Raw genomic sequence first — 72,089 nt, 5'->3', positions numbered from 1 at the left:
TATTCTAGTTATGAGTCCTTTGTTGGATATGTGTATGAAGAATTTTTTCTTTCATTATGTGGCTTGCTTGTTCTCTATATTAATATCTTTTGTTGAACAGAAGTTCTAATCTTAATGTAATGCATATTTTTCCAATGGGGTTAATTCTATTTGTGTCCTGTTTAAGAAATCTTTGTCCAAAGTTCTTAAAGATATTACTCTAAGATTTTGTCTTTTAATTTTCTTGGTTCATCTTTAATATTTTTTAATATATGTATTTAAAGTCCATCTGGGTTCACTTTTTAATGTATGTTTTAAGACATGGATTCAGATTAATTTTTTTCCATATGGATATCCAATAGATACACAAGAATTCACTGAAAATTACATCCTTTCCCCACTAAACTGCAATAATGTTTTTGTCATAAATCAAATGACTGAATGTTATCTTGACTATTTTTTCCTTTTGTAATTCCATTTAAATTTTAGATTCTGCTTGACAAAAACAAAACTGTTGTTATTTTGTTTGGGATGTCATTGAACATATAAAGCAGCTTAGGGAGGACTGCCATCTTTAAAATAAAAAAAACTGTAGCATACATCAGTATTATATTCCTTTTCATTGCCAAATAGTATTTCATTGTATGGATAGGCTCTGTTTTATTTATCCAGTTTTCAGCTGATAGACATTGGATTTCAAAAAATTTTTTGGCTATTCTGAATAATGCTGCTCAGAACATTTGTGTACAAATTTTTGTGAGGCCTGTTTTCACTTCTATTGGATATATACCTAAGATTAGATTTTGAGGGGTCATATGGTAACTCTATATTTAACTTTTGAGGAACTGCCAGACTGTTTTCCAAGGTAGCCACACCATTTTACATTCCCACCATGTATATAAGAGGGTTTCAACTTCTCCACATCCTCACCAACACTTGAAATTGTTTTCCTTTTTGGTTTTCATCATCCTAGTGGGTATGAAGTGGTATCTCATTGTAGTTTTGACTCTTAGTTCTCTAAAGATACTGAGCATATTTACACGTGCTTATTGGCCATCTGTATATCTTCAGAGAAATGTCTATTCAGATCCTTTGTCCACTTTTAAATTGGATTTTTTTCTAACAAGTTGTAAGAGTTATTTATATACTTTAGAAGCAAGTCCTTTATCAAATATGTAATTTGCAAATATTTTCCCATTCTGTGGGTTGACTTTTTAATTTTTTTCCATTTAGGCCCATTTCCAATTTTATTTTATTTTATTTTTTTAACATCTTTATTGGAGTATAATTGCTTTACAATGTGTATTAGCTTCCGCTTTATAACAAAGCGAATCAGCTATACATATACATATATCCCCATATCCCCTCCCTCTTGCATCTCCCTCCCACCCTCCCTATCCCACCCCTCTAGGTGGTGACAAAACACTGAGCTGATCTCCCTGTGCTATGTGGCTGTTTCTGTGGGTTGACTTTTCATTTCTTGATAGTACTACTTTAAACGCAAAGGCTTTAATTTTGATGGAATCTAATTTTTTTTTTTTTTTTTTTTTTTTTGGTGCTTGTGTAAGATCTAAGAAGGTTTTGCCAAACTCAAGGTCATAGAGGTTTAGTCCTATGTTTTTTGTAAGAGTTTTATAATTTAGTTCTTACATTTAGGTCTATAGTCCATTTTGAGTTAATTTTGTGTACAATGTGGGAAAAAGGAGCTCAACTTCGTTCTTTTGCGTATAGAGATTCACTTTTCCCAGTACCATTTGTTAAGAAGATGTTTCTTTTCCACATTGAATTGTCTTGACACCTTATCAAAATTCAATTGGATGTAACTGTAGGGATTACTTCTGGGTTCTCAGCTCTGTTCCAATGATCTATATGTCTATCTTATGCCTGTATCCTACTATCTTGATTACTGTAGTTCTGTACTAAGTTTCGAAATCGGAACATGTGAATCCTGGCTGTTCTACTTTTTCAAGATTGTTTTTGTTAGTCTGGATTCCTTGAATTTCCATATGTAGATTAAGATCAATTCGTCAGTTTCTGCAAAGAAGCCAGCTGGGATTTTGGCAGGAATTATATTGAATATATAGATCAGTTTGAACTGGGCTTTTGGCAGGAATTATATTGAATATACAGATCAGTTTGAGCAGGGATTTGGGGAGGAATTATATTAAATATATATATCAGGTTTGACAGTCTTGCTATCTTTTTTATTTTGGTCTGTTTGTTTGTTTTAACATCTTTATTGGAGTATAATTGCTTTATATTGTTGTGCTAGTTTCTGCTGTATAACAAAGTGAATCAGCTATATGTATACATACATCCCCATATCCCCTCCCTCTCACGTCTCCCTCCCACACTCCCTATCCCACCCCTCAAGGTGGTCACAAACCACCGGACTGATCTGCATGTGTTATGCAGCGGTTTCCCACTAGCTATCTATTTAACATTTGGTAGTGTATACATGTCAATGCCACTCTCTCACTTCGTCCCAGTTTACCCTTCCCCCTCCCCGTGTCCTTAAGTCCATTCTCTATGTCTGCATCTTTATTCTGGTCCTGCCCCTAGGTTCTTGAGAACCATTTTTTTTTTATTCCATATATGTGTGTTAGCATATGATATTTTTCTCTTTCTGATTTACTTCACTCTGTATAACAGGCTCTAGGTCCATCCACCTCACTACAAATACCTCAATTTCATTTCTTTTTATGGCTGAATAATATTCCATTGTATATATGTGCCACATCGTCTTTATCCATTCATCTGTCAGTGGACACTAAGGTTGCTTCCATGTCCTGGCTATTGTAAATAGTGCTGCAGTGAACATTGTGGTACATGACTCTTGTTGAATTATGTTTTCCTCAGGGTATATGCCCAGTAGTGGGATTGCTGGGTCGTATGGTAGTTCTATTTTTAGTTTTTTAAGGAACCTCCATACTGTTCCCCATAGTGGCTGTATCAGTTTACATTCCCACCAACAGTGCAAGAGGGTTCCCTTTTCTCCACACCCTCTCCAGCATTTATTCTTTGAAGATTTTTTAATGATGGCGATTCTGACCGGTGTGAGGTGATACCTCATTGTAATTTTGATTTGCATTACTCTAATGATTAGTGATATTGAGCAACCTTTCATGTGTTTGTTGGCAATCTGTATATCTTCTTTGGAGAAATGTCTATTTGGGTCTTCTGCCCACTTTTGGATTGGGTTGTTTGTTTTTTTGATATTGAGCTGCATGACCTGCTTGTAAATTTTGGAGATTAATCCTTTGTCAGTTGCTTCATTTGCAAATATTTTCTCCCATTCTGGGGTGGTCCTTTCGTCTTGTTTATGGTTTCCTTTGCTCTGCAAAAGCTTTTAAGTTTCATTAGGTCCCATTTGTTTATTTTTATTTTTATTTATTTATTTTCTTTATTCATTTATTTATTTATGTAAGAACACTTAACATGATATCTACCCTCTTTTTTTAACATCTTTATTGGAGTATAATTGCTTTACAATGGTGTGTTAGGTTCTGCTTTATAACAAAGTGAATCAATTATACATATACATATGTCCCCATATCTCTTCCCTCTTGCACCTCCCTCCCTCCCACCCTCCCTATCCCACTACTCTAGGTGGTCACAAAGCACCGAGCTGGTCTCCCTGTGCTATGCGGTTGCTTCCCACTAGCTATCTATTTTACGTTTGGTAGTGTATATATGTCCATGCCACTCTCTCACTTTGTCCCAGCTTACCCTTCCCCTCCCCGTATCCTCAAGTCCATTCTCTAGTAGGTCTGCGTCTTTATTCCCATCTTGCCCCTAGTTTCTTCATGACCATTTTCTTTTTTCTTTTTTTTAGATTCCATATATATGTGTTAGCACACGGTATTTGTTTTTCTCTTTCTGACTTACTTCATTCTGTATGACAGGCTCTAGGTCAATTCACCTCACTACAAATACCTCAATTTCATTTCTTTTTATGGCTGAATAATATTCCATTGTATATATGTGTCACATCTTCTTTATCTATTCATCTGTTGATGGACACTTAGGTTGCCACCATGTCCTGGCTATTGTAAATAGTGCTGCAATGAACATTTTGGTACATGACTCTTTTTGAATTATGGTTTTCTCAGGGTATATGCCCAGTAGTGGGATTGCTGGGTCGTATGGTAGTTCTATTTTTAGTTCTTTAAGGAACCTCCATACTGTTCTCCATAGTGGCTGTATTAACTTACATTCCCACCAACAGTGCAAGAGTTTCTCCACACCCTCTCCAGCATTTATTCTTTGTAGATTTTTTGATGATGGCCATTCTGACCGGTGTGAGATGATATCTCATTGTAGTTTTGATTTGCATTTCTCTAATGATTAATGATGTTGAGCATTCTTACATGTGTATGTTGGCAATCTGTATATCTTCTTTGGAGAGATGTCTATTTAGGACTTCTGCCCATTTCTGGATTGGGTTGTTTGTTTTTTTGATATTGAGCTGCATGAGATGCTTGTAAATTTTGGAGATTAATCCTTTGTCGGTAGCTTCATTTGCAAATATTTTCTCCCATTCTCAGGGTTGTCTTTTCGTCTTGTTTATGGTTTCCTTTGCTGTGCAAAAGCTTTGGAGTTTCATTAGGTCCCATTTGTTTATTTGTGTTTTTATTTCCATTTCTCTAGGAGCTGGGTCAAAAAGGATCTTGCTGTGATTTATGTCATAGAGTGTTCTGCCTATGTTTTGTTCTAAGAGTTTGATAGTGTCTGGCCTTACATTTGGGTCTTTAATCCATTTTGAGTTTATTTTTGTGTATGGTGTTAGGGGGTGTTCTAATTTCATTCTGTTACATGTAGCTGTCCAGTTTTCCCAGCACCACTTATTGAAGAGGCTGTCTTTTCTCCACTGTATATGCTTGCCTCCTTTATCAAAGATAAGGTGACCATATGTACGTGAGTTTATCTCTGGGCTTTCTTTCCTGTTCCATTGATCTATATTTCTGTTTTTGTGCCAGTACCATACTGTCTTGATTACTGTAGCTGTGTAGTATAGTCTGAAGTCAGGGAGCCTGATTCCTCCAGCCCCATTTTTCTTTCTCAAGATTGCTTTGGCTATTCGGGGTCTTTTGCGTTTCCATACAAATTGTGAAATTTTTTGTTCTAGTTCTGTGAAAAATGCCAGTGGTTGTTTGATAGGGATTGCATTGAATCTGTAGATTGCTTTGGGTAGTAGAGTCATTTTCACAATGTTGATTCTTCCAATCCAAGAACATGGTATATCTCTCCATCTATTTGTATCGTCTTTAATTTCTTTCATCAGTGTCTTATAATTTTCTACATACAGATCTTTTGTCTCCTTAGGTAGGTTTATTCCTAGATATTTTATTCTTTTTGTTGCAATGGTAAATGGGAGTGTTTTCTTAATTTCACTTTCAGATTTTTCATCATTAGTGTCTAGGAATGCAAGAGATTTCTGGGCGTTAATTTTGTATCCTGCTACTTTACCAAATTCATTGATTAGCTCTAGTAGTTTTCTGTTAGCACCTTTAGGATTCTCTATGTATAGTATCATGTCATCTGCAAACAGTGACAGCTTTACTTCTTCTTTTCTGATTTGGGTTCCTTTTATTTCTTTTTCTTCTCTGATTGCTGTGGCTAAAACTTCCAAAACTCTGTTGAATAATAGTGGTGGGAGTGGGCAACCTTGTCTTGTTCCTGATCTTAGTGGAAATGGTTTCAGTTTTTCACCATTGAGGACGATGTTGACTGTGTGTTTGTCATATATGGCCTTTATTATGTTGAGGAAAGTTTCCTCTATGCCTACTTTCTGCAGGGCTTTTATCATAAATGGGTGTTAAATTTTGTTGAAAGCTTTCTCTGCATCTATTGAGATGATCATATGGTTTTTCTCCTTCAATTTGTTAATATGGTGTATCACGTTGATTGATTTGCATATATTGAAGAATCCTTGCATTCTTGGGATAAACCCCACTTGATCATAATGTATGATCCTTTTAATGTGCTGTTGGATTCTGTTAATTAGTATTTTGCTGAGGATTTTTGCATCTATGTTCATCAGTGATATTGGCCTGTAGTTTTCTTTCTTTGTGACATCTTCATCTGGTTTTGGTATTAGGGTGATGGTGGCCTCATAGAATGAGTTGGGGTGTGTTCCTCCCTCTGCTATATTTTGAAAGATTTTGAGAAGGATAGGTGTTAGCTCTTCTCTAAATGTTTGATAGAATTCGCCTATGAAGCCATCTGGTCCTGGGCTTTTGTTTGTTCGAAGATTTTTAACCACAGTTTCAATTTCAGTGCTTGTGATTAGTCTGTTCATATCTTCTATTTCTTCCTGGTTCAGTCTTGGAAGGTTGTACATTTCTAAGAATTTGTCCATTTCTTCCAGGTTGTCCATTTTATTGGCATAGAGTTGCTTGTAGTAATCTCTCATGATCCTTTGTATTTCTGCAGTGTCAGTTTTTACTTCTCCTTTTTCATTTCTAATTCTATTGAATTGAGTCTTCTCCCTTTTTTTCTTGATAAGTCTGGCTAATGGTTTATCAATTTTGTTTATCTTCTCAAAGAACCAGCTTTTAGTTTTATTGATCTTTGTTATCGTTTCCTTCATTTCTTTTTCATTTAGTTCTGATCTTATCCTTATAATTTCTTCCCTTATGCTAACTTTGGGGCTTTTTTGTTCTTCTTTCTCTAATTGCTTTAGGTGCAAGGTTAGGTTGTTTATTTGAGATGTTTCTTGTTTCTTAAGGTAGGATTGTATTGCTATAAAATTCCCTCTTAGAACTGCTTTTGCTGCATCCCATATGTTTTGGGTCGTTGTGTTTTCATTTTCATTTGTTTCTAGGTATTTTTTGATTTCCTCTTTGATTTCTTCAGCGATCTCTTAGTTATTAAGCAGTGTGTTGTTTAGCCTCCATGTGTTTGTATTTCTTACAGACTTTTTCCTGTATTTGATATCTAGTCTCATAGCATTGTGGTCGGAAAAGATACTTGATATGATTTCAATTTTCTTAAATTTACCAAGGCTTGATTTCTGACCCAAGATATGATCTCTCCTGGAGAATGTTCCATGAGCACTTGAGAAGAATGTGTATTCTGTTGTTTTTGGGTGGAATGTCCTATAAATATCAATTAAGTCCATCTTGTTTAACGTATCATTTAAAGCTTCCGTTTCCTTATTTATTTTCATTTTGGATGATCTCTCCATTGGTGAAAGTGAGGTGTTAAAGTCCCCTACTATGATTGTGTTACTGTCGATTTCCCCTTTTATGGCTGTTAGTATTTGCTTATGTATTGAGGTGCTCCTATGTTGGGTGCATAAATATTTACAATTGTTATATCTTCTTCTTGGATTGATCCCTTGATCATTATATAGTGTCCTTCTTTGTCTCTTGTAATAGTCTTTGTTTTAACCTCTATTTTGTCTAATATGAGAATTGCTACTCCAGCTTTCTTTTGATTTCCATTTGCATGGAATATCTTTTTCCATCCCCTCACTTTCAGTCTGTATGTGTCCCTAGGTCTGAAGTGGGTCTCTTGAAGACAGCATATATACCGGTCTTGTTTTTGTATCCATTCAGCCAGTCTATGTCTTTTGGTTGGAGCATTTAATCCTTTTACATTTAAGGTAATTATCAATATGTATGTTCCTATTACCATTTTCTTAATTGTTTTGGGTGCTATTGTAGGTCTTTTCCTTCTCTTGTGTTCCCTGCCTAGAGAAGTTCCTTTAGCCTTTAGCCTGTGCTCTAGAGCCTGAGAGCCACAACAACTTGAGCCCACATGCCTAGAGCCTGTGCTCCACAGCAAGAGAAGCCACTGCAATGAGAAGCCTGTGCGCTGCAACGAAGAGTAGCCCCCGCTCACCACAACTAGAGAAAGCCCACGTGCAGCAATGAAGACCCAGTGCAGCCAAAAATAAATAAAAGAAAAGAAAAGGAAAGAGTTGCTGTAATCTTCCCAAGACCCACACTACAACTAGGACCAAAAACAAGATTCCTGGAACTATTTCCAGTGGACCATTCTGCTTCTCTTGACTGACCGAGAAGGGGGAAGGAAGACCAATGATTTACTGCCTGCCAGTCCTGAGCTTGGCCAGGAAGGGTCATCATTTCTTCATGTTAAGGCAGAGGTTTGACTCTTGTGCTCTCAGTTCTCACTTGTTAAGAGTGGAGAAATCATATTTGATGCCCAGATGAAAAGAGAGCATCTTCTCCCACGTTTAAGGCAGGGACAGGGAACCCTCACCTGCTCCAATGAAGGAGAAATGAGGACAGGCCATCCCAGATCCTGGGTCAACAAGACTGAATAGAATCCCAGGAAAAGAGAAGTTATCTACGTGTAGTTTCTGGTACAATCCCCAGAGCTCCCTGCTGGAATTAGCAGAGACATCTGGGAATACTGATCTCTAAAGTATCCATCGTGGGAAAAACCTTGGTTCATTACCCAGCCCCAGTCCTAAATGAACTGCTCTGTGACGTGAAATTCACTTATCCTCTCTGAACTTTCGTTTTCAGGTAAATAAATCAGAAAACAAAATATTCTCCCGTAATATAAATACTTTTTTGCCATCTAGGGTATATGAAGTGGTACCTCATTGTGGTTTTAATTCTCATTTTTCCAATTCTTAATAATGTTGAACACATTTTCCTATTAGTCATTCTTATATCTTCTTTTTATTGGCTTGGTTATCTTTTGATAATGATATGTAGCGATTTTAATTCTGATTAATAAGGGGTATACTTTATAATTTTTCCTTTAGTTTAAGCCTTTTTTAAAAAAACCCAAATTTTATCAAGATATTTGACCATTCTTTTTTTTTTTTTTTTTTTTTTTGCTATAAAGAGGATATTTTATTTTTTGAGTGTTGATTATTTTTTAATATTTTAATTTTATTGGAGTATAGTTGATTTACAATATTGTGTTAGTTTCAGGTGTACAGCAAAGTGATTCAGTTATACATATACATATATTCATTCTTTTTTCAAGATTCTTTTCTTATATAAGTTATCACAGAATATTGAGCAGAGTTTCCTGTACTATACAGTAGGTCCTTGTTGGTTATTTATCTTATATATAGTAGTGTGTGTATGTTCATCCCAAGCTCCTGATTAATCCCTCTCCCCCTACACCAGGTTTCCCCTTTGGTAACCATAAGTTTGTTTTCTGTATCTATAAGTCTGTTTCTGTTTTGTAAATAAGTTCATTTGTATCTTTTTAAAATTAGATTCCACATATGAGTGATATCATGTGATATTTGTCTTTCTCTGTCTGACTTACTTCACTCAGAATGACAATCTCTAGATCCATCCATGTTGCTGCAGATGGCACTATTTCATTCTTTTTTATGGTTGAGTAATAGTCCATTGTATATATGTACCACATCTTCTTTATATATTCCTCTGTCAATGGACATTTAGGTTACTTCCATGTCTTGATTTCCATACATCTTTCAGCATTTCCTAGAAATGTTTTTCTTTTTGAGTGTTTCCTCCACAACTCTCTTCGTGTGGCAAAATTTCTGAGGCTTTATTTATCTAAAAATATTTGTAATACATCTTTACATTTGAATAGCAACTTTGTTGGATATAAAACTTTGGGTTCAAAGCTGTATTTTCCCTATACATTAAAAACATTTCATTGTCTTTTTACACCCAGTGTAGCTATTAAGAAGTCTGATGTGAATATGATTACTGTTCCTTTGTAGGAAAACTTCCCTTTATTCCAGAATTTTCTCTTTGACATAGAAATTCTTAAAATCTATTAAACCTCTGGAGGTTTTATTTCCTCTCCTTTTTGTTACTCTATAGGCCTTTGAAATCTGAAGTCATTAATATCAAATTCTGAAAAACTTTGTCTCCATTATTTTTCTAAATCTTTCCCTCCAATTTTATTTTTTGTTCTCCTGGGATTCATATTACATTTTTTCATTAATCCTTCTTTTATTTTGCTTATGGAATAAATTGTACTGTTTTATTTTTTATTGTGGTAAAATAAAATATCATAAAATTTACCATTTTAACCATTTGAAAGTACACAATTCAGTGGCATTAAGTATATTCACAATGTTGTACAACCATCACCTCTACCTAGGCTTTCCCCTGTAAGTTTAGGAACAATATTGCTTCTATTCAATATTTACTGAAGGTTCTACCAGGGCAATTAGACAAGAAAGTAAAATAAAATGTATACAGATTGGAAAGAAAGGAGCAAAACTGTATTTATTTTCAGATGATTTTATATATATAAGATACTAAGGAATCCAAAAACAAACTATGAGAACTAATAAATAAGTTCAAAAGATGGCAAAGTACTATACACAAAAAATCAATGGTATTTCTACACATTAGCAAGGAACAATGAAATTAAGGAAACAATTCTACTTACAATAGCACCAAAAGAATAACATGTTTAGGAATAAATTTATCAAAATCAGTGCAAAATTCATGCTCTGAAAACAACAAAATATTGCAGAAAGAAATTAAAGCTGTAAATACATCCTATGTTCGTGGCTTGAGAAACAATGCTGTTAAGATAGCAAGACTCAAGAGGATCTTCAAGATGGCGGAGGAGTAAGACGTGGAGATCACCTTCCTCCCCACAAGTACATAAAAACTACATCTACGTGTGGAACAACTCCTGCAGAACACCTACTGAATGCTGGCAGAAGACCTCAGACTTCCCAAAAGGCAAGAAACTCCCCACATAACTGGGTAGGGCAAAAGAAAAAAGAAAAAACAGAGACAAAAGAATAGGGATGGGACCTGCACCGGTGGGAGGGAGCTGTGAAGGAGGAAAGGTTTCCACACACTAGGAAGCCCCTTCACGGGCAGAGACTGGGGGTGGCGGAGGGGGGAAGCTTCAGAGCTGCGGAGGAGAGCGCAGCAACAGGGGTGCGGAGGGCAAAAGCGGAGAGATTCCCGCACAGAGGATCGGTGCCGACCAGCACTCACCAGCCCGAGAGGCTTGTCTGCTCCCCCGCCGGCGCAGGCGGGGGCTGGGAGCTGAGACTCGGGCTTCGGTCGGATCGCAGGGAGAGGACTGGGGTTGGCGACGTGAACACAGCCTGAACGGGTGAGCGCACCACAGCTAGCCGGGAGGGAGTCCGGGAAAAGGTCTGGAGCTGCCGAACAGGCAAGAGACTTTTTCGTGCCTCTTTGTTTCCTGGTGCGCGAGGAGACGGGACTCAGAGCACCGCCTAAACGAGCTCCAGAGACGAGCACGAGCTGCGGCTATCAGCGCAGACCCCAAAACGGGCATGAGATGCTAAGACTGCTGCTGCCGCCACCAAGAAGCCTGTGTGTGAGCACAGGTCACTATCCACACCGCCCCTCCTGGGAGCCGGTGCAGCCCGCCACTGCCAGGGTCCCGTGATCCAGGGACAACTTCTCCGGGAGAACGCACAGCACGCATCAGGCTGTTGCAACGTCACTCTGGCCTCTGCCACTGCAGGCTCGCCCCGCATCCGTACCCTTCCCTTCCCCCAGCCTGAGTGAGCCAGAGCCCCCTAAGCAGCGGCTCCTTTAACCCTGTCCTATCTGAGTGAAGAACAGACGCCCTCAGGCGACCTACATGCAGAGGCAAGTCCAAATCCAAAGCTGAACCCCAGGAGCTGTGCAAACAAAGAAGAGAAAGAGAAATCTCTCCCAGCAGCCTCAGGATCAGCGGATTAAATCTCCACAATCAACCTGATGTGCCCTGCATCTGTGGAATACCTGAATAGACAACAAATCATCCCAAATTGAGGAGGTGGACTTTGGGAGCAATGATATATATATATTTTTCCCTTTTTCTCTTTTTGTGAGTGAGTATGTGTATGCTTCTGTGTGTGATTTTGTCTGTATAGCTTTGCTTTTACCATTTGTCCTAGGGTTTTATCTGTCTGTTTTTTTGTTTGTTTTTTGTTTTTTTTTAGTGTAGTTTTTAACACTTGTTATCATTGGTGGATTTGTTTTTTGGTTTGGTTGCTCTCTTCTTTCTGTATTTCTTCTTTTTTTATTATTTAAAAAAACTTTTTTTAATAATTTTGTTTTATTTTAATAACTTTATTTTATTTCATTTTATATTATTTTACTATATCTTTTTCATTCTTTCTTTCTTTTTTTCTCCCTTTTATTCTGAGCTGTGTGGATGACAGGCTTTTGGTGCCCCACCCAGGCATCAGGGCTGTGCCTCTGAGGTGGGAGAGCCAAGTTCAGGACATTGGTCCACAAGAGACCTCCCAGCTCCACATAATATCAAATGGCGAAAATCTCCCAGAGATCTCCATCTCAACGCTAAGACCCAGCTCCACTCAAAGACCAGCAAGCTACATTGCTGGACACACTATGCCAAACAACTAGCAAGACAGGAACAAAACCCCACCCATTAGCAGAGAGGCTGCCTAAAATCATAATAAGGTCACAGACACCCAAAAACACACCACAGGACGTGGTCCTGCCCACCAGAAAGACAAGATCCAGCCTCATCAACAAGAACACAGGCACTAGTCCCCTCTACCAGGAAGCCTACACAGCCCACTGAACCAACCTTAGCCACTGGGAAAGACAACAAAAACAACGGGAACTACGAACCTACAGCCTGCAAAAAGGAGACCCCAAACACAGGAAGTTAAGCAAAATGAGAAGACAGAAAAACACACAGCAGGTGAAGGAGCAAGGCAAAAACCCACCAGACCTAACAAATGAAGAGGAAATAGGCAGTCTACCTGAAAAAGAATTCAGAATAATGATAGTAAAGATGATCCAAAATCTTGGAAATAGAATAGAGAAAATACAAGAAATGTTTAACAAGGACCTAGACGAACTAAAGAGCACACAAACAATGATGAACAACACAATAAATGAAATTAAAAATTCTCTAGAAGGAATCAATAGCAGAATAACTGAGGCAGAAGAACGGATAAGTGACCTGGAAGATAAAATAGTGGAAATAACTACTGCAGAGCAAAATAAAGAAAAAAGAATGAAAAGAACTGAGGACAGTCTCAGAGACCTCTGGGACAATATTAAATGCACCAACATTCGAATTATAGGGGTCCCAGAAGAAGAAGAGAAAAAGAAAGGGACTGAGAAAATACTTGAAGAGATTATAGTTGAAAATTTCCTTAATATGGGAAAGGAAATAGTTAATCAAGTCCAGAAAGCACAGAGAGTCCCATACAGGATGAACCCAAGGAGAAACATGCCAAGACACATATTTATCAAACTATCAAAAATTAAATACAAAGAAAAAATATTAAAAGCAGCAAGGGAAAAACAACAAATAACACACAAGGGAATCCCCATAAGGTTAAGAGCTGATCTTTCAGCAGAAATTCAGCAAGCCAGAAGGGAGTGGCAGGACATATTTAAAGTGATGAAGGAGAAAAACCTACAACCAAGATTACTCTACCCAGCAAGGATCTCATTCAGATTTGATGGAGAAATTAAAATCTTTACAGACAAGCAAAAGCTGAGAGAGTTCAGCACCACGAAACCAGCTTTACAACAAATGCTAAAGGAACTGCTCTAGGCAGGAAACACAAGAGAAGGAAAAGACCTATGATAACAAACCCAAAACAATTAAGAAAATGCTAATAGGAACATATATATAGATAATTACCTTAAGTGTAAATGGATTAAATGCTCCAACCAAAAGAAATAGACTGGCTGAATGGATACAAAAGCAAGACCCGTATATATGCTGTCTACAAGAGACCCACTTCAGACCTAGGGACACATACAGACTGCAAGTGACGGGATGGAAAAAGATATTCCATGCAAATGGAAATCAAAAGAAAGCTGGAGTAGCAATTCTCATATCAGACAAAATAGACTTTAAAATAAAGAATATTGCAAGAGACAAAGAAGGACACTATATAATGATCAAGGGATCGATTCAAGAAGAAGATATAACAATTGTAAATATTTATGCACCCAACATAGGAGCACCTCAATACATAAGGCAAATACTAACAGCCATAAAAGGGGAAATCGACAGTAACACAATCATAGTAGGGGACTTTAACACCCCACTTTCACCAATGGAGAGATCATCCAAAATGAAAATGAATAAGGAAACACAAGCGTTAAATGATACATTAAACAAGATGGACTTAATTGATATTTATAGGACATTCCACCCAAAAACAACAGAATACATATTTTTCTCAAGTGCTCATGAAACATTCTCCAGGACAGATCATATCTTAGGTCACAAATCAAGCCTTGGTAAATTTAAGAAAATTAAAATCGTATCAAGTATCTTTTCCGACCACAACGCTATGAGACTAGATGTCAATTACTGGAAAAAGTCTGTAAAAAATACAAACACATGGAGGCTAAACAATACACTACTTAATAACCAAGAGATCACAGAAGAAATCAAAGAGGAAATAAAAAAATACCTAGAAACAAATGACAATGAAAACACGATGACCCAAAACCTATGGGATGCAGCAAAAGCAGTTCTAAGAGGAAAGTTTATAGCAACACAATCCTACCTTAAGAAACAAGAAACACCTCAAATAAACAACCTAACCTTACACCTAAAGCAATTAGAGAAAGAAGAACAAAATAACCCCAAAATAAGCAGAAGGAAAGAAATCATAAAGATCATATCTGAAATAAATGAAAAAGAAATGAAGGAAACAATAGCAAAGATCAATAAAACTAAAAGCTGGTTCTTTGAGAAGATAGACAAACTTGATAAACCATTAGCCAGGCTCATCAAGAAAAAAAGGGAGAAGACTCAAATCAATAGAATTAGAAATGCAAAAGGAGAAGTAACAACTGACACTGCAGAAATACAAAGGATCATGAGAGATTACTACAACCAACTATATGCCAATAAAATGGACAACCTGGAAGAAATGAATAAATTCTTAGAAATGTACAACCTTCCGAGACTGAACCAGGAAGAAAGAGAAAATATGAACAGACCAATCACAAGCACTGAAATTGAAACTGTGGTTAAAAATCTTCGAACAAACAAAAGCCCAGGACCAGATGGCATCACAGGCGAATTCTATCAAACATTTAGAGAAGAGCTAACACCTATCCTTCTCAAACTCTTCCAAAATATAGCAGACGGAGGAACACTCCCAAACTCATTCTACGAGGCCACCATCACCCTGATACCAAAACCAGATGAAGATGTCACAAAGAAAGAAAACTACAGGCCAATATCACTGATGAACATAGATGCAAAAATCCTCAACAAAATACTAGCAAACAGAATCCAACAGCACATTAAAAGGATCATACAGCATGATCAAGTGGGGTTTATTCCAGGAATGCAAGGATTCTTCAATATATGCAAATCAATCAACGTGATACACCATATTAACAAATTGAAGAATAAAAACCATATGATCATCTCAATAGATGCAGAGAAAGCTTTTGACAAAATTCAACACCCATTTATGATAAAAGCCCTGCAGAAAGTAGGCATAGAGGGAACTTTCCTCAACATAATAAAGGCCATATATGACAAACACACAGTCAACATCGTCCTCAATGGTGAAAAACTGAAACCATTTCCACTAAGATCAGGAACAAGACAAGGTTGCCCACTCTCACCACTATTATTCAACATAGTTTTGGAAGTTTTAGCCACAGCAATCAGAGAAGAAAAAGAAATAAAAGAAATCCAAATCGGAAAAGAAGAAGTAAAGCTGTCACTGTTTGCAGATGACATGATACTATACATAGAGAATCCTAAAGGTGCTAACAGAAAACTACTAGAGCTAATCAATGAATTTGGTAAAGTAGCAGGATACAAAATTAATGCCCAGAAATCTCTTGCATTCCTATACACTAATGATGAAAAATCTGAAAGTGAAATTAAGAAAACACTCCCGTTTACCATTGCAACAAAAAGAATAAAATATCTAGGAATAAACTTACCTAAGGAGACAAAAGACCTGTGTGCAGAAAATTATAAGACACTGATGAAAGAAATTAAAGACGATACAAATAGATGGAGAGACATACCATGTTCTTGGATTGGAAGAATCAACATTGTGAAAATGACTCTACTACCCAAAGCAATCTACAGATTCAATGCAATCCCTATCAAACTACCACTGGCATTTTTCACAGAACTAGAACAAAAAATTTCACAATTTGTATGGAAACACAAAAGACCCCGAATAGCCAAAGCAATCTTGAGAACGAAAAATGGAGCTGGAGGAATCAGGCTCCCTGACTTCAGACTATACTACAAACCTACAGTAATCAAGACAGTTTGGTACTGGCACAAAAACAGAAACATAGATCAATGGAACAGGATAGAAAGCCCAGAGATAAACCCATGCACATATGGTCACCTTATCTTTGATAAAGGAGGCAAGCATATACAGTGGAGAAAAGACAGCCTCTTCAATAAGTGGTGCTGGGAAAACTGGACAGCTACATGTAACAGAATGAAATTAGAACACTCCCTGACACCATACACAAAAATAAACTCAAAATGGATTAAAGACCTAAGTGTAAGGCCAGACACTATCAAACTCTTAGAGGAAAACATAGGCAGAACACTCTATGACATAAATCACAGCAAGATCCTTTTTGACCCAGCTCCTAGAGAAATGGAAATAAAAACACAAATAAACAAATATGACCTAATGAAACTTAAAAGCTTTTGCACAGCAAAGGAAACCATAAACAAGACCAAAAGACAACCCTCAGAATGGGAGAAAATATCTGCAAATGAAGCAACTGACAAAGGGTTAATCTCCAAAATTTACAAGCAGCTCATGCAGCTCAATAACAAAAAAACAAACAACCCAATCCAAAAATGGGCAGAAGAGCTAAATAGACATTTCTCCAAAGAAGATATACAGATTGCCAACAGACACATGTAAAAATGCTCAACATCATTAATCATTAGAGAAATGCAAATCAAAACTACAATGAGATATCATCTCACACCGGTCAGAATGGCCATCATCAAAAAATCTGCAAACAATAAATGCTGGAGAGGGTGTGGAGAAAAGGGAACCCTCTTGCACTGTTGGTGGGAATGTAAATTGATACAGCCACTATGGAGAACAGTATGGAGGTTCCTTCAAAAACTAAAAATAGAACTACCATACGACCCAGCAATCCCACTACTGGGCATATACCCTGAGAAAACCATAATTCAAAAAGAGTCATGTACCAAAATGTTCATTGCAGCTCTATTTACAATAGCCAGGACATGGTGGCAACCTAAGTGTCCATCGACAGATGAATGGATCTGGCACATATATACAATGGAATATTACTCAGCCATAAAAAGAAACGAAATTGAGGTATTTGTAGTGAGGTGGATGGACCTAGAGTCTGTCATACAGAGTGAAGTAATTCCGAAAGAGAAAAACAAATACCGTATGCTAACACACATATATGGAATCTAGGAAAGAAAAAAAAAAAAGTCATGAAGAACCTAGGGGAAGGATGGGAATAAAGACACAGACTTACTAGAGAATGGACTTGAGGATATGGGGAGAGGGAAGGGTAAGCTGTGACAAAGTCAGAGAGTGGCATGGACATATATACACTACCAAACGTAAAATAGATAGCTAGTGGGAACAGCCGCATAGCACAGGGAGATCAACTCGGTGCTTTGTGACCACCTAGAGGGGTGGGATAGGGAGGGTGGGAGGGAGGGAGACCCAAGAGGGAAGAGATATGGGAACATATGTATACGTATAACGGATTCACTTTGTTATAAAGTAGAAACTAACACACCATTGTAAAGAAATTATACTCCAATAAAGATGTTAAAAAAAAAAAAACCATAGCTGAGGTTTTTCAAAAATAATAAGCTTTCTAAACTAGAAAATATTTTTAAAAAGTTATTTATGAAGGTGAGCACTGTTTTTCTTTAATTTTTTATTGAAGTATAGTTGATTTACAATGTTGTGTTAATTTCTGCTCTACAGCAAAGCAGAGAACATATATACATATATATATACATTCTTTTTTAAATATTCTTTTCCATTATGGTTTATCATAGGATACTGAATATAGTTCTCTGTGCTATACAGTAGGACCTTATTGTTTATCCATTCTATATATAATAGCTTACAAATGCTAACCCCAACCTCCCACTGCATGCCTCTCCCATTCCCCTCCCCCTTGGCAACCACACGTGTGTTCTCTATGTCCGTGAGTCTGTTTCTCTTTCATAAATAAGTTCATTTGTGCCATATTTGAGATTCCATATATAGTGATATCATATGGTATTTGTCTTTTTCTTTCTGACATACTTCACTTAGTATGTCAGATGGATGCAAATGGCATTATTTCATTCTTTTTTATGGCTGAGTAGTATTCCATTGTATATATGTACCACATCTTCTTTATCCATTCATCTGTCGATGGACACTTAGGTTGTTTCCATGTCTTGGCTATTGTGAGTGGTGTGGCTTACGAACACAGGGGGGCATATATCTTTTTGAATTATAGTTTTGTCTGGATATATGCCCAAGAGTGGATTGCTGGATCATATGGGAATTCTATTTATAGTTTTCTGAGGAACCTCCATCCTGTTTTCCATAGTGACTTACCAACTTACCTTCCCAGCAACAGTGTAGGAGGGTTCCCTTTTCTCCATACCAGGAGAGCACTGTTAATAAGGGAATGAAATTCTGGTCAACAAACATTTACCAAGTACATCCAACATGCCACCATTTGTCTTAGGGCTTGGAGATATTAAAATCTTGAGATATATTCAAATGGAAAATCAAATACAAGAGACGAACCAAAATGAGGTTCTGATTTAAATGAAAGTTGAGTGTCATTGTGAGAAAAATGTTGCTCTACTGAAGAGTTTCCCAAGGGCCCATTTTATGTCCCTGTTCCTAAGGCTGTAGATAAAGGGGTTCAACATGGGTGTGACCACCGTGTACATGAGAGCCACAGTGATGCCCCTGTCAATGAAATTGCTTAACGTCGAGAAGAGGTACTGCCCAAATATTGACCCACAATACAGAGACACTACAGAGATGGGAGCCACACGTGGACAATGCTTTGCAGATCCCCTTGGTTGAAGGGACCCTCAGGATGGTGGCCCCAATGTACCCATAAGATACTAGGATACATACGAAAGGCAGAGTAATGACCACCACCCCTACTGTGAACATGACCAACTCATTGAGGAAGATGTCTGAGCAGGACAACTTGAGTAGAGCAGTAAGGTCACAGAAGAAATGGAGGACAGTGTTAGCACAGAAGGATAACTGGGTCAGGAGGAGGGTGTGGGAAAGAGAGCTAGCACCAGAGAGGATCCAGGACACAGCCAGTAGGAAGGCACACAGCTGCTCCCTCATGATGGTGGTGTAGTGAAGGGGGTGACATACAGCAACATAGTGGTCATATGCCACTGATGTAATAAGGAAGCTGTCCAGGTCAGTAAAAAATATGAAAAAATACATCTGTGCTATGCACCCTGCATAGGGGATGGATTCATACTCAGTGTGCGCGTCCATCAGCATCTTAGGGATGCTGACAGATGAAAAGGAGACGTCAGTGAGGGCCAAGTGTTTGAGGAAGAAGTACATGGGGGTATGGAGACGAGAGTCCAGCCTGATGAGCAGGAAGACTAGCAGGTTCCCCAGCACCGTGGTCAGGTACACGCCCAGGAACAGGGCAAAGAACACGCCCTGCTGCTCTGGCCGGATGGGGAGCCCCAGGAGGAGGAACTCGGACACGCTGCTCTGGTTCTCAGGCCTCATGCTCCACTTCCCTTTGCTGGAGATGAAGGATGGCTGAGAATATTACAGTCTCTGAAATAATCCATTTTAGCAGTCATATAAAAATATATATGTTTTATTTTGAAAAGTGGGAAACTTAACCTGCTTTTCACATATTCCTTATAAGTTCACAAATAAGGGAAGTAGAAACATTATCAGTGAGGGATTGTTAAAGAGAACCACCTTTTCCTGGTTCAGTGGCAAAATAGCATTTGTGTGTCTGTGTCACTGAGGATGAGTGCATGGAAAATGATGACTCATCTGTGTTATTGCCCCATGAATGCTCTGTGGCGAGTATTCCAGATCATCAACAATTGCACAGCAATCTCTAGAAGATGTGACCTCAACAACCACTGTTAAATTTCGGATGAGAGGCAGACTTTTCAAATAAAAGGGTGCAAAAAATAGAGTTGCATTTATTAAAGAACACTCATCAATATACATGCATTTGGGTTTTTTTTCAATTCCGAGAGGGTCCTTAAGGAACTCTGGATTATGTTAATCCATTCTCCCTACTGCAGTCAAAGAGAGAATTAAAAAAAAAAAAAAAACTATTTATTTTTTAAAACCTAAATGACTTCCCTTGTTTAAAAACTCTCAAAGGATTCCCATTGATCTTAAGATGAAGTGTAACAACCTTAATATGGCTTAAAGACCCTAAGAAATCTGTGTGTCTACTTTTCCAATTTCTTCTTCCTTACCCTCACCATCTTCAGTCTCACTGACGTCTCTGTTCCAACTTTCCTGGAAAGACACATTTCCAATAGATGTCATTTAGGCTCCTTCCCCTTTGGTGGTTGTGGGTTCTCTGTGATCCCATGTGGTGTTGAGAAAACAAAGACCAATCTGACTCCCAGCAAATATTTCATGCAAATTTATTTATGGTTTATTTTCTACTGTCAACACACAGAAGTTTAAGTGAGGATGCAACATCTTAAATTATATATACAAAGTATATAATTTTAATACATTTCCTTTCCTCCTTATGCAACACAATTACACCCCATAACAAAAAATAAGGACTATTATCAAACGATGCCAAAATAAGTGAGATTTTTAGCTGTATCCCACGTTTCCATCTCTTTATCGGGTGGTCTTGCCATTTAACACAACTAGTTAGTTGTTTCATCTTTCACCATCCCCAAAAACCAAAATGTATGCTAGTTAGTTGTGGTAAGTAGAAATAATAACCCCCAAAGAGGTCCATGTCCTAATACCCAGAATCTGTGGATATGGTGTTGTCCATGGCAAGGGGGGTAATTAAGGTACAGGTGGAATTAAGGCTGCTAATCATCTTTCTTTAATATGAGATTCATGCAGAAGCGTGTAATAAAAAACTTTCCAGTGTCTTTCCCAGATGTGCCTTCCTGCCCCTGACAAGCAGAAACACCTCAGGAGTCTGGCTGCTCTACCCCTCCAGCCCTTCCCTGATGCCTCCCTTCCTTCTGTGCTGGGAAACTTCCTCTGTCTTCCCTGAGTGGACCGCTCTGAGCTGCTGTCAGAACAGGATGGCACGTGCTGCCTGAGGGACAATGGAATTGCCAAGTCCAGCCCATGGCAGCCCAGCGGGGATCCACAGTAAGGTATCTCCTCAGGGCCCCACCGCAGACAATTCCTACACAGGCACCCGGTAATTTCTGGAAGGAGGACCATCTTTCTCAAATTTGATCCTTTGCACAATATTGTGTGTTTTGTGAAGTTTGTCTTTGACTCCCCGAGTCATCTTTGTCTTTTTCTTTCCCTTCATTGTGTCTCTTCCCTATGCCATCCTCAGACTTTCTGTGTCTTTGTGGACTCTCTCCCCTCCCCTAATTAAAATGGAGCCACGAAAAAAGAATGAATGATTTGCATAGTCAAAAGTGTTCCCTCTCAGGGAAATTCTCCTGAGTCAAAAAAGAAACTATCGAATGGAATTCCAGAGAGATCAATCAGTTAGGGAGGTATTGTGGGTAATTAGGTTTGAATGATCCAAAAATCAGTCCCTGGACATGGCTGTCTACTTTGTCTTGTTTAACAATTGACCCAGACTTTTTTTTCCACGTCTGGAAATTAATGTTCAAACAGAGAAACTCAGAGAATAGACTAAGTCATGTTATCCAAGTGCCTAGGTCTCTTTAGAATGAGAGGAAACTCTATTATCAGGAAAGTGTATAGATCAGACTGTCAGAAATTATGGGGACCTATTCTTCATAGAAACCCAAGTTCCAACAGAAATTTAAAACACAAAACTTCTCACTGTTTCATAAGACTTGTTAAAGGACTCTTATGCCCATAGTTTCCTCTGTTTGTTTTTTTTTTTTAACAAAGCCTCTGGATGGAAAGCAACTATTATTCTTCCCATTTCCCAGATGAAGAAACTGAGGCCCCCAAGAGTGAAGTGATTTTCACAAGATCTCAGAGGAAGTGTTCATGGCAGACCTGGGGCCAAAGCCCAAATCTTCCAATTCCTGGCACAAGACCCATTCCTGCACACCACCCTGCTTTTTCTTTATCTACATCTTTATATATAGCAAGACTCTTCTCTAGCAGTTCCCCATTCTTGGCTTCCCAGCCCCTTGCCCCACACCACATTATTCTCCTCCGCCCATAAGGAGCTGACATGCTGCACTGTGGGTCAGGCAGGATGATCTCTGCCAGCTAGAGGAAGACAAGGACTCCAAGGTTCCAGAAAGCCCACCCTCCCCCCACCTCTGGGGCTCTCTCTAGCTTCTGAGCAGCTGTCACAGGAGCTATAGGGACATTGCCTCAGGTAGCGGCCATAGCCTGCTGACAGTCAAGTACAGCTCAGTCCCTTCCCAGGCTTTCCCATTTTTCCTAAACCATAACTCAAGAACACCTGATTCAATTTGGAGAATTCAATTACAATGACAGACTAACAAAGGGGACCCAAGTGCAGCAAGAGAAAGAAACACAGGTGTAAATGGGTGAAATGGGGTAGAGAGAGTATTGCTTCTGAGTGAGACGGATCTATGATCAACCTGACTCCAACTCTATGCCCTGTGTCCCTGGGAAAGTTAATTCACCTTCCAGACCTTAATTTCATGATCTGAAAACGGGAACAGTAATATCTACTCTCAAGTTCAGTAATGAGGATTAAACTAGGAAAAAATATGATAGACATTTATCACTGGTCAAGTGCACAAGACAGCACAGCAGAAAGGGAAGAAACAAAGAGGAAAGCAGGAACCGGAATGGTCAGGGGACGCTTAAGGGATGGCACAGCCCAATGTTAAGTGCATGGACGTTGAGGGCAGATGGAACTGAATTCAATTATCCGTTCTATTGCTTACTAACTCTGTGTCTTTGAGCATGTCACAGAACCCCTCTGAGCTTCAATTTTCTCATCTATAAAATGGAGATAATAATACCTATATCATAGACTTGCTGTGATTACCAAATGAAAAACACACATATAAAGCTCTCAGAACAATTCCTGGTTTATAGTTAGTGCTCAGTAAATGTGGCTACAACTTGCAGCTCTCATTCATCATATCATATTGAAATCAGTTCAGGATAGTTCAATAGTGTATTATGAATTTCCACATTTTTGTCATTGAAAAATCTAATGTTTACTCTCTTGAGTGCTTTCATGGTGACATCTTTTAATTTGGGATATGAAAACAGATAGACCAGGAGTGATGAAAAAATCCATTTCCATGGGGCAGAAGCTAAGTAAATGAAAGAGCGGTGTGGTGTGTAGCCTGACATGTATGAGTATTCAAGGTGTCCAGACACAAGTGTGAAGTCTAGCCGGACCCCTTAACACTGAGTTATGCTGAGCAAATCACTTCACCACCCTAGGCCTTGGTTTACTCATCTGTGAAATGAGGATAATAAATGATTGATGCGGCTAAAAGTATGTCAGGATTGCTGTACAGGTTATATGAGATAAAGCACATGAAAGTGTCTTACATGAGGCAGCTCTTAATTATTTGCACTTTTTCTCCCAACAACTGAATTTTGAAGTTTAAGCATTCTTGGGCTAGCCATGGACACAGCTGGCTTGTGGACTGCTAACTCTGATATCCCCCCAGAAGGCTATGAATGATGACCAGACCAGATCATTATGATTACCCTGTGATGAAAGACCAGACTCATAGAGCTTTGCTTAGTTCTGGAATCCACGTTTTAAAGACAATGACAAAGTGGAGCAGGTTTACAGTAGAGAGATCTGGTTGGCAGAAACACTGTCCTCCTAGAAAAATCTATTGACTCTGTGCAGAGCAAGTGTGAAAAATTGATCAGAATAATTGCCAGCATTTACTGAACACTTGCCAAGGACCAGGAAATACCATTTAATCCTTATAACAACTTTATGAGTAACGTGCTATTAATATTCCCCCATTTTACAGATAAGAAAAGCTAGGCTCATAGAGGGTAAGTGACTTCCTCAAGGTCATACAACTATTAAATGAAAGAGCCAGGGTTCTAACCCAGAGTCTGGGCTTTTAACCACTGCGCAGTGCTTCCTTTGTTAATTGATGTTTAGATTTCTTAAGGACTTTTTGTGTCTGTCCTGTGAGATTCCAGAGGACTAAATGCTGTCCAAGTAATATGACAGAAATTAGTGTCACATACTAACAAAAATTATTTTTAATGGTGTACCAAGTAGATTTGGTTTCCTTCAATTTCTTTTTTTTTTTTTTTTTTTTGACAGCAAAGAACTGGAAACTCCCTGATCTCAAAATGGATTTGTTATCTGGTCAGAAAAGTCATTCATTTTCTTAATATATCTGATTCTCCCTTCATTTGACTCCTTTGAAGTTTTTATGTCCTGAGCCAATACATCTAGTAAGATTTAAGACAGATGAAAGTAAGTTTCATTTGTTAAGTGTGAGACAGGATAATGCATGAGGTGACATCTTAAAGACAAAATGATTTTAAAAGAGAGAATATATGCTCTGCCAGCGACGGTATCTATCAGGATGGTTCAGCGTTTGACATACCATCGTAGGCTGTCCTACAGTACAGCCTCTAACAAAACCAGGCTGTCCAGAACCCCTGGCAATAGAATTGTTTACCTTTACACCAAGAAAGCTGGGAAAGCACCAAAATCTGCACGTGGCGTGTGCCCAGGTCGACTTCGAGGAGTTCATGCTGTGAGACCTGAAGTTCTTATGAGGTTGTGTAAAACGAAAAAACATGTTAGCCGGGCCTATAGTGGTTCCATGTGTGCTAAATGTGTCCGTGACAGGATCAAGCGCGCTTTCCTCATTGAGGAGAAGAAAATCGTTGTGAAAGTGTTGAAAGCACAAGCACAGAATCAGAAAGCTAAATTTAAAAAATGAAGCTTCTTTGAGCAATATGCTCTCTATAATGCCTTCTTGATCTAAATTCTATTTCTAATCTGTTCCCCGTGTTGATGAATCACAAAGGTTGAATCTGAGATGTATAAATCTGAACCCCTTTTTCTGTCTCAAGAATATATCTTCAACGTTCTCACAAAATAAATTAGGTCCTCTGTCCCACATTTCTTGCACCTGGGTACTGAAATATCTCTCCATACCCTCTCTGATTGCATGACCATATTCTCCATCTAAGCCTTCATATTTTCACTCAAAAACATAACTTTCCATGTCATAATGGACAATTCCTCCATCTCATTGCTTTCTTTGACTATAATATTTGTACCTCACTCTATTCTTTGGTATTTTTGGTACCAGTATCACACTATTTTCTACAAGAGAATTACAATTTCTTATTTTCTATTCCCTATCTAGTTACTATTAGGGTACAGGGTAACCTTAATCTCACCTTTTCTCTGTATCTAACTTCACACACTCAAGTTAGAAAATCTGGGGAGAGCTGTGTTCCTTCTTCTCCACATTCCCACAAAATTAGGGATTCCCTCTTTGTCATTTTTCATAAAAGCTTTTCTATAGAAGAGCTCATCCCAATGAGGCAGCCTCACTTACATGTAATCACTCTGGGATTCTACCAACCCCAGGAGGCTCCAATTTTGTTCAGATGAAATATTAATTAGAATGGGCTGAACCCTTCTACCTTCTTTTATCAACTGGGATTGTAGTGCTGGAGTCTGCCCCTTCCCTTTCCTTGTATCTCAATCTCACTGAGGCAAAAACCGTAAAGCATTTGAAAACAACTGTGTCTGTAGGGAAGACTTACCCTTTGGGGGACATGGTAGCCTTGCATGACGTCAACAGGCAAGAAAAAAACCTTAAGGGGAACTCGATTCCCATTTCAGCGTCTCAAGAAGCCATCTCTCCTAAACTATCCTTTCTATAATTATTGAGTGTTTGTTATTAATTCAAACATCTGAACTCAGCTGAATTAATTGCATGGCGTGAGGCTTTATGATATAGCAATGGGACAGCTCTGACTGCTGTTACGTTTCCATTCTGCTCGCCAAAGACTTTCTCATTTCCTGCCCTCATCCAATTGCAACCTTCTGATGGATTTCATTTAACCTTTTTCCTTCTCTATTTTAGAACTCTCATCCTCAGAATACTTGATTTAAACAAGTCTATGAGTATAAAATAAACAGCAGGAGGTAGAGCACCACATTGAAAAATCAGAGATTATACGAATATTGGAGAAATTCTTGGGAATGCAGACTGCTGTGACCAAGACCAATGAGGGGTTGGGCTGAGAAATGTAAAATTCCACAAAGATTTTCTAACCTGTTTCAGTGATTTTTCTCCTGGCGATATGTTCTTGTTGATGTAAACCTTTACCTATCTTTTAGAGTTCTGATGAGGTTGATTCCAACGGTGTTTGCCAGTTTTTTGGTGTTTCAAAGGAGGAACTGCCCCTGGAGATTCTTGCTCTTCCATTTTGTGCTCCAAGTGGTTCTGTTGGCATTCAAAGTCTCCTGGCTTGCAATGCTTGTCCTTCACTGCAAACTGACCTACCCCTCACTGAGCTATGTACCTTTATTCAAGTCTTCACAAATTGGCCTATAGATTCAATGATCAAAATCTCAATGGACTATTTTGTAGAAATGGAAAAAAGCAAACCTAATATTCATATGGACTTGCAAGGAACCATGAGTACCCAAAACAATCTTGAAAAACAAAAGAACAAAGTCAGAGGACTCACATGTCTCTATTTCAAAATGTATTACAAAACTACAGCAATCAAAAGAACATGGTACTTGGGAATTCCCTGGTGGTCCAGTGGTTAGGACTAGGCACTTTTACTGCTGAGGGCCCAGGTTTGATCCCTGGTCAGGGAACTAAGATCCAAACAAGACACGTAGCGTGGCCAAAAAAAAAAAAAAAAAAAGACATTGTGAAAAATACCTTAAAAATAAAAGAATATGGTACGTGCAAAAGGATAGACATATCAGTCAATGGAATATAATTGAGAGGCCAGAAAAACCCCATTTATCTCTGTCAATCAATTTTTGACAAGGGAATGAAGAACACTCAGTGGGGAAAGTATAAACTCTTCAACAAATGGTGCTGGGGAAACTGAATAAACACTTATAGAACAATAAAATTGCACCCCTATCTTACACTATTCACAAAAATTAGCTTGAAATGGATTAAAGACTTAAACATAAGACCTGATGCCATAAAACTCCTAGAAGAAAACAGGGAAGACGGTCCTTCATATTGATCTGGGCAATGATTTTCTGTATATGACACCAAAAGCACAAACAACAAAAGCAAAAATCAAGTGTGACTGCATCGAACTAAAAAACTTCGGCACAGCAAAAGAGACAATGGAAAGGCAACCTACGGAATGGGAGAAAATATTTGCAAACCATATATCTGAAAGGGGTTAATATCCAAAATATATAAAGAACTGACACAATTCAATAACAACAAAAACCAAAAACTCTGATTAAAAAATGAGCAGAAGATTTGAGTAGATGCTTTTCAAATAAGACATCCAAATGGCCAACAAGTACATGAAAAGGTGCTCAACATCACTAGTCATCAGGTAAATGCAAACCAAAACCACAATGAAATAGCACTGCACACATGTTTGAATGGCTATCATCAAAAAGACCAGCTTTGGCAAAGATGTGGAGAAAAGGGAACACTTGGGCACTGATGGTGGAAATGTAAATTGGTATAGCCACTACAGAAAACAAAAAATTAAAAATACAACTACCTTGTAATCCCACAATCCCACTTCTGGGTATATAGCCAAAGGAAATAGAAATAGGATACCCAAAAGATATCTGCACTCCCATGTTTATTACAGCGTTATTCACAATAGCCAAGATATGGAAACAACCTAAGTGTCAATCAAAGGGTGAACAGATAGAGAAAATGTGGTACATATATACAATGGAATATTATTCAGCCATGTGAAAGAAGGAAATCCTGCCATTTGCGACAACATGGATGAAACTTGAAGGCATTGTGCTACATGAGATAAATCAGACAGAGAAAGATATGTATGATACCACTTATATGTGGAATCTAAAGAAGCTAAACTCAAAAAAGCAGAAAGTAAAATGGTGGTTACCAGGGACTGGGGGCGGGGGTGGAATTGGGGAGATGTTGTTTAAGGGTACAAACCTACAACTAGTAGATAAATAAGTCTTGGATATAATGCACAGCAGAGTAATTATAGACAACAATACTGTATTATAAATTTCAAATTTTCTAGGAGACTAGATCTTAATTGTTCCCACTACAAAAAATAAATGATGATTATATGATGTGATAGAGAGGTTAGCTAATGCTATGCTGGTAATCAAATTGCAATATAAAAATGTATCAAATCAACACGTTGTACACCTTAAACTTATATATTATATGTCAATTATATGTCAATTAAAAATGTTTTCATTATTTTTGTACATCTCTTAAGAGATAACAAAATAGAGGCCAATGTCCAGGTCCCCAAAAACTAAGCACAACCAAATTGTTTTCTCTATTGTTGAAATAGTTCACTGTTCCTTGTTTTATGCAGCAAAGTATTTAGCTTACATTTTCTCCATATGTTTTACTTGAAAAAATGTAAATTAAAATTAACTGAAAATATATAAAATAGAATTCACATGCATCAGAATAAGATGCTCACACTATGGGAGGTCCATGGAAACAGGGGCCCACATGTGGAATAGCAGAATCATGGCCCCCATTTCACACTCGCTTCCGGGCATATATTTGCTCACTTAATGAAAAAGGTAGGAAATTGCCATCTCTATTTACCTAAAGTTCTCTTCCACTAACTTTCTCAAATACACCAATACACTCCCCACAAGCCAGCTCACCAAGTTAAATGTGATTATAATTAACTTCACTGTCTCCACTTTAGTTCGGAATTTCACAATTGTATTCCCATATTTCTTCAACTGGAATTAAACAACCCAGGCCTAGTGACTCATTTCTATCCTCTGAAGATAAATGGCCAGAGGGAAGATTCTAGGGGCTTTCTGATGAGGAAGCCCTGAGCACGTGTGGCATGAAAGTAGAAAGCTGTCACAGCTGTCAGAGCACCACATCAAAAAGAGCTAAAACTGGAGTTCCATAAACCGTCCAGGCCATCCCTCCCCCTCAACTCCAAAACCAGGCCTGCTCAAATCTGCCCACTTCTTTCTTCATCTAACCAACATGGTTTTTAGACAGGATAATCAGGAGCCCACCCTCCCTCCTCTAAGCAGCCTATGGAGTGCCCTCTTGACATCCTTGTTGTGGATGCTGTACACAAAAGGGTGGGCCAAAGGCGTCATGGCCGTGTACATCACAGCAGCCACCATGTCCTGATCCCAAGAGTTCTGGGAAGGAGGCTGGAAGTACAGAGTTGGCGATTCATCACCAAATGGTAGTGCAGAGGGTCACAGATGGCCACGTAGTGATCCAGAGCCATGACAGAAATAACAAGTGTGTCTGTAACTCCAAATGCATAGAAGAAGAAGAACTGGGCCAGGCAGCGGGCAGCAGGAATGGCTGGGTCATGAGTGACCAGATGGGCCAGCAACTGGGGCAGAGTGACTGTGGACAGCCCCGTGTCTATCACGGAGAGACCATGGAGCAGATAGTACATAGGTGAGTGAAGCCTGGGGTCCTGGGAGATGAGCAGCACAAGAGTAACGTTTCCCATCATCGTGGTCAGGTAAATAACCAGGAACAGGAGAAAGAGGACACTGGGGCACACTCTAGCTCTTGAGAACCCAAGAAGCAACAAGATGAGAGAATGTGAAGCATTAGGGTCACAGCCCTTGTTGAGTGACAATGAGCCTCCTGAAAGAGAGTGTGAATCAAAAAGCAAGTCATGGGTCCTAGGCTAGGACTCATAACAATTCTAGTTAGTTTATTTATTTTCTTCAAGCTCCTTAAAGACTTAAATTCCACTGAGCACTACGGCCCTTCCTCTAAGTCTATGACTTCACTTCCTGAATTTGTCATAGCGTTTTCTCCTTTCTGTTATTTCTTTCATGGCTCTGGATCTCTATGTGGCCATCTGTGACCCTCTGCACTACCATTCGGTGATGAATTTCTTCCTTTCCATCCACCTTAATGGGTTCTTTTATGTAATCCATATACCCTGATAAAGCCCCTCGTACAGATATAAACCCTTCATTTAATATTTTGTTTTCATCTTACCACTGTTTATCTCCTTCCGGTGGCAAATGCCATGAAAAAATTCCTATACTCACTGTCTCTAGCTCCTCATCTTCTATTCACACTTCATCCCACTGTGGTCCTCATGAGTTATTCCATCTGAACCTGTAAGAAACATAATGTATCATTTAATACGTAACATATAAAGAAATGGCTCTTTATAAGTAGCTGTTTTTTGTAGTGAAACTGCTTCTGGTTGTCATGAAATAATTTGTTTTTACTCTTTGTTTTTGTTGGTTAACAGCACCATCATTTTCATCCGTTTGATTGACAAAACCGAAAACTTGTGGAATCTCTCCTTTATCTCCCCATATTCAATCACTCCTTGACTTCTTTTCCCTTATATCCATCCTTTGCTCTCAGTTCTCTAACACTATTTAAGCTTCAGCATCTCTGACCAGTTCTCATTTCATAGCCTAATTACTAGTTTCCTTACTTATCTCCCCTGATAGATCTACTATACTTATGCCATAATAAAATTTCCAACATGTATTTCCCCATTTAAAGAGTCAGCACCTTCAGAATAAAATCCAAATAGCTTGAACTGACTTGAAAGCAACTTTTGTTGTTAGTACTTAACCTATCTAACCAGTCTCATGCTGAGTCACCTACCCAATATTTTTTAAACTAGCCAGTTTTTTCTTAGTTTTCTGAACATGCTAAGCTCTCACGTTCCCGTCACTCTTCACATGCTACTTTGAGAACCTCAGCTTCCTGAGATAGGTGGTCTAAATAACACTTTCCCATTCAACACAGATAGGAATTTAGAAAAAATATAATAATCCTCCTTTTAAATGCATAACTGAGCTTTCAAGAATGTTAGGGATAAAATAGGTAACAAATGAGGACCTACCATAGAGCATAGGGAACTATACTCAATATTTTGTTGTGTAAAACACAACATTGTAAATCAACTATACTTCAATTAGGAAAAAGAATGTTAGGGAAATGCAAGGGTTGATAATCAAGGTGGAATTATGAAAAACTAATATCTAAACTATCTATGATGATGTAGATGGTGGTGGTAACAGGTAGGGGAAAGGTGGCATACTATCAGTCTTTGGAGGCCAGAGGCTAAAGTATTAACCCCCCATGTGGAATAGGACATGGGTGCTTAGGCCTAAATTCAGAACATTCAAAAGATTAAACTTTCAGTGACTGAATATACACACCACTGGCTATGGTTTAAAGAAAACTCATACCTCTCAACCTGCAATACATGGAGGTGAAAATGTCTTCCATGGGACTGCATTATGGGTCTGTACAGCACATGAAATGGATAAAGTTGATGTACAAAACACAAATGATCCTAAAACCTGCAAACTGACAGACTAACATAAAAATCATTCTCAGATTGGTAAAAGCTTTGGGGTATATTATAGAAGCAAACACAAAAATTCTCCTCAAGGAATTACAGATGTCACACTGTACAGGAATCCCACAAATAAAAACCAAACAAAAAGATGAGCTCACCATTCAAAATTACAAAACACAAAAAAATATTCATCATGAGGACAATCAGCAATCGACAAATAATAGGATTATCTCCCTCTAAACATCATAAACTAACAAATCTGTTAGGAATTATAAGTTACGTTTAAAATACTTTGCATCTAAAAGAGTAAATAAAGACGATAAGAAACAAGATATTATAAAAATAAAATATGGAGATAGCCTCATCCACCAGAGGGAAGACAGCAGAAGCAAGAAGAACAGAAGAAAGACGAACTACAGAAGCAAGAAGACAGCAGAAGCAAGAACGACATTCCTGCAGCCTGTGGAACAAAAACCACATTCACAGAAAAACAGACAAGATGAAAAGGCAGAGGGCTATGTACCAGATGAAGGAACAAGATAAAACCCCAGAAAAACAACTAAATGAAGTGGAGATAGGCAACCTTCCAGAAAAAGAATTCAGAATAATGATAGTGAAGATGATCCAGGACCTTGGAAAAAGAATGGAGGCAAAGATCGAGAAGATGCAAGAAATGTTTAACAGACACCTAGAAGAATTAAAGAACAAACAGAGATGAACAATACAATAACGGAAATGAAAACTACACTAGAAGGAATCAATAGCAGAATAACTGAAGCAGAAGAACGGATAAGTGACCTGGAAGACAGAATGGTGGAATTCACTGCTGCGGAACAGAAAAAAGAAAAAAGAATGAAAAGAAATGAAGACAGCCTAAGGGACCTCTGGGACAACATCAAACGCAACAACATTCGCATTATAGGGGTCCCAGAAGGAGAAGAGAGAGAGAAAGGACCCAAGAAAATATTTGAAGAGATTATAGTTGAAAATTTCCCTAACATGGGAAAGGAAATAGCCACCTAAGTCCAGGAAGTGTAGAGAGTCCCATACAGAATAAACCCAACAAGAAACACCCCGAGACACATAGTAATCAAATTGGCAAAAATTAAAGACAAAGAAAAATTCTTGAAAGCAGCAAGGGAAAAATGACAAATAATATACAAGGGAACTCCCATAAGGTTAACAGCTGATTTTTCAGCAGAAACGCTACAAGCCAGAAGGGAGTGGCATGATATACTTAAAGTGATGAAAGGGAAGAACCTACAACCAAGATTACTCTCCCCGGGAAGGATCTCATTCAGATTCAACAGAGAAATCAAAAGCGTTACAAACAAGCAAAAGCTAAGAGAATTCAGCACCACCAAACCAGCTCTATAACAAATGCTAAAGGAACTTCTCTAGGCAAGAAACACAAGAGTAGGAAAACACCTACAATAACAAACCCAAAACATTTAAGAAAATGGGAATAGGAACATACATATCGATAATTACCTTAAACGTGAATGGAATAAATGCTCCAACCAAAAGACACAAGCTTGCTGAATGGATACAAAAACAAGACCCATATATATGCTGTTTACAAGAGACCCACTTCAGACCTAGGGACACATACAGACTGAAAGTGAGGGGATGGAAAAAGATATTCCAAGCAAATGGAAATCAAAAGAAAGCTGGAGTAGCAATACTCATATCACAGAAAATAGACTTTAAAATAAAGAATGTTACAAGAGACAAGGAAGGACACTACATAATGATCAAGGGATCAATCCAAGAAGAAGATATAACAATTATAAATATATATGCACCCAACATAAGAGCACCACAATACATAAGGCAACTGCTAACAGCTATAAAAGAGGAAATCGACAGTAACACAGTAAAAGTGGGGGACTTTAACACCTCACTTACACCAATGGACAGATCACCAAACAGAAAATTTATAAGGAAACAGAAGCTTTAAATGACACAATAGACCAGATAGATTTAACTGATATTTATAGGACATTCCATCCAAAAACAGCAGATTACACTTTCTTCTCAAGTGCGCACGGAACATTCTCCAGGATAGATCACATCATGGGTCACATATCAAGCCTCAGTAAATTTAAGAAAATTGAAATCATATCAAGCATCTTTTCTGACCACCACGCTATGAGATTAGAAATGAATTACAGGGAAAAAAAGTAAAAACCACACACACATGGAGGCTAAACAATACGTTACTAAATAACTAAAAGATCACTGAAGAAATCAAAGGGGAAATCAAAAAATACCTAGAGACAAATGACAATGAAAACACGATGATCCAAAGCCTATGGAATGCAGCAAAAGCAGTTCTAAGAGGGAAGTTTATAGCTATACAAGCCTACCTCAAGAAACAAGAAAAATCTCAAACACACAATCTAACCTTACACCTAAAGGAACTAGAGAAAGAAGAACAAACAAAACCCAAAGTTAGCAGAAGGAAAGAAATCATAAAGATCAGATTAGAAATAAATGAAGTAGAAACAAAGAAAACAATACCAAAGATCAATAAAACTAAAAGCTGGTTCTTTGAGAAGATAAACACAAGTGATAAACCGTTAGCCAGACTCATCAAGAAAAAGAGGGAGAGGACTCAAATCAATAGAATTACAAATGAAAAAGGAAAAGTTACAACAGACACTGCAGAAATACAAAGCATCCTAAGAGACTACTACAAGCAACTCTGTGCCAATAAAATGGACAACCTGGAAGAAATGGACAAATTCTTAGAAAGGTATAACCTTCCAAGACTGAACCAGGAAGAAATAGAAAATATGAACAGACCAATCACAAGTAATGAAATTGAAACTGTGATTAAAAATCTTCCAACAAACAAAAGTCCAGGACCAGATGGCTTCACAGGTGAATTCTATCAAACATTTAGAGAAGAGCTAACACCCATCCTTCTCAAACTCTTCCAAAAAATTGCAGAGGAAGGAACACTCCCAAACTCATTCTATGAGACAACCATCACCCTGATACCAAAACCAGACAAAGGTACTACAAAAAAAGAAAGTTATAGACCAAAATGACTGATGAATATAGATGCAAAAATCCTCAACAAAATACTAACAAACAGAATCCAACAACACATTAAAAGGATCATACACCATGATCAAGTGGGAGTTATGCCAGGAATGCAAGGATTCTTCAATATATGCAAATCAATCAATGTGATACACCATATTAACAAATTGAAGAATAAAACCATATAATCATCTCAATAGATGCAGAAAAAGCTTTTGACAAAATTCAACACCCATTTATGATAAAAAAAACTCTCCAGAAAGTGGGCATAGAGGGAACCTACCTCAACATAATAAAGGCCATATATGACAAACCCACAGCAAACATCATTCTCAATGGTGAAAAACTGAAAACATTTCCTCTAAGATCAGTAACACGACAAGGATGTCCACCCTCACCACTATGATTCAACATAGTTTTGGAAGTCCTAGCCACGGCAATCAGAGAAGAAAAAGAAATAAAAGGAATACAAATTGGAAAAGAAGAAGTAAAACTGTCACTGTTTGCAGATGACATGATACTATACATAGAGAATTCTAAAGATGCCACCAGAAAACGACTAGAGCTAATCAATGAATTTGGTAAAGTTGCAGGATACGAAATTAATGCACAGAAATCTCTTGCATTCCTATACACTAATGATGGAAAATCTGAAAGAGGAATTAAGGAAACTCTCCCGTTTACCATTGCAACAAAAAGAATAAAATACCTAGGAATAAACCTACCTAGGGAGACAAAAGACCTGTATGCAGAAAACTATAAGACACTGAGGAAAGAAATTAAAGATGATACCAACAGATGGAGAGATACACCATGTTCTTGGATTGGAAGAATCAATATTGTGAAAATGACTATACTACCCAAAGCAACCTACAGATTCAATGCAATCCCTATCAGATTACCAATGGCATTTTTTACGGAACGAGAACAAAAAATCTTAAAATTTGTGTGGAGACACAAAAGACCCCGAATAGTCAATGCAGTCTTGAGGGAAAAAAACAGACCTGGAAGAATCAGACTCCCTGACTTCAGACTATACTACAAAGCTACAGTAATCAAGACAATATGGTACTGGCACAAAAACAGAAATATAGATCAATGGAACAAGATAGAAAGCCCAGAGATAAACCCACACACCTATGGTCAACTAATCTATGACAAAGGAGGCAAGGATATACAATGGAGAAAAGACAGTCTCTTCAATAAGTGGTGCTGGGAAAACTGGACAGCTACATGTAAAAGAATGAAATTAGAACACTCCCTAACACAATACACAAAAATAAACTCAAAATGGATTAGAGACCTAAATGTAAGACCAGACACTATAAAACTCTTAGAGGAATACATAGGAAGAACACTCTTTGACATAACTCACAGCAAGATCTTTTTTGATCCACCTCTTAGAGTAATTTAAATAAAAACAAAAATAAACAAATGGGACCTAATGAAACTTCAAAGCTTTTGCACAGCAAAGGAAACCATAAACAAGACAAAAAGACAACCCTCAGCATGGGAGAAAATATTTGCAAACGAATCAATGGACAAAGGATTAATCTCCAAAATATATAAACAGCTCATGCAGCTCAATATTAAAAAAAAAAAACAACCCGATCCAAAAATGGGCAGAGACCTAAATAGACATTTCTCCAAAGAAGACATACAGATGGCCAAGAAGCACTTGAAAAGCTGCTCAACATCACTAATTATTAGAGAAATGCAAATCAAAGCTACAATGAGGTATCACCTCACACCAGTTAGAATGGGCATCATCAGGAAATCTACAAACAACAAATGCTGGAGAGGGTGTGGAGAAAAGGGAACCCTCTTGCACTGTTGGTGGGAATGTAAATTGATACAGCCACTATGGAGAACAGTATGGAGGTTCCTTAAAAAACTAAAAATAGAATCACCATTTGACCCAGCAATTCCACTACTGGGCATATACCCAGAGAAAACCATATTTCAAAAAGACACATACACCCCAATGTTCATTGCAGCACTATTTACAATAGCCAGGTCATGGAAGCAACCTAAATGCCCATCGACAGACGAATGCATAAAGAAGATGTGGTACATATATACAATGGAATAGTACTCAGCCATAAAAGGGAACGAAATTGGGTCATTTGTAGAGACGTGGATGGATCTAGAGACTGTCATACTGAGTGAAGTATGTCAGAAAGAGAAAAACAAATATCATATATTAACGCATATATGTGGAACCTAGAAAAATGGTACAGATGAACCGGTTTGCAGGGCAGAAATTGAGACACAGATGTAGAGAACATATGTATGGACACCAAGGGGGGAAAGACCCAGGGGGTAGGGGTGGGGGTGTGATGAATTGGGCGATTGGGATTGACATGTATACACTGATGTGTATAAAATGGATGATTAATAACAACCTGCTGTTTAAAAAATAAAATAAAATAAAATTCAAAAATCCAAAAAAAGAAAGGATAAATATTGCACATAGTACTTAAAAAAGACACATTAACAAAAAATAAATAAATAAAAAATAAAATATGACAAATTTAGAAAAGACCTAAAAATAATGACTAGAAAATTAAAATATTGAAATTCAAATTAAAAACTCAATGGATGGGTTGGACAGTGGCTGTAGAGAGAAGCTAGTTCTGAGAAAAATACCCTGAAGACAGTGCAAAGTGACCAAGATGTGCAAAGAATAGTTAGGACTTGTGGAAGAAAAAAATGAGATCCAGTACACATCCAATAAGTCCAAGAAGAAGAATATTGAGAAAACAAAGGAAAGGCAATATTGGAGAGAAAGACTAGAGAATTTTCCAGACTAAATGAAAGAAATGAATCCTTAGATTGAAGAATCACACTAACTCCCAAACAAGACAAATTTTTAAAAATCCATACATAGACACTATGTTAGGGAAGCTGATAAACAGCAAATACAGAGAAAAGATTAAAATCAACCAGAGAGGAAGGAAAGATTACCAACAAAGGGAAGATAATTAGGCTCTCTGAAAGAAGATTTCTCAGCAATAAAAGACTCTAGAAAATAAGAAAATATCTTCTAAGCACTGAGAGAAAATACTGAACCCAAATTTTATATCCCTTTAAACTATCCAAAAATAAAAACGTTTGACATAGGCAATTCTCTCTTCCATGGAATGTCATCTCATCACCTCAGGGCCCAAATTCAACCCCACAAGCTAAGTGGTGAAAGGCTACTCATCTTGAGGGCTCAGTCAAGTTTCATTTCTGTTTCAAGTTTTCATTGAATCCCTGCACAGTTTATCACTAGACAACTTTTCACTCTTCAATTCACTTTGTAACTGCTGTTTTTACCTGTCTCCCAAAGTAGACTGTTAGGACACTTAAATATGTATGTTTACATATATACACACACAGATGTATATATCCATACACACGTATGTACATATATACACATATATATATATGTTAATCATTGACTTCTTTATACCTAGCATAGAGCCTGGCAGTTAGTGAGTAGATACTAAATATTTGTTAAATAAATGAAACAGGTTTTCTATTAAAGGGCAATAGGCCTTTAAGTTAACAGCAAAGCTTTTGGAGTCAGACTTACATGGAATGTAACTCCATTTCTGCCACTTATTAGCTATGTGATATTAGACAAGTTATGTTTTCTCATCTGTCAAATAGTAATATAATGGTATCTACCTCAAAAGGTAGTGAAGATTTAAGGAGAAAAATCCCCTGCTAAAACAGTGATTTTGGAAGAAACTGAACCTTGTGGAAGCAAAACAGGAAACAACTTTTTTCATATCACTGCTTTTGAAAAATCTGTATTAAGTACTAAAAACCCCAATTCAAATGAATATCAAAACTTTACATCTCAAGTAATTTAAACTTTTCTTCCTTTCCCAAGACGAATACTCTTATTCAGAAACCTGTATTAGGGAAGGAGGGATGTGGCTGACTTCATTACTGCAGCATGTTATCCATCCTACCTCTAAGTTGTCTCTGGCTATTGCAGTGTCAAAGAAAAAAGGAAAGGAAAGGTAAGGTCTCATTGAGTGGTGCCATTGGTACAGATTGCAAATACAGAATCTTTCTCTCGGAGCAACACATGAGCCTACTAGAGAGCACCCACAGGTAATGATTGCTGCATTCTTCCCAGATTCCCAGACAAGACTAATTCAGACACTGGCTGATCCTTTAGATCCCTCCTTCAGGACTGGCATCTGACTGTACCCCTCTAGACTTCATCTTCTAAGATTGCCTCACCTTAACAAGAAGCCTTCTTGGATGGGATGCCTTTCAAGATGACACAGCTCATGCACCCTCCTTGGATCCAGTTAGCCCAAGGAAAAACCCATACATCTTATTCCAACAAATTCTGGAAATACAGCCTTCTCAAACTGTTCTCCATGCACTCGCAGGAATTGCACCTGGACCCTCCTCAAATGTTCATTAAGGCCTTAAATAATGTTTTTAGATGCATTTTCGTTTCCAAACTTGTTTTCTTAAACTATCTTTTCATTATTGATTTCTAATGTAATAACATTGTAGCCAAATAATTAAATCTCTATGAGATTAGTTCTCTGAAGCTTTTTGAGACTCACATTGCGGCCTAACATGTGGCTAAATGGACCTGTGGAATACAGAAAATGACAGCCCCAAAGCAAACTCACAATTTTTAGAATTGAGAGGGCATTCTTGGTGAATGAGGATGGATTATTCACTTAAATATTGTACCATAACTCAAAAAATAAAGACAAAGAAAAATTATTGAAAGCAGCAAGGGAAAAACGACAAATAACATACAAGGGAACTCCCATAAGGTTAACAGCTGATTTCTCAGCAGAAACTCTGCAAGCCAGAAGGGAGTGGCATGATATACTTAAAGTGATGAAAGGGAAGAACCTACAACCAAGATTACTCTACCCGGCAAGGATCTCATTTAGATTTGATGGAGAAATCAAAAGCTTTACAGACAAGCAAAAGCTAAGAGAATTCAGCACCACCAAACCAGCTCTACAACAAATGCTAAACGAACTTCTCTAAGTGGGAAACACAAGAGAAGAAAAGGACCTACAAAAACAAACCCAAAACAATTAAGAAAATGGTCATAGGAACATACATATCGATAATTACCTTAAACGTGAATGGATTAAATGCCCCAACCAAAAGACATAGACTGGCTGAATGGATACAAAAACAAGACCCATATATATGCTGTCTACAAGAGACCCACTTTAGACCTAGGGACACATACAGACTGAAAGTGAGGGGATGGAAAAAGATATTCCATGCAAATGGAAATCAAAAGAAAGCTGGAGTAGCTATACTCATATCAGATAAAATAGACTTTAAAATAAAGAATGTTACAAGAGACAAGGAAGGACACTACATAATGATCAAGGGATCAATCCAAGAAGAAGATATAACAATTATAAATATATATGCACCCAACATAGGAGCACCTCAATACATAAGGCAACTGCTAACAGCTATAAAAGAGGAAATTGACAGTCACACAATCATAGTGGGGGACTTTAACACCTCACTTACACCAATGGACAGATCATCCAAAATGAAAATAAATAAGGAAACAGAAGCTTTAAATGACACAATAGACCAGATAGATTTAATTGATATATATAGGACATTCCATCCAAAAACAGCAGATTACACGTTCTTCTCAAGTGCGCACGGAACATTCTCCAGGATAGATCACATCTTGGGTCACAAATCAAGCCTCAGTAAATTTAAGAAAATTGAAATCATATCAAGCATCTTTTCTGACCACAACGCTATGAGATTAGAAATGAATTACAGGGAAAAAAACGTAAAAAAGACAAACACATGGAGGCTAAACAATACGTTACTAAATAACCAAGAGATCACTGAAGAAATCAAAGAGGAAATTAAAAAATACCTAGAGACAAATGACAATGAAAACACGACGACCCAAAACCTATGGGATGCAGTGAAAGCAGTTCTAAGAGGGAAGTGTATAGCTATACAAGCCTACCTCAAGAAACAAGAAAAATCTCAAGTAAACAATCTAACCTTACACCTAAAGAAACTAGAGAAAGAAGAACAAACAAAACCCAAAGTTAGCAGAAGGAAAGAAATCATGAAGATCAGAGCAGAAATAAATGAAATAGAAACAAAGAAAACAATAGCAAAGATCAATAAAACTAAAAGTTGGTTCTTTGAGAAGATAAACAAAATTGATAAGCCATTAGCCAGACTTATCAAGAAAAAGAGGGAGAGGACTCAAATCAATAAAATCAGAAATGAAAAAGGAGAAGTTACAACAGACACTGCAGAAATACAAAGCATCCTAAGAGACTACTACAAGCAACTTTATGCCAATAAAATGGACAACCTGGAAGAAATGGACAAATTTTTAGAAAGGTAAAATCTTCCAAGACTGAACCAGGAAGAAACAGAAAATATGAACAGACCAATCACAAGTAATGAAATTGAAACTGTGATTAAAAATCTTCCAACAAACAAAAGCCCAGGACCAGATGGCTTCACAGGTGAATTCTATCAAACATTTAGAGAAGAGCTAACACCTATCCTTCTCAAACTCTTCCAAAAAATTGCAGAGGAAGGAACACTCCCAAACTCATTCTATGAGGCCACCATCACCCTGATACCAAAACCAGACAAAGACACTACAAAAAAAGAAAATTACAGACCAATATCACTGATGAATATAGATGCAAAAATCCTCAACAAAGTACTAGCAAACAGAATCCAACAACACATTAAAAGGATCATACACCACGATCAAGTGGGATTTATCCCAGGGATGCAAGGATTCTTCAATATACGCAAATCAATCAATGTGATACACCATATTAACAAATTGAAGAATAAAAACCATATGATCATCTCAATAGATGCAGAAAAAGCTTTTGACAAAATTCAACACCCATTTATGATAAAAACTCTCCAGAAAGTGGGCATAGAGGGAACCTACCTCAACATAATAAAGGCCGTATACGACAAACCCACAGCAAACATCATTCTCAACGGTGAAAAACTGAAAGCATTTCCTCTAAGATCAGGAACGAGACAAGGATGTCCACTCTCACCACTATTATTCAACATAGTTCTGGAAGTCCTAGCCACGGCAATCAGAGAAGAAAAAGAAATAAAAGGAATACAAATTGGAAAAGAAGAAGTAAAACTGTCACTGTTTGCGGATGACATGATACTATACATAGAGAATCCTAAAACTGCCACCAGAAAACTGCTAGAGCTAATTAATGAATATGGTAAAGTTGCAGGATACAAAATAAATGCACAGAAATCTCTTGCATTCCTATACACTAATGATGAAAAATCTGAAAGAGAAATTATGGAAACACTCCCATTTACCATTGCAACAAAAAGAATAAAATACCTAGGAATAAACCTACCTAGGGAGACAAAAGACCTGTATGCAGAAAACTATAAGACACTGAGGAAAGAAATTAAAGATGATACCAACAGATGGAGAGATATACCATGTTCTTGGATTGGAAGAATCAACATTGTGAAAATGAGTATACTACCCAAAGCCATCTACAGATTCAATGCAATCCCTATCAAATTACCAATGGCATTTTTTACAGAGCTAGAACAAATCATCTTAAAATTTGTATGGAGACACAAAAGACCCCGAATAGCCAAAGCAGTCTTGAGGCAAAAAAATGGAGCTGGAGGAATCAGACTCCCTGACTTCAGACTATACTACAAAGCTACAGTAATCAAGACAATATGGTACTGGCACAAAAACAGAAACATAGATCAATGGAACAAGATAGAAAGCCCAGAGATTAACCCACGCACCTATGGTCAACTAATCTATGACAAAGGAGGCAAAGATATACAATGGAGAAAAGACAGTCTCTTCAATAAGTGGTGCTGGGAAAACTGGACAGCTACATGTAAAAGAATGAAATTAGAACACTCCCTAACACCATACACAAAAATAAACTCAAAATGGATTAGAGACCTAAATATAAGACTGGACACTATAAAACTCTTAGAGGAAAACATAGGAAGAACACTCTTTGACATAAATCACAGCAAGATCTTTTTTGATCCACCTCCTAGAGTAATGGAAATAAAAACAAAAATAAACAAATGGGACCTAATGAAACTTCAAAGCTTTTGCACAGCAAAGGAAACCATAAACAAGACGAAAAGACAGCCCTCAGAATGGGAGAAAATATTTGCAAACGAATCAACGGACAAAGGATTAATCTCCAAAATATATAAACAGCTCATTCAGCTCAATATTAAAGAAACAAACACCCCAATCCAAAAATGGGCAGAAGACCTAAATAGACATTTCTCCAAAGAAGACATACAGATGGCCACGAAGCACATGAAAAGATGCTCAACATCACTAATTATTAGAGAAATGCAAATCAAAACTACAATGAGGTATCACCTCACTCCTGTTAGAATGGGCATCATCAGGAAATCTACAAACAACAAATGCTGGAGAGGGTGTGGAGAAAAGGGAACCCTCTTGCACTGTTGGTGGGAATGTAAATTGATACAGCCACTATGGAGAACAGTATGGAGGTTCCTTAAAAAACTACAAATAGGATTACCATATGACCCAGCAATCCCACTACTGGGCATATACCCAGAGAAAACCATAATTCAAAAAGACACATGCACCCCAATGTTCACTGCAGCACTATTTACAATAGCCAGGTCATGGAAGCAACCTAAATGCCCATCGACAGATGAATGGATAAAGAAGATGTGGTACATATATACAATGGAATATTACTCAGCCATAAAAAGGAACGAAATTGAGTCATTTGTTGAGAAGTGGATGGATCTAGAGACTGTCATACAGAGTGAAGTAAGTCAGAAAGAGAAAAACAAATATCGTATATTAATGCATGTATGTGGAACCTAGAAAAATGGTACAGATGAGCCGGTTTGCAGGGCAGAAGTTGAGACACAGATGTAGAGAATGGACATATGGACACCAAGGGGGGAAAACTGCGGTGGGGTGGGGATGGTGGTGTGCTGAATTGGGCGATTGGGATTGACATGTATACACTGATGTGTATAAAATTGATGCCTAATAAGAACCTGCAGTATAAAACAACAAACAAACAAAACAACTAATACTAAACTTTCATTGGGTTATTTGTATGGAAATATGTTAATATAAATGTTTCAGACATTATATGAAATTTCTAAAAATCTTAAAAAAAAAAATTGTACCATAACTATATACACATATTTTAACTTGTGATATACACATATTACACAGTAGTTGAAAGCAGAACCCCATGCATCAATAAGCTTAAGTCTTCAAGACATCATGTTAACTGAAAACTGCCAGTTCAGGATGTTAGAAAAGTATGACAGATACGAAATTTTAAGACATGAAAATACTGTATTATTTTTGTAAAGCAGATATAATATATATTATGACTACTTTATTTAGGACAGTGGGTACCTTCTTTGGGGAAGGAGGAAGGATAACGAATAGGATAGAGAAGTAGTTTGGATTTTAATTGTATCAGTAGCAGTTTATTTTTCCAAAATAAGAATTGAAACAAAAAGGGCAAATGTTAAGTTTTGTTAAAGTTGACTATTACGTATATGTGTTTTGTTGTCTTGGTCTCTATATCTACATTATGAAAATTTCCTATTAAAAACATAAACACTTCTTTTCTCGAGGGCAGGAGCCTACTGTGTCCCCCTTTACCTGGCAAAGCAACAAAGCTATTCTTTTCTACTTCAAAAAAAAAAACATAAACAGTAAAGGCAAGGATAACTACTGAAATATAAGAACATTTTCTTATATTTTCTTTATTCTTTCATAAGGTTAAGCACACCTTTCTAGCTCAAAATAACATCCACCACAGTTAAGTCAATAACACTCAGCATCAGGACATTCAAGTCATTATAGCATGGAGAATCCAAAATTAGGTCACATTTACCTTAGAACGGGGAGAACCAGAGATTTAGCTTCAAAACAATTTTCCGCGGTGTCTCGGCAAGATGGCGGAAGAGTAAGACGCGGAGATCACCTTCCTTCCCACAGATACATTAGAAATACATCTACACGTGGAACTGCTCCTACAGAACACCCACTGAACGCTGGCAGAAGAAGTCAGACCTCCCAAAAGGCAAGAAACTCCCCACGTACTTGGGTAGGGCAAAAGAAAAAAGAAATAACAGAGACAAAAGAATAGGGACGGGCCCTGCACCAGTAGGAGGGAACTGTGAAGGAGGAAAGGTTTCCACACACTAGGAAGCCCCTTCGCGGGCGGAGACTGCGGGTGGCGGAGGGGGGAAGCTTTGGAGCCGCGGAGAGCGCAGCCACAGGGGTGCAGAGGGCAAAGCAGAGAGATTCCCGCACAGAGGCTCGGCGCCAAGCAGCACTCACCAGCCCGAGAGGCTTGTCTGCTCACCCGCTGGGGCGGGCGGGGGCTGGGAGCTGAGGCTCGGTCTTCGGTCGGATCACAGGGAGAGGACTGGGGTTGGCGGCGTGAACACAGCCTGAAGGGGTTAGCGCACCACAGCTAGCCGGGAGGGAGTCCCGGAAAAAGTCTGCAGCTGCTGAAGAGGCAAGAGACTTTTTCTTGCCTCTTTGTCTCACGGCGCGCAAGGAGAGGGGATTCAAAGCGCAGCCTAAATGAGCTCCAGAGGCGGGCGCGAGCCGCGGCTATCAGCGCGGACCCCAGAGACGGGCATGAGACGCTAAGACTGCTGCGGCCTCCACCCAGAAGCCTGTGTGCGAGCACAGGTCACTCTCCACACCGCCCCTCCCAGGAGCCAGTGCAGCCCGCCAGAACCAGGCTCCCGTGATCCAGGGACAACTTCCCCGGGAGAACGCACGGCGCGCGCCTCAGGCTGCTGCAACGTCACGACGCCTCTGACGCCGCAGGCTCTCCCCGCCTCCTCCGTACCGCTCCCTCCCCGCGGCCTGGGTGAGCCAGAGCCCCCGAAGCAGCTGCTCCTTTAACCCCGTTCTGTCTGGGCGGGGAACAGACGCCCTCAGGCGACCTACAAGCAGAGGCGGGTCCAAATCCAAAGCTGAACCCCAGGAGCTGTGCGAGCAAAGAAGAGAAAGGGAAATCTCTCCCAGCAGCCTCAGAAGCAGCGGATTAAAGCTCCACAAACAACTTGATGTACCTGTATCTGTTGAATACCTGAATAGACAACGAATCATCCCAAATTCAGGAGGTGGACTTTGGGAGCAAGATATATTAATTTTTCCCCTTTTCCTTTTTTTGTGAGTGTATATGTGTATGCTTCTGGGTGAGATTTTGTCTGTATAGCTTTGCTTTCACCATTTGTCCTAGGGTTCGGTCCGTCCGTTTTTGTTTGTTTGTTTGTTTGTTTGTTTGTTTTACTTAAAAAAATTTTTTTCTTAATAAGTGTTTTCTTAATAATTTTTTCCTTATTGTCTATTTTTAAAAATTCAAAATATTTTTTTCTTAATAAGTTTTAAAATATTTTTTATTTTAAAAAATTAAAAAATTTTTTTCTTAATAAATTTTTTCTTAATAATTTTTTTCTTATCTTTTGTTACAAAAAATTGATAAATTTATTATAAAAATTTTTTTAAAGTTTTTTTCTTAATAAATTTTTTCTTAATAATTTTTTTCTTATTTTTTATTATAATAGCTTTATTTTATTTTATTTTATCCTCTTTCTTTCTTTCTTTCTATTTTTTCTCCCTTTTATTCTGAGCCGTGTGGATGAAAGGCGCTTGGTGCTCCGGCCAGGCATCAGGGCTGTGCCTCTGAGGTGGGAGAGCCAACTTCAGGACACTGGTCCACAAGAGACCTCCCAGTTCCACGTAATACCAAACAGCGAAAATCTCTCAGAGTTCTCCATCTCAACATCAAGACCCAGCTTCACTCAACGACCAGCAAGCTACAGTGCTGGACACCCTATGCCAAACAACTAGCAAGACAGGAACACAGCCCCATCCATTAGCAGAGAGGCTGCCTAAAATCATAATAAGGTCACAGACACCCCAAAACACACCACCAGACGTGGACGTGCCCACCAGAAAGACAAGGTCCAACCTCATCCACCAGAACACAGGCACTAGTCCCCTCCACCAGGAAGCCTACACAACCCACTGAACCAACCTTAGCCACTGGGGACAGATACCAAAAACAACGGGAACTACGAACCTGCAGCCTGTGAAAAGGAGACCCCAAACACAGGAAGTTAAGCAAAATGAGAAGACAGAAAAACACACAGCAGGTGAAGGAGCAGGGTCAAAACACACCAGACCTAACAAATGAAGAGGAAATAGGCAGTCTACCTGAAAAAAGAATTCAGAATAATGATAGTAAAGATGATCCAAAATCTTGGAAATAGAATAGACAAAATGCAAGAAACATTTAACAAGGATGTAGAAGAACTAAAGAGGAACCAAGCAACGATGAAAAACACAATAAATGAAATTAAAAATACTCTAGACGGGATCAATAGCAGAATAACTGAGGCAGAAGAACGGATAAGTGACCTGGAAGACAGAATGGTGGAATTCACTGCTGCGGAACAGAATAAAGAAAAAAGAATGAAAAGAACTGAGGACAGTCTCAGAGACCTCTGGGACAACATTAAACGCACCAACATTCGAATTATAGGGGTCCCAGAAGAAGAAGAGAAAAAGAAAGGGACTGAGAAAATATTTGAAGAGATTATAGTTGAAAACTTCCCCAATATGGGAAAGGAAATAGTTAACCAAGTCCTGGAAGCACAGAGAGTCGCATACAGGATAAATCCAAGGAGAAACACGCCAAGACACATATTAATCAAACTATCAAAAATTAAATATAAAGAAAACATATTAAAAGCAGCAAGGGAAAAACAACAAATAACACACAAGGGAATCCCCGTAAGGTTAACAGCTGATCTTTCAGCAGAAACTCTGCAAGCCAGAAGGGAGTGCCAGGATATACTTAAAGTGATGAAGGAGAAAAACCTACAACCAAGATTACTCTACCCAGCAAGGATCTCATTCAGATGTGATGGAGAAATTAAAACCTTTACAGACAAGCAAAAGCTGAGAGAGTTCAGCACCACCAAACCAGCTTTACAACAAATGCTAAAGGAACTTCTCTAGGCAAGAAACACAAGAGAAGGAAAACACCTACAATAACAAACCCAAAACAATTAAGAAAATGGTAATAGGAACATACATATCGATAATTACCCTAAATGTAAATGGATTAAATGCTCCCACCAAAAGACACAGACTGGCTGAATGGATACAAAAACAAGACCCATATATATGCTGTCTACAAGAGACCCACTTCAGACCTAGAGACACATACAGACTGAAAGTGAGGGGATGGAAAAAGATATTCCATGCAAATGGAAATCAAAAGAAAGCTGGAGTAGCAATTCTCATATCAGACAAAATAGACTTTAAAATAAAGAATATTGCAAGAGACAAAGAAGGACACTATATAATGATCAAGGGATCGATCCAAGAGGAAGGTATAACAATTGTAAATATTTATGCACCCAACATAGGAGCACCTCAATACATAAGGCAAATACTAACAGCCATAAAAGGGGAAATCAACAGTAACACAATCATACTAGGAGACTTTAACACCCCACTTTCACCAATGGAGAGATCATCCAAAATGAAAATAAATAAGGAAACACAAGCTTTAAATGATACATTAAACAAGATGGACTTAATTGATATTTATAGGACATTCCACCCAAAAACAACAGAATACACATTTTTCTCAAGTGCTCATGGAACATTCTCCAGGATAGATCATATCTTGGGTCACAAATCAAGCCTTGGTAAATTTAAGAAAATTGAAATCGTATCCAGTATCTTTTCCGACCACAACGCTATGAGACTAGATGTCAATTACTGGAAAAAGTCTGTAAAAAATACAAACACATGGCGGCTACACAATAGACTACTTAATAACGAAGTGATCACTGAAGAAATCAATGGGGAAATCAAAAAATACCTAGAAACAAATGACAATGGAGACACGACGACCCAAAACCTATGGGATGCAGCAAAAGCAGTTCTAAGAGGGAAGTTTATAGCAATAGAAGCCTACCTCAAGAAACAGGAAACATCTCGAATAAACAACCTAACCTTGCACCTAAAGCAATTAGAGAAAGAAGAACAAAAAAACCCCAAAGCTAGCAGAAGGAAAGAAATCATAAAGATCAGATCAGAAATAAATGAAAAAGAAATGAAGGAGACTATAGCAAGGATCAATAAAACTAAAAGCTGGTTCTTTGAGAAGATAAACAAAATTGATAAACCATTAGCCAGACTCATCAAGAGAAAAAGGGAGAAGACTCAAATCAATAGAATTAGAAATGAAAAAGGAGAAGTAACCACTGACACTGCAGAAATACAAATGATCATGAGAGATTACTACAAGCAACTCTATGCCAATAAAATGGACAACCTGGAAGAAATGGACAGATTCTTAGAAATGCACAACCTGCCGAGACTGAACCAGGAAGAAATAGAAAATATGAACAGACCAATCACAAGCACTGAAATTGAAACTGTGATTAAAAATCTTCCAACAAAAAAAAGCCCTGGACCAGATGGCTTCACAGGCGAATTCTATCAAACATTTAGAGAAGAGCTAACACCTATCCTTCTCAAACTCTTCCAAAGTATCGCAGAGGGAGGAACACTCCCCAACTCATTCTAAGAGGCCACCATCACCCTGATACCAAAACCAGACAAAGATGTCACAAAGAAAGAAAACTACAGGCCAATATCACTGAGGAACATAGATGCAAAAATCCTCAACAAAATACTAGCAAACAGAATCCAACAGCACTTTAAAAGGATCATACACCATGATGAAGTGGGGTTTATTCCAGGAATGCAAGGATTCTTCAATATACGCAAATCAATCAACGTGATACATCATATTAACAAATTGAAGGAGAAAAACCATATGATCATCTCAATAAATGCAGAGAAAGCTTTCGACAAAATTCAACACCCATTTATGATAAAAGCCCTGCAGAAAGTAGACATAGAGGGAACTTTCCTCAACATAATAAAGGCCATATATGACAAACCCACAGCCAACATTGTCGTCAATGGTGAAAAACTGAAACCATTTCCACTAAGATCAGGAACAAGACAAGGTTGCCCACTCTCACCACTATTATTCAACATAGTTTTGGAAGTTTCAGCCACAGCAATCAGAGAAGAAAAAGAAATAAAAGGAATCCAAATCGGAAAGGAAGAAGTAAAGCTGTCACTGTTTGCAGGTGACATGATACTATACATAGAGAATCCTAAAGATGCTACCAGAAAACTCCTAGAGCTAATCAATGAATTTGGTAAAGTAACAGGATACAAAATTAATGCACAGAAATCTCTTGCATTCCTATACACTAATGATGAAAAATCTGAAAGTGAAATTAAGAAAACACTCCTGTTTACCATTGCAACAAAAAGAATAAAATATCTAGGAATAAACCTACCTAAGGAGACAAAAGACCTGTATGCAGAAAATTATAAGACACCAATGAAAGAAATTAAAGATGATACAAATAGATGGAGAGCTATACCATGTTCTTGGATTGGAAGAATCAACATTGTGAAAATGACTCTACTACCCAAAGCAATCTACAGATTCAATGCAATCCCTATCAAACTACCACTGGCATTTTTCACAGAACTAGAACAAAAAATTTCACAATTTGTATGGAAACACAAAAGACCCCGAATAGCCAAAACAATCTTGAAAACGAAAAATGGAGCTGGAGGAATCAGGCTCCCTGACTTCAGACTATATTACAAAGCTACGTTAATCAAGACAGTTTGGTACTGGCACAAAAACAGAAATATAGATCAATGGAACAGGATAGAAAGCCCAGAGATAAACCCATGCACATATGGTCACCTTATCTTTGATAAAGGAGGCGAGCATATACAGTGGAGAAAAGACAGCCTCTTCAATAAGTGGTGCTGGGAAAACTGGACAGGTACATGTAAAAGTATGAAATTAGAACACTCCCTGACACCATACACAAAAATAAACTCAAAATGGATTAAAGACCTAAGTGTAAGGCCAGACACTATCAAACTCTTAGAGGAAAACATAGGCAGAACACTCTATGACATAAATCACAGCAAGATCCTTTTTGGCCCAGCTCCCAGAGAAATGGAAATAAGAACACAAATAAACAAATGGGACCTAATGAAACTTAAAAGCTTTTGCACAGCAAAGGAAACCATAAACAAGACCAAAACACAACCCTCAGAATGGGAGAAAATATTTGCAAATGAAGCAACTGAGAAAGGATTAATCTCCAAGATTTACAAGCAGCTCATGCAGCTCAATAACAAAAAAAAAACAACCCAATCCAAAAATGGGCAGAAGACCTAAATAGACATTTCTCCAAAGAAGATATACAGATTGCCAACAGACACATGAAAGAATGCTCAACATCATTAATCATTAGAGAAATGCACATCAAAACTACAATGAGATATCATCTCACACCGGTCAGAATGGCCATCATCAAAAAATCTAGAAACAATAAATGCTGGAGAGGGTGTGGAGAAAATGGAACCCTCTTGCACTTTTGGTGGGAATGTAAATTGATACAGCCACTATGGAGAACAGTATGGAGGTTCCTTCAAAAACTAAAAATAGAACTACCATACGACCCAGCAATCCCACTACTGGGCATATACCCTGAGAAAACCATAATTCAAAAAGAGTCATGTACCAAAATGTTCATTGCAGCTCTATTTACAATAGCCAGGATATGGAAACAACCTAAGTGTCCATCATCGGATGAATGGATAAAGAAGAAGTGGCACATATATACAATGGAATATTACTCAGCCATAAAAAGAAATGAAATGGAGGTATTTGTAGCGAGGTGGATGGAGTTAGAGTCTGTCATACAGACTCAAGTAAGTCAGAAAGAGAAAAACAAATACCATATGCTAACACATATATATGGAATCTAAGGGGGAAAAAAAAGGTCATGAAGAACCTAGTGGCAAGACGGGAATAAAGACACAGACCTACCAGAGAATGGACTTGAGGATATGGGGAGGGGGAGGCGTAAGATGTGACAGGGTGAGAGAGTGGCATGGACATATATACACTACCAAATGTAAAATAGATAGCTAGTGGGAAGCAACCGCACAGCACAGGGAGATCAGCTCGGTGGTTTGTGACCACCTAGAGGGGTGGGGTAGGGATGGTGGGAGGGAGGGAGATGCAAGAGGGAAGAGATATGGGAACATATGTATATGTATAACTGATTCACTTTGTTATAAAGCAGAAACTAACACACCATTGTAAAGCAATGATACTCCAATAAAGATGTTTAAAAAAAAAAAACAATTTTCCAAAACCTTATGGAAAAAAAGAAAGATGTCACAATACATGTGCACTATAACCGTCAGACCTACAAGAAACCAATGAGCCAAGAAGTTTCCCTAAATTGTTTTTCCCTAATCTCAGGTATAGCCCATGTTTCCAATTACCGTTCCTATTTCTCTGTCTCACTCTAGTAAGTTCTATAGTGAGTTTCTGATGGAAGCTCTTTCTTTGGGGGCTGATTCTAGAGATCTAGAGCCAGAAAAATATTTTAGACAGGATTCTGGAATAGGAGGGAGAAATCTTCAGCAAGACTGTAAAAGACAAAGGTGGAGGATTCATAATTGCCTGTATTCCTCCAGCCTCAGGAGCCCAGGACTGGATTAATCATAATCCTTGGCTTATGCTACATTTTCTTCGCTGGTCTGAGCATCACCTTCTTGCTTGCTCCCTTGAATATGATTAGAAACAACCATTAACTTACTGTTCAACACAGAAACTAGAACTTTGATTATAATTCATATCTACTTCTATGAACATTCTCCATCACCTCTCCCCGTCACTCCTTGCCTAAGGTAACCAACCTTCTGAATCTCGGGGTAATCATTCTCTTTCCTTTGTTAATATATATTTATATTTGATATGTATCTGCTATTGGTATTCCAAGAAGAATATTAAGTTGGAGATGACACGAAATTTATAAAAGGGTAACAAATTTTAAGTAATTTGTGGTGACCTGATTTTGTGCCTCAATATTATATTACTTAGATTCACTGATATTATTGGTGATAGCTGTTGTTCATTTATTTTTCATTGCTATATAATAGCCTTTTGTGTGGATACACCACAATGTATTTATCCATTCTCTGTGATGTGTCTTTGGGTTGTCTACTTACGTCTGCTACAGAGTATGGATCCAAGCTGACATAAGTTTATATTTCTGTGCTCCAAGTTACTAACTCTTTTACATGGGCAAGTGTCTTGACTTGTCTGAGCCTCAGATTCCTCCACAGAATGGACTTAGAAACTACTTTTGCAACGTTGTTAGAAGAATACAATAAAATGCCAATTAGTGTTTTAAAAAATATAATTCATATCTTATACTCTATCAACTATTTGCTCCACTTCATACACTTCGTATAATTAAATATAGTTTACTTATAAAATAATCAATTCAAATTTTTGCTTCCAAGGTTATCAACGAACAGTCTTCACCATATGCAATGGTATGTAACAATGTTGGTAGTTGTAGCAATAGTAGTAGTAATAAGTAATATTTTTGGAGCCCTTGCTATATGCCAAACACAGCACAGAGCACTCTGCATGCGTTTTTTTATTAAACCTGTATTTTATTAGATACTATTTTATTCTCATTTTACAGATGAGGAAACTGAGGCACAGAGAAATTAAGAAACTTGCTTTAATACTGCGCAGCTAGCCAATGGCAGAGCTAGAATTCTAACACAGAGCCTTGGACATTGTTATGACTGTTTCTCTCAACCCTTCTTAATTTTCCTTCTCTAATGACGGCATTATTAACCACTATCTCCCACATTCTTTTTTTTTTTTTTTTTTTTAAATGCCTTCATCCTTCACTCTGAAACCCTGACAGGCAGAGGCTGCTTTCTTTCTTTTTTTTTTTTTTAAATTAATTAATTAATTAATTAATTTTTTTATGGCTGTGTTGGGTCTTTGCCTCTGTGCGAGGGCTTTCTCTAGTTGTGGCAAGTGGGGGCCACTTTTCATCACGGTGCGCAGGCCTCTCATTATCGCGGCCTCTCTTGTTGCGGAGCACAGGCTCCAGAAGCGCAGGCTCAGTAACTGTGGCTCACGGGCCTAGTTGCTCCACGGCATGTGGGATCCTCCCAGACCAGGGCTCGAACCCGTGTCCCCTGCATCGGCAGGCGGATTCTCAACCACTACGCCACCAGGGAAGCCCCCACATTCTTGACATTTTTTTTTTCTAATCTCCTTAATGCTGCAAAATTATGAATTTCTTCTTCCTTCTCTCAATGGTGAGCTCTTTTCTATCTACAGTTTTTCTCTTCTTCTCCCTTCTCCTTCACCTTGCAAGGTCCCCAAGAGCAAACCTGAAAAACCTATTTAGTTCTAGAGCCTCACTGACCAACTTAATACTGATTATTCATAAATCCATACCTCCAAACCTTGCTGACCTCACTGCTACAATAAAGGGCTGAAGGATCCGTGCTATAGTTCCAGTAAAAAATGAAATACATAATGAAGCAGAGTATATAGGGAGGGTTAATAATATAGACGAAGGACCCAGAGAGAATAACGAGGATTGGAAGAGAAAAAGAGACACAAGGACCATCAAAAGAAAAGCAGGAAAGGCGGTGGAGTATGGAACAGGGAAGAAAATGTAGATCTAATTACTACAAATCAGTCACACTGGAGATTTTTGATAATTTATAAAAGCAACTGCAAAGACTATTTTTCTCACAAAGCACAATTGTTACTTTGAATAGTGATGGGCAACTGTAATCTGTGCCTCTGGAAATATATGAGAGGAGAGAGAAGAGAAGGGTTAGGTTTTAAAAAATTTGTCTGAATACCTGAATCTGCCTATGGTTCCCAGGAAATAATTTTGGCTAGATCAAGGGCAGAAGTTAATCACATGATCCAGAAGATCTTTTATTTACCATCCACTTATTGATTAATTTATCTGTTCTATAAATATTTCTTTTCTATAATGGGACATTAAGACAAACTACACAAAGACTCTGCCATGAAGAAACCACAGTATGGAAAGAAAGGAAGATCAACATTGGATGAAAAGCAGCATGATAAGTGATGCAACAAATATAAGCAAAGAGGCTGGTGGAACTTATTTGGAGCAGGTCCCATCTCAGCCTTAGGTGAGGTCAAGGATGGGCTGAGGTCATGAAGAGATTTCTAGTTGATAACAAAATCACAGCAGGGTGTAACACATAAAAACTCTTCTAGCTGATACCGAAACTGCCCTCTATTTTACTTAGAGAACAGCTGGCACTCTGAATGAAGTGAATGTGATATAACTGTGTGTGTGTATGTGTGTGTATGTGTGTGTGCATGTGTGTGCATATGTGTGTATGTTGATTATAAGCTGCATGTATGTGACAAAAATTCAGAAAATAATTATTGGAAAGCAGAATTTACTCTCAAATGGGAGTTTCTTCTAAACTTTCATTCCGGACATTCCATATTTCTAAAAATAATTAATTGTGTGGTTTCCATGAAGAGATGATTGAATGGAACACTGTGAGCAGAGACATAGAAATGAAGACACAGTGGAGAAAAGAATAAATAGGAAGGGAAAACAAAGAAAGAATACAAAGTGGTGGGAATGAGAGAATGGAAATGTAGGATAGAAAGAGAGTACAGAGTGAACGGATGAATGGAAAGAAAATAAGGAAATAAGAGGAAGAACTTTTGAAATGAGAAGAGGAGCATAATTGAAGATGGAGAACTTTTTAATGATTGGGGCAGAGATAATGAACAGAAATAAAGATTTGGGGAAGAAAGGAGGAAGGCGTGTGAATGATGACTAGGAGAAAGGTGGGAATGTAGAAAGGGAAGAAGGAGAGCAGAATGGGGGGTCATGATATGGTGTAAATGAAAAAAAACTGTGGTCAGGTGTGAAAAATGGAACATCAGAGTAGGAACAGAAAGGAGGGCTGGTGAGAGAGATTGTTAGGGTGAGGAAAGGGAGGGGAATGGCTGTGAGGACCTAAAGGAGAAAGGATGATGTTAAACAGGATGGATCCAGAGTGAGAGACAGGTTATTGATCAAGAAAGATAAAAATTGGTCAGGGGGAAACAAGATGTAGAATGAAGTCTAGTTTCCCCACCCATACACTCACCTGGCAAGAAAGGACTTCTCTGACCCTGGACTTTGTGACTCCAGCCTTCTGTCAGATTTCAGGGATCTGGCCATGGTGCTGAAGGACAAATCACTGCATGGGGCTGGAAGTCAGGACTAGGGAGTCGAGGTGAGATTTAGAGATTGTGGGGTCCCTGAGATCTTTCCTCTAGAGCCACCTGGGGGAAGTCAGGTCCGATGCCTGCCATTGCAGAGAACAAGAAAGTATGGACATACTCTCAAGGGAAGTTTAAATGCACCTCAAGTTCCTAGCAACAACTTCATGCCACTGATACTGATAGGATGGGAGACTACTTCATCAATGCCCAGACATCACAAATGGCAGACACTTGTGTCTCATTACCCAAATCATTCACTCGGTCATCACTTTATTTTCTTCCTGTGGAATAATAAGCATGATATAATGGCCCAAAATACAGCTCTGGAGCCAAATAAAAGTAAATATAATTCTGAGATCTACCACTTACAAATTCTGTGAATTTGGCAATTATTTAACATCTCTGAGCTCTAGTCTATTTTTTTCTAGTCTATTTATGTATAAAGTGCTAATAACACCAAATTTTTAAATAAATGATTGCTTTAAGGATTAGAATATTATATATAAAGTTCTGATTATAGTGACTGGAGAAGACTTGGTTGATGATGTTGTACATTGACCAAGATGAAAAGGGGATACATTTCTCAAGGACAGAAATGGCTCTGAGGTATATGCGAGGGTAGTGATGACAAAATACTAGTTAATATACGTTGTGTGTTGACTATGTGACAGACACCATGCTAAGTATTACATGCTTTGTTCATTTTGTGCTCACAATAGCACTTTGGGGTTAGTACTTTGAAAGGCAGAATAGCTTAGTGTTTAGGCTAATAGACTGGGAAGTTATAACCCCACCTCCACCCCCTCACCAACTATGTGATCTTGGGCAAAAATCTTAACCTATATGTACCTCAGTTTTCTCATTGGTAAATGGGGATAATAACAGTTCATACCTATAAATGGGATTTGTAAAATGCTTAAAACAAGGCCTTATACACAGGAAATAGCACACAAGAATTGCTATTCCTGTTGAAATATTTCAAAAGTAGATCACTGAGGTTCTCCACAGTCTTAATTTAACAAAGATTCAGAACTGGACTTGAATTTTAAAGCCCCAATATTAATGCCACTACTAAATGATTTAGTTTCATTTAAACAACATCATATGTCTTTTAATTAGTGTTCTTCTTTGAAATGTGTCTACAACATTGGCTAAGTATTACATGCTTATAGGGATGCCGTGTAGTAAAAGGCTCAAATAATAATTGTTCTTGTTGCTGCCACCATTACTGCTACAATCACTGTGGGTATTTCACAACCAAAGTGAATTCAGGTTTTTCAGATGTTGGTAGGATGCACTTTGAAAAGCCCAATTCCTCTGTTTGACTATGTGCTCCTAGAGGGAAGAGTCTGTGATTAATTCACCTCTGTATCCAGTGCCTAGCATGGTGTCTGGCACAAAGCAAGCACTCAAGAAAGAGTGGCTGGATAAATGGCCAACGAGTGACAATCCTTCTCTCATTCACCCTAATTCCCTACCCAATGAAACGTCCTAGCTTGTATATCATTCTCCAACAGAGTGTTTACCAAGAGTAAATATTGATGGGATTAAGGGGTTTTTTTTCTCATTATTTCCTTTGTTTTCACAATCAATTAGCTAACCCATTCTTCAATCTTATCACTAGGCTAATTAAACACCCATAATCCATAAAAAAAATAGGGAACAATGTGTTATTATCTTTTATAATAATAAAATATGCTTTCACACAATTTTATGGTGCTTTAATCCTATTCATGTAAGTGAGACAGAACAAACACAGTGATCAGCTGATTAAATCATGGGAGGCAGGGACTCAGGCCCATGTTTGATCTTTGGCAGCAAGTAATATAATGGACCCTGGAGGCCTCTTTTTAGAAGCCTAATTAATGAAATTCCAGAGCTTGTACTCATATATTTATTTACCATGGCAATTGCAACAAAATAACATAAAAATGAGATCACCCAATTTTGATGTTGTTAAGGAATTCTACATACCATTAAAATGGCTTGTCCCAAAGCAAGCATGAAATAATTGCCCAACATCTTTAATATGTCTATTGAACAATTTAAGTTTAAAGACTAAACTCTTCGAATTGAAACACATTTTATAAAATAAGTCCTTAAGTGTAAACTTTTTTTAAGTCATTGAAACTTTGATACAGCATTAAGAAAACAATTTAGTGTGACAGAAATTAATTCACAACTCTTCTGAATGCATTAGCTTATTAGCAAGAAAAGATCTTTCCTAGTTTGTACATTCCAATTTAAAGAAAAATGGAAACAATTATAAGAACTTTGATTTGTTATGAGTTCATTTTTTTTTTTTACGAGAAAAACAAATTCATTTACATGTGCATTGAGTATACACAAGGGAGAACTCAGAGATGAATACCTCAAAGGGTTGGAATTTGGGGTCTATAGACCTAATTCACTAGGGGAAGGGGAAGGGGAGAAAGGGCACTTATAGAAAAACAAATGACATCTTGGAAAGATCAAAGGGACCTTAGAAGAACCAATGGGGGATATGTCAGTCTTGTGACAAAGTCTGTTTGGGTGTGATGAGAAGATTACAGTTGCTTTGCAGAAGAAGATTTAGTGACTTTTGAGATCTTTGGGGAGGCTCTGCTTTTAGGCAGATATGGGATTTCAGAAACTAAATGCATTCAACTCAAAATCATTTTGATGCCCAATCCCAAAGTATTGACATATACACACTACTATATATAAAATAGATAACTAATAAGAACCTGCTGTACAGCACAGGGAACTCTACTCAATACTCTGTAATGGCCTATATGGGAAAAGAATCTAAAAAAAAAAAAAAGAGTGGATATATGTAAATGTATAACTGACTCACTTTGCTGTACACCTGAAACTAACACAACACTGTAAATCAACCACACTCCAATCAAAAAATTTTTAAATAAAAATAAAAAGTAAACAAAACAAAACAAAAAAAAAACTAGGGACAAAAAAATCATTTTGTTGCCAAAGAAGCATATTTTGGGGTGGCATATCCTGATCCTTCACAACATTTCCAGTTCTACTGCTCTCATTTCTGCCTCTTTTCTACTTTCATTAGACTTTCTTTAATTTGGCTATTCTTAACCTGTATTTTGAGTGATAGCAAGCCAGAGAAATGTCCATTTTTCCAAAACATTAGGCAGCATTTCTTTCATTTTAAAATTACTATTTCCAATATTTATTTATTCCATTCAAGCATCAACCAGCAAATTCCATGTTGAAATTAAATCTTTTTAATTTCAATATCTACCCTAAATAAAGATAAATTCAGATACTATTTTCCTATTAGTGATTTCAGAAATAACTAGATTGGATACTATTTAATGTGGGTTTATATAATAGTGCAACTCATACCTGCCTTCTACTAAAAGTTGTCAATTGACCTTCCTTAAAATTTGTATTATATGATTGATTACTAGAGAAGTTTGGACTAAGCATCTGGTTTTATTATCTGAAACTAGTAAATAAAGATTTGAAATTATTAATACCATTTTGTTATATTAAAAATCTCTATCTGCATTTATAGTATTGACAAAGTTTAAAAACCAAGAAGAGATGAAGTTCAGAACTGGACTTGAATTTAAGATCCCCGCTAATAATGCCACCACTATTGATTTAGTTTCGCTTAGAAAACACATCATATGTCTTTTAATTAGTGTTCTTATTTGAAATATGTCTACAACACTTAGCTTGAATTTAGTTTGTATCTGTATTAATGAGTTAGAGGTAAAAGTGTATATTAGTACATTTATTAAGGCTTACAGTTTTCTCTGTTCGTGCATATGATACTGATATAACAAAACATGTTAACCCAGAGATTCTACGGGATTTTTTTCATTTTAAAAGAATCTGTATATTGCATAAGTTTGATGACTGCTGTTCCAGATGATTTACCAGAAAGCAATCCAAAAGTGACCCTCAAAATATTAATGTATATAGCTTAAATCCCTGGGGACTGGAAGGATGTAGGGGGATAATTTACATCTCTTCTTTCCTCAAGTGTAGATCATGAGAGGTAGCAATTGTGATCACCAGGCGGAAGTCAAAAACTTCTGCTCCAAGCCAAGGGTGTCTGTTACACTAGGTTGTATTTCCACAGACTGGGACTCACTTTGAGTCCCAGCACTCCTGTGGTCAAAGCAGCCAGAGAGAGGCTTAGGAGTCAGGCCAGCTAGAGGAGGGCTGGGCAACAGGTCTGTGAAGGATGGGTGCTGGAGAAGAGTTGGTTGATGATGTTGTACATTGACCAGGATGAAAAGGGGATACATTCCTCAAGGCTCTGAGGTATATGTGAGGGTAGTGATGACAAAATACTAGTTAATATACGTTGCGTGTTGACTATGTAACAGACACCATGCTAAGTATTACATGCTTTGTTCATTTTGTGCTCACAATAGCACTTTGGGGTTAGTACTTTGAAAGGCAGAATAGCTTAGAGTCTAGGCTAATAGACTGGGAAGTTGTAACTCCACCTCTACCCCTTACCAACTATGTGACCTTGGGCAAATGTCCTAACCTACATGTACCTCAGTCTTCTCATCGGTAAATGGGGGTAATAACAGTTAATACCTCATGAAGCTGTTAATGAGTAATAAATGAGATTATGTAAAATACTTAAAACAAGGCCTTGTGCATAGGAAACAGCACACAAGAATTGCTATTCTTGTTGAAATACTTCAAAAGTAGATCATTGAGGTTCTCCACAGTCTTAATTTAACAGAGATTCAGAACTGGACTTGAATTTTAAATCTCCACTATTAATGCCACCACTGTTGATTTAGTTTCATTTAAACAACATCATATGTCTTTTAATTAGTGTTCTTATTTGAAATGTGTCTACAACACTTGGCTTCAATTTAATTTGTATCTGTATTAAAGTTCTAGAGTTAAAATGATATATTAATAATTTTACTAATAAATTTATTACTAGTAAATAATAATAATTTGATTACTATTTGCTATATAAATAAATGTCTGTTAAATTTTTTTTTCTGTCAAATTTTAACAAAGAGTCAGTTCTTAGTATGTCTGAAACCAAACCTCTGTTCTTAACCATCAACTGTAGCACTTTCCTATGACTGTGCTAATTGGAGCTGTAAAAACATATTTCTCTGACTTCACAATCTTTCTATTACTAATTTTTAAAGGAGTCTATTCTTGTTAAATATAGAGTCTTTGTCATGAGGACATTATTCAACCCACTCATGCTCAAGATACTCTTAGAAATTAGGGGAAAAGAAGCTCTCATTTACCTAAAAACCTACTTACTTCAAGACTCTGGACTAGACGATTCATTCATCCTTGTATTTTGTTTTTAATTTTATTGAAGTATAGTTGATTTACAATGTTGTGTTAATTTCTGCTGTACAGCAATGTGACTCAGTTATACATATATATATTCTTTTTCATATTTTTTCCATTATGGTTTATCACAGGATATTGAATATAGTTCCCTGTGCTATAGGACCTTGTTGTTCATCCTTGTATTTTTTTAATTGATCACTACTATGTGTAAGGCATTCTGATGGGCATTAAGGATATACCAGTGAAAAATAACTGTTTATGCCCTAATAGATCTTCCATTCTAGTGAGGATAAAAGATAAAACATAATGTCAAGTGTCATGGAAACAAAAGAGAAGTAATTACAAATGAGGGAAGTTTTATTACCACTACTTTACCTGTGGATGCCTGAAACTGTAAAAAGGAAGAGTTTCATTCCTGCATCCCCACAATTTGGAGAAAATATGCTGAGACTAACTCACAACGTCTGTCTGATTCCAGTTTCTCCACTAGACGATACTGTCTTCCACATTGGAACTCAGTGTCCTGCTATTCAAGAAAATCCCCTTTCTTTCTGCTTTAACAATACAGGGTCAATTTCTTGGAGTTCTGAAAATGTTTTTGTTTTGAAATTCCACCAAATTCTGCATCATATCTTACAACTATATCCTTCCTGGAAGTTCAGTCTCAGAGAAGGTACCACTCCCTCTCATCTTCCATCAAAACTCTCCATCTTTCCATGTCCTCCACTGCTATTCATGTTTATCCCCCAGGCCAAACATACATATGTGCGTACATATATATATATATGTAAAGTACAATGAGGGATCAGGAAGGGACATAGGAAAATATGCTTACATATATAAGTGTGATATATATATATATATATATATATGTATATCGCATTTTCTTTTTCTATTCAACCATCAACTGGACATTTAGTTTGTTTCCACATCTCGGCTATTGTGAATAATGCTGAAATGAACATGAGAATGCAGCTATCTCTTAGAGATCCTGATTTCATTTCCTTTGGCTATATACTCAGATATGAGGTTGCTAAAGCATGTGTAGTTCTACTTCAAATATTTTGAGGAAAACTCCGTACTGTTTTGCATAATGATTATACCAATTTACATTCCCACCGAAAGTGTTCTAGGGTTCCTTTTCCTACACATCCTCACCAACAGTTGCTATCATTTGTCTTTTGCATGATAGCCTTTCTAACATGTGTGCGGTGATATTTCACTGTGGTTTTGATTTATATTTTGCTGATGATTAGTGAAGTAGAGCACTTTTTCATATATTTGTTGGATATTTGGATGTCTTCTTTGGAGAAATGCCTATTCAAATCCCTTGCCAATTTAAAAACTGGGTTATTTGGTTTTTTGCTATTAGGTTGTATGAGTTTCTTATATTTTATGTATATTAATCCCTTATCAGATATGGCTGTAAATCTTTTCTCTCAGTCCATAGATTGCCGTTTCATGTTGTTGATTGTTTTCTTTGGCAGAAATGTCCAGGCATTGCCGAAAATTTTAGGAAACATAGAGACAGACAGGGCTACTTGGAGAAGAAGGCAGGAAATACTCTTTTGGTCCCTTAGAGCGATACCTTTTGTAATTGAGAAAATTGGTTGTGTTTTACTGGTTTTCCCAATTGAACTCCAGGGATTTGAGGACAAGGCCCAGGACAAAGGCACAGAGTATGTCACTACAGCTCCATCAGATGGGGAGAGCCCTGCAGCTACCTGGGAGGAGATCACTCAGATTCAAGAAGTGTTTGTTAATCATCAGGTAAGTCCTGGGCAGCTGCATCTATGGTTGATATGGTTATAGGGACAAATTCACACTTAAAAAAATACATTTGCACGTATACACAGACAACAATGTTAGAACCCACAAGTTGGGGACCTAGGATACAGTAAAAAATAAAAAAGGGCTCCATCCATGTCATGCTGGATCTGTGTCTCTGTTTCCATCTTTTCTTCCCTTCTCAAATAATAGTTCACTGAGGCAGGAAGGATACATTTATTACAGTAATGGGATAGAAAAGCTTGTGTGATAATATCAGAATTCAATGTCCAAATTCCAGGATGAGTGATGGGGGAATAACATGAACTCAAGGAGCAGATGATTCGAAAGTTGACAAGTAATTTATCCAGACAAGTTTATTCACTAAAATACCTAAACAAAGACTTTTCCTCATGCCCCAATCTGTGCCCAAGTCATAGTACCCTGAACCATAATTCAGAATATGATTATTGAACAGAATGCAAGACAATAAAAAAGGGAAGTCTCTCTCTATCTCTGTCCATTTCTCTCTCTGATCTCACTACCCTCCAATAATCTATTTTCGCAATCTCTCTAAGTAGCTCAGAAATAAAAGGGAGGTGGAAAAATATATTTCACCCTGAATTCTCCACATTAATAGAGGAAAGAAGCATTGCAGATAAATATTGTATTTACAATATCTCAGTGAGAATAAAGCTTAAAGATATTTGGAAAATGCCTGCTTCAAATGAAAGAAGAGTCTATTAATTTATATTTTATTTATCTTTAAGCAAATCAAAACCATGGGATGGGACAACCTAACAAGTCCTGAATTATCCTGCTGGGCCTCTCCTCTAGGCCCGAGGATCAGAAGCCTCTCTTTGTCCTATTTCTAACCATCTACCCGATCACTCTGATGGGAAACCTGGTCATTATCCTGGCCATCTATTCAGATATTCACCTACAGACCCCCATGTATTTCTTTCTGAGAAGCCTGTCCTTTGTTGATATTTGCTACACAGCGGTTATCATTCCAAAGATGCTGATAAACTTCTCATCAGAGGCAAAGACCATCCTCTAGAGTGAGTGCACGACCCAGGTATATTTCTGCCTATCCTTTGGTAATGTAGATAGTTATGTCCTAGGGGCCATGGCCGTTGACCGCTATGTGGCCATATGCAAACCCTTTCATTACATCACCATCATGAGCTATAAATGCTGTGTCCTTTTACTGATAATCCCCTTCATCCTCCCATTACTTCACTCACTCCTCCACATCCACTTGCTGAATCGACTCACCTTCTGTGCCTCCAACATTATGCATCATTTCTTCTGTGAACTCAAGGCAATGCTGAAGTTATCCTGCTCATCTCCATTTGTCAATGAGATAGCGATAAAAACAGAAGGACTGTCTGGCATAATGGCCCCCTTTATGTGCATCACCATCTCTTATCTGAGAATCCTCACCACTGTTCCAACTGCTGGGAAGTACAAGACCTTCTCTACCTGTGGCTCCCATCTCACCGTGGTGACCCTGTTTTATGGGAATATTAGCTTTGTCTATTTCCAGCCTCTGAACAGCTATACCATCAAGGACCGGATAGCAGCAGTTATCTACCCTGGATAGCAGCAGTTATCTATGTTAACTTCCATGTTGAACAGGCTTCCATGTTGAACCCTTTCATCTACAGTCTGAGAAACAATGAGCCTGTGTTTTGTTCCACAGGCTTCCATGTTGAACCCTTTCATCTACAGTCTGAGAAACAATGACATGAAACAGGGCTTGGGGAAGCTGATAGGTAGGATAAAGTCCCAATGACATGGGTTTTATGCTAAGTCTTGGGAAATTCCGCAGTTTCATTAATCCCAGATTGCAAGTTCTTGGTGTTTATGATCAACTGAGAAATGTTAGTAAAGGTGTTTCATGAATGATGGTAAAATATTAACTGAATATAATGTTTCCCTTGACATTTCCTACATCTAACGCAGTGGTATACATCATTAGCTGGTTGGAACGAACTTCATCTGAATCTTTCGGTCTCCTTTTATCCTTACTTCATCAATATCCCATCTTTCCCGGAAAGCATAGTCCTTCTGTTTCCTCTAAATCCACTTAAAAACTCCTCTGCAGGGCTTCCCTGGTGGCGCAGTGGTTGAGAATCTGCCTGCCAATGCAGGGGACACGGGTTCGAGCCCTGGTCTGGGAAGATCCCACATGCCACGGAGCAACTGGGCCCGTGAGCCACAACTACTGAGCCTGCGCGTCTGGAGCCTGTGCTCTGCAACAAGAGAGGCCGCGATAGTGAGGGGCCCGCGCACGGGGATGAAGAGTGGCCCCCGCTCGCCGCAACTAGAGAAAGCCCTCGCACATAAAGGAAGACCCAACACAGCCAAAAATAAATAAATAAATAAATAAATAAATAAATAAATAAATTTATTAAAAAAAAAAACTCCTCTGCATCTTTCCTGATGGAATTAATGTAAGTTGGAAAAGCGTAATTGATTGAAAATATTCATGTATGTCTGCTGCAGATCTCTGCAGGTAGGTACGTACTTCTCCAGAGCCATTTATCTTAATCTGTGGAAATTCTCTATTTGTGTGTGTGTGTGTGTGTGTGTGTGTATCCCATCATCAACATTAGTTTTGAAAGTTGTTATCTAGAGAGGTAGTGAATCTATCAAAAAGATTAGAACCATATTTTTTTTCTTTAGCTTCTTACCGCCATAATATAATGTTCTGACTCCTACAGACATAAGTTTCTTAACATATGGTGTCAACATAATATGTTACTGTTAGTGAATCATCTTTGGTTCTATATGCAATGGAAAATAAATCCTATACTACATCTCAGTATGCATCCCTTAGTTTGTCCCTCAAATAGCTCTCACCCTGAGCCCTCCTGAGCCTTGTTTTCTACATCCCTCTCCCTAAATATGGCTCAAAATCCAACATCTCCTCCAACTGTCTATCATTCAGATAAATATAAGAATGTATATCCTATGTTATCACATTTAATCTACAAATATCACTAGGATATTCATGAAGGGATACCAACTAGTATGTTTCTATTCACCAAAACATTTCTCATGAACATGAGAAGGGAGAAGGTCTTGGGGAGAAGAAAGAAGTTTCTCCTCAAAGAAATGAAGCTCTAACCATGAAATTTCAGGAAAGGAATATACAATTGAAAGAGTCAGGGGCCACATATTCTTCTTACTGCTGAGGATGCTGCTGACCAGTTACCCAAAAGTAGCAGTTACCTGAGAAAATATATTCTAGAATTATATTCCTTAAATGTATGGATTTCAAATGGATTGCACATCCAATCCATACCAACTCTGATCAGTTGGTCCTGACCACCTGAGAGATACAACATTGAGAGGGACTTGAATAATCATCTCTAGACTCTATAGGAAAACAAAACCCATAATTGATTTGCAAGTTCTGCTGTGGGCATGAGGGTAGGGGTTGTAAGTATATATGTCACAAAGGTAATATTTTAGCCATACACCTGTTTTCAGTATGTTTAATGTACACTTACCTTTGTATATAACTTGTAGAGAACTTCAAATAGCCCCTAACACATTTCCAGACCCTGCCCGGCCCCAGGGTCTTGCTTGTGAGAGCTCAAAATTGTGAAAATCATTGTTTGGACATAAAGACAAGGCAAAATTGATTCAACCTAGGATATCCAAGTGATTCGTCATAAACTCTGCATCCATCTGGATGTGGTTTCTCCTGATACTGAACATTTAAAATTTTAAAGACAAGTGCCTGCCACTTCCATACTCAATAAGTGTAGAAGATAACCAGGAAAAAAGACACTTCCCTTCAGAAAAGGGAACAATGGAAAGCACAAAGAAGACTCTGATCAGTGGCAAATTCTTAAATCCCACTAGAGAGACATTTCGAGGGCCCCTACTCTGGGCGTGGGGAATGTTTTTTGATTATGTTCTGATTTAGAACCTTTGGAGTAGCCCCCTTGACCATATGCAGTCTCTGGCTTTTGTTCCCTATCTGTTATCCTTTTTGGTCACATCTAAAGTGGACATCAAGGAATATGTCCAAGTTGGTGGCTGAGAAGAGTTCCCCTTTCCTGCCTGAACAATTGAGTGTTCCAAGGTTATTTAAAGACTAAACAACAGCCCAAAGACTCACCTAGTTCAGGAATTTTTGGAGGTATAAATATTTCAAAGACTTAGTAGTCTTCTTCTTTATTTTCCATGTACCAGTAATTGTGAACACATCTTTTTCTGAGACCTGGCTCCCCGAACTGCTATGTTTCTTTGCTTTCTTATTCCCATATTTCTCTCTCTTTGTTTAATGTATATCACATGTGTAAAGAACGATAGGGCACAGGTGGGAGAATCTATTCTTTTTTTTAAATTCTATTTTATTTATTTTTTTATACAGCAGGTTCTTATTAGTCATCAATTTTATACACATCAGTGTATACATGTCAATCCCAATCGCCCGATTCATCACACCACCACCCCCACCGCCCCGCCGCTTTCCCCCCTTGGTGTCCATACGTTTGTTCTCTACGTCTGTGTCTCAATTACTGCCCTGCCAACTTGTTCATCTGTACCATTTTTCTAGGTTCCACATATATGCGTTAATATACAATATTTGTTTTTCTCTTTCTGACAACTTCACTCTGTATGACAGTCTCTAGATCCATCCACGTCTCAACAAATGACCCAATTTCGTTCCTTTTTATGGCTGAGTAATATTCCATTGTATATATGTACCACATCTTCTTTATCCATTCATCTATCGATGGGCATGAAGGTTGCTTCCATGACCTGGCTATTGTAAATAGTGCTGCAATGAACATTGGGGTGCAAGTGTCTTTTTGAATTATGGTTTTCTCTGGGTATATGCCCAGTAGTGGGATTGCTGGGTCATATGGTAATCCTATTTGTAGTTTTTTAAGGAACCTCCATACTGTTCTCCATAGTGGCTGTATCAATTTACATTCCCACCAACAGTGCAAGAGGGTTCCCTTTTCTCCACACCCTCTCCAGCATTTGTTGTTTGTAGATTTCCTGATGATGCCCATTCTAACTGGTGTGAGGTGATACCTCATTGTAGTTTTGATTTGCATTTCTCTAATAATTAGTGATGTTGAGCAGCTTTTCATGTGCTTCTGGCCATCTGTATGTCTTCTTTGGAGAAATGTCTATTTAGGTCTCTGCCCATTTTTGGATCGGGTTGTTATTTTTTTAATATGGAGCTGCATGAGCTGTTTATATATTTTGGAGATTAATCCTTTGTCCGTTGATTCGTTTGCAAATATTTTCTCCCATGCTGAGGGTTGTCTTTTTGTCTTGTTTATGGTTTCCTTTGCCGTGCAAAAGCTTTAAAGTTTCATTAGGTCCCACTTGTTTATTTTTGTTTTTATTTCCATTACTCTAGGAGGTGGATCAAAAAAGATCTTGCTGTGATTTATGTCAAAGAGTGTTCTTCCTATGTATTCCTCTAAGAGTTTTATAGTGTCTGGTCTTACATTTAGGTCTCTAATCCATTTTGAGTTTATTTTTTTTGTATGGTATTAGGGAGTGTTCTAATTTCATTCTTTTACATGTAGCTGTCCAGTTTTCCCAGCACCACTTACTGAAGAGACTGTCTTTTCTCCACTGTATATCCTTGTCTCCTTTGTCATAGATAAGTTGACCATAGGTGTGTGGGCTTATCTCTGGGCTTTCTATCTTGTTCCATTGATCTATCTTTCTGTTTTTATGCCAGTACTATATTGTCTTGATTACTGTAGCTTTGTAGTATAGTCTGAAGTCAGGGAGTCTGATTCTTCCAGATCTGTTTTTTTCCCTCAAGACTGCTTTGGCTATTCGGGGTCTTTTGTGTCTCCATACAAATTTTAAGATTTTTTGTTCTAGTTCTGTAAAAAATGCCATTGGTAATTTGATAGGGATTGCATTGAATCTGTAGATTGCTATGGGTAGTATAGTCATTTTCACAATATTGATTCTTCCAATCCAAGAACATGGTGTATCTCTCCAACTCTTGGTATCACCTTTAATTTCTTTCATCAGTGTCTTATAGTTTTCTGCATATAGCTCTTTTGTCTCCCTAGGTAGGTTTATTCCTAGGTATTTTATTCTTTTTGTTGCAATGGTAAATGGGAGTGTTTACTTAATTTCTCTTTCAGATTTTTCATCATTAGGATGAAATGCAAGAGATTTCTCTTCATTAATTTTGTATCCTGCAACTTTACCAGGAATATAGGAATGCAAGAGATTTCTCTGCATTAATTTTGTATCCTGCAACTTTACCAAATTCATTGATTAGCTCTAGTTTTCTGGTGGCATCTTTAGAATTCTCTATGTATAGTATCATATCATCTGCAGACAGTGACAGTTTTACTTCTTCTTTTCCAATTTGGATTCCTTTTATTTCTTTTTCTTCTCTGATTGCCGTGGCTAGGACTTCCAAAACTATGTTGAATCATAGTGGTGAGAGTGGACATCCTTGTCTCGTTCCTGATCTTAGAGGAAATGTTTTCAGTTTTTCACCATTTAGAGTGATGTTTGTTGTGGGTTTGTCATATACAGCCTTTATTATGTTGAGGTAGGTTCCCTCTATGCCCACTTTCTGGAGAGTTTTTTATCATAAATTGGTGTTGAATTTTGTCAAAAGCTATCTCTGCATCTATTGAGATAATCATATGGTTTTTATTCTTCAATTTGTTAATATGGTGTATCACATTGATTGATTTGCATATATTGAAGAATCCTTGCATCCTTGGCATAACTCCCACTTGATCATGGTGTATGATCCTTTTAATGTGTTGTTGGATTCTGTTTGCTAGTACTTTGTTGAGGATTTTTGCATCTATATTCATCAGTCATATTGGTCTGTAATTTTCTTTTTTTTGGAGTATCTTTGTCTGGTTTTGGTATCAGGGTGATGGTGGCCTCATAGAATGAGTTTGGGAGTGTTCCATCCTCTGCAATTTTTTGGAAGAGTTTGAGAAGGATGGGTGTTAGCTCTTGTTTGATAGAATTCACCTGTGAAGCCATCTGGTCCTGGACTTTTGTTTGTTGGAAGATGTTTAATCACAGTTTCAATTTCATTATTTGTGATTGGTCTGTTCATATTTTCTATTTCTTCCTGGTTCAGTCTTGGAAGGTTATACCTTTCTAAGAATTTGTCCATTTCTTCCAGGTTGTCCATTTTATTGACATAGAGTTGCTTGTAGTAACCTCTTAGGAAGCTTTGTATTTCTGCGGTGTCTGTTGTAACTTCTCCTTTTTCATTTCTGATTTTATTGATTTGAGTCCTCTCCCTCTTTTTTTGATGAGTCTGGCTAACGGTTTATCGCTTTTATTTATCTTCTCAAAGAACCAGCTTTTAGTTTTATTGATCTTTGGTATTGTTTTCTTTGCTTCTATTTCATTTATTTCTGCTCTGATCTTTATGATTTCTTTCCTTCTGCTAACTTTGGGTTTTGTTTGTTCTTCTTTCTCTAGTTCCTTTAGCTGTAAGGTTAGACTGTTTATTTGAGATTTTTCTTGTTTCTTGAGGTAGGCTTGTATAGCTATAAACTTCCCTCTTAGAACTGCTTTTGCTGCATTCCATAGGTTTTGGATCATCATGTTTTCATTGTCCTTTGTCTCTTGGTATTTTTTGATTTCCTGTTTGATTTCTTCAGTGGTCTCTTGGTTATTTAGTAACGTATTGTTTAGCCTCCATGTGTTTGTGGTTTTTACTTTTTTTCCCTGTTATTCATTTCTAATCTCATAGCGTCGTGGTCAGAAAAGATGCTTAATATGATTTCAATTTTTTAAAATTTACTGAGGCTTAATTTGTGACCCAAGATGTGATCTATCCTGGAGAATGTTCCGTGCCCACTTGAGAAGAAAGTGTAATCTGCTGTTTTTGGATGGAATGCCCTATAAATATCAATTAAATCTATCTGGTTTATTGTGTCATTTAAAGCTTCTGTTTCCTTATTTATTTTCTGTTTGGATGATCTGTCCATTGGTGTAAGTGAGGTGTTAAAGTCCCCCACTATTATTGTGTTACTGTCGATTTCCTCTTTTATAGCTGTTAGCAGTTGCCTTATGTATTGAGGCGCTCCTAGGTTTGGTGCATATATATTTATAATTGTTATATCTTCTTCTTGGATTGATCCCTTGATCATTATGTAGTGTCCTTCCTTGTCTCTTGTAACATTCTTTATTTTAAAGTCTATTTTATCTGATATGAGTATTGCTACTCCATCTTTCTTTTGATTTCCATTTGCATGGAATATCTTTTTCCATCACCTCACTTTCAGTCTGTATGTGTCCCTAGGTCTGAAGTGGGTCTCTTGTAGACAGCATATATATGGGTCTTGTTTTTGTATCCATTCAGCAAGCTTGTGTCTTTTGGTGGGAGCATTTAATCCATTCACGTTTAAGGTAATTTTGATATGTATGTTCCTATTACCATTTTCTGAATTGTTTTGAGTTTGTTTTTGTAGGTCCTTTTCTTTTTTTTTTTTAATTTTTATTTATTTTTGGCTGTGTTTGGCCTTCGTTTCTGTGCAAGGGCCTTCTCTAGTTGCGGCAAGCGGGGGCCACTCTTCATCGTGGTGCGCGGGCCTCTCACTCTCGCGGCCTCTCTTGTTGCGAAGCACAAGCTCCAGATGCGCAGGCTCAGTAGTTGCGGCTCACGGGCCTAGTTGCTCTGCGGCATGTGGGATCCTCCCAGACCAGGGCTCAAACCCATGTCCCCTGCATTAGCAGGCATATTCTCAACCGCTGCACCATCAGGAAAGCCCTGTAGGTCCTTTTCTTCTCTTGTGTTTCGCACTTAGAGAAGCTCCTTTAGCATTTGTTGTAGAGCTGGTTTGGTGGTGCTGAATTCTCTTGGCTTTTGCTTGTCTGTAAAGCTTTTGATTTCTCCATCGAATCTGAATGAGATCCTTGCCGGGTAGAGTAATCTTGGTTGTAGTTCTTCCCTTTCATCACTTTAAGTATATCATGTCACTTCCTTCTGGCTTGCAGAGTTTTTGCTGAGAAATCAGCTGTTAACCTTATGGGAGTTCCCTTCTATGTTATTTGTCGTTTTTCCCTTGCTGCTTTCAATAATTTTTCTTTGTCTTTAATTTTTGCCAATTTGATTAGTATGTGCC

At 37.9% G+C, this 72,089-nt stretch overlaps 3 protein-coding genes, 1 non-coding gene and 1 pseudogene across 4 annotated transcripts; 3 read left to right on the top strand and 2 right to left on the bottom strand.

Annotated features, from left to right (window-relative positions):
• Window positions 1-18,726: 18,726 nt before the first annotated feature.
• LOC137770296 (olfactory receptor 1J2-like) lies at window positions 18,727-19,663 on the bottom strand. The gene is given in 2 exon segments (XM_068552903.1): window positions 18,727-18,934; window positions 18,936-19,663. Coding segments are annotated over 2 exon segments (936 nt in total).
• A 4,943-nt stretch (window positions 19,664-24,606) lies between these two features.
• LOC137770902 (large ribosomal subunit protein eL34-like) lies at window positions 24,607-24,969 on the top strand. The gene has a single exon (XM_068553960.1). It carries the CDS (start codon window positions 24,607-24,609, stop codon window positions 24,967-24,969), a length of 363 nt encoding a protein of 120 aa, XP_068410061.1.
• Window positions 24,970-26,803: 1,834 nt separating this feature from the next.
• Window positions 26,804-26,876, top strand: TRNAK-UUU (transfer RNA lysine (anticodon UUU)). Its single transcript has one exon. It is a non-coding gene; the product is annotated as a tRNA-Lys (tRNA).
• A 2,361-nt stretch (window positions 26,877-29,237) lies between these two features.
• LOC137770901 (olfactory receptor 1B1-like) lies at window positions 29,238-60,167 on the bottom strand. The gene is given in 3 exon segments (XM_068553959.1): window positions 29,238-29,405; window positions 29,408-29,847; window positions 60,011-60,167. Coding segments are annotated over 3 exon segments (765 nt in total).
• Window positions 60,168-63,752: 3,585 nt separating this feature from the next.
• On the top strand, window positions 63,753-64,768 carry LOC137770389 (olfactory receptor 1L1-like; annotated as a pseudogene).
• Window positions 64,769-72,089: the final 7,321 nt, after the last annotated feature.

The sequence above is a fragment of the Eschrichtius robustus genome, chromosome 10 (genome assembly GCF_028021215.1).
Source record: "Eschrichtius robustus isolate mEscRob2 chromosome 10, mEscRob2.pri, whole genome shotgun sequence".
Lineage (NCBI taxonomy): Eukaryota > Metazoa > Chordata > Mammalia > Artiodactyla > Eschrichtiidae > Eschrichtius > Eschrichtius robustus.
Note: the sequence above shows the minus strand (reverse complement) of the source record. Positions and strands in the feature narration are given on the sequence as shown.

Excerpts from the sequence above, each read along its gene's own strand:
- LOC137770902 (XM_068553960.1), top strand. The coding sequence starts at position 24,607 with ATGGTTCAGCGTTTGACATACCATCGTAGGCTGTCCTACAGTACAGCC.